Below are 72089 nucleotides of genomic sequence, written 5' to 3' on the forward strand. Positions count from 1 at the left end.
AGAGCTCCCAACACATCCGGTAGGAAAGCAGCCCGGTTAGCTCAGTGCTCGGACTATTTGGTACGAAAAGTTAAAGCTAATGCAGGTTTAAAAACTTACAAGGCTCAAAAAGTTCCTGACAGGAACGCTACTAAAAATTTAGAGGCCAAAAACAGAGCACGGAAATTGAAGTCAAGTTTTATAAAAAAATATTCTTGCTGCATAATGGATGACGAAACGTATGTTCTGGCAGATTTTTCGCAACTTCCAGGTCAAAAATTTTATGTTGCTGATGCTCGAGGGAATGTTGAAGAAAAGTTTAGGACCCAAAAGCAGACAAAATTTCCCAGAAAGTTCTTGGTATGGCAAGCAATATGCAGTTGCGGCAAAAGAAGCCACTCATTTGTTACAACGGGCTCTATAAATACCGAAATTTACATCAAGGAATGTTTACAAAAAAGGCTGTTTCCATTCATAAGACTTCATAATGTGTCCACTTATTTTTGGCCTGACTTGGCATCCTGTCACTATGGCAAACAAGCCCTTGAGTGGTACAAGAACAATAATGTGGTATTTGTACCAAGAGAGGCAAATCCTCCAAACTGCCCGGAGCTAAGGCCAGTGGAGAGATATTGGGCTCTTGTTAAAAGAGAATTGAAGAGTACAAAAAAGGTGTCCAAAAATGTGGTAGATTTTAAACGGAGATGGACTACATGTTCGAGCAAAGTGACAGAAAGCACTATAAAAACGTTAATGGAAGGGTTTCCGAAAAAGGTTCAAAATTTCATCACTAGTGATTAAAACTATAAAAATAATTTTTTTTGTAAATTGTAATAATAATTTCAATCAAATAAAAAAAAATTAAAGCTGTAAGTTTAGTGGTTTCTTTTTTATAAACATATATGTATGTTAAGAATTTTTCGATCTCACTCCTTATATAATTTTCCATATAGTGAAATTTCACATTTTTTTAAAAGGGGCACATGGAAATTTGGAAAAAATGGTTAAATTTTGGAATTGTGCTCGATCTAGTCCTAATGGGTTGGAAAGCCATTGCTTCAGAGAGTTCAGAACTGTATAGTCTATATTCAGAATTTATTTCAGATCGGAGTAATTTGACTTTTCAAATAGTGAAATTTCACATTTTGTTAAAAGGGGCACATTGAAATTTGGAAAAAATGGTTGAATTTTGGAATTGTGCTCGATCTAGTCCTAATGGGTTGGAAAGCCATTACTTCAGAGAGTTCAGAACTGTTTAGTTTATATTCAGAATTTATTTCAGATCGGAGTAATTTGACTTTTCAAATAGTGAAATTTCACATTTTGTTAAAAGGGGCACATTGAAATTTGGAAAAAATGGTTAAATTTTGAAATTGTGCTCGATCTAGTCCTAATGGGTTGGAAAGCCATTGCTTCAGAGAGTTCATAACTGTTCACCGTATATTCAGAATTTATTTCAGATCGGAGATATATAATTTTCCATATAGTGAAATTTAAAATTTTTTTTAAAAGGCGCCCATGGAAATTTGGAAAAAATGGTTAAATTTTGGAATTGTGCTCGATCTAGTCCTAATGAGTTGGAAAGCCATTGCTTCAGAGAGTTCAGAACTGTCAACCGTATATTCAGAATTTATTTCAGATCGGAGATATATAATTTTCCATATAGAGAAATTTCACATTTTTTTAAAAGGGGCACATGGAAATTTGGAAAAAATGGTTAAATTTTGCAATTGTGCTCGATCTAGTCCTAATGGGTTGGAAAGCCATTGCTTCAGAGAGTTCAGAACTGTATAGCTTATATTCAGAATTTATTTCAGATCGGAGTAATTTGTCTTTTCAAATAGTGAAGTTTCACATTTTGTTAAAAGGGGCACATTGAAATTTTGAAAAAATGGTTCAATTTTGAAATTGTGCTCGATCTTGCCCTAATGGGTTGGAAAGCCATCACTTCAGAGAGTTCAGAACTGTTTAGTTTATATTCAGAATTTATTTCAGATCGGAGTAATTTGACTTTTCAAATAGTGAAATTTCACATTTTGTTACAAGGGGCACATTGAAATTTTGAAAAAATCGTTAAATTTTGAAATTGTGCTCGATCTAGTCCTAATGGGTTGCAAAGCCATTACTTCAGAGAGTCCAGAACTGTTCACCTTATATTCAGAATATATTTCAGATAAGAGTAATTTGACTTTTTATATAGTGAAATTTCACATTTTGTTAAAAGGGGCACATTGAAATTTTGAAAAAATTGTTAAATTTTGAAATTGTGCTCGATCTTGCCCTAATGGAGTGGAAAGCCATCACTTCAGAGAGTTCAGAACTGTTTAGTTTATATTCAGAATTTATTTCAGATCGGAGTAATTTGACTTTTCAAATAGTGAATTTCACATTTTGTTAAAAGGGGCACATTGAAATTTTGAAAAAATGGTTAAATTTTGAAATTGTGCTCGATATAGTCCTAATGGATTGGAAAGCCATTGCTTCAGAGAGTTCAGAACTGTTCACCGTATATTCAGAATTTATTTCAGATCGGAGATATATAATTTTCCATATAGTGAAATTTCACATTTTTTTTAAAAGGGGCACATGGAAATTTGGAAAAAATGGTTAAATTTTGGAATTGTGCTCGATCTAGTCCTAATGAGTTGGAAAGCCATTGCTTCAGAGAGTTCAGAACTGTATAGTCTATATTCAGAATTTATTTCAGATCGGAGTAATTTGACTTTTCAAATAGTGAAATTTCACATTTTGTTAAAAGGGGCACATTGAAATTTGGAAAAAATGGTTGAATTTTGGAATTGTGCTCGATCTAGTCCTAATGGGTTGGCAAGCCATTACTTCAGAGAGTTCAGAACTGTTTAGTTTATATTCAGAATTTATTTCAGATCGGAGTAATTTGACTTTTCAAATAGTGAAATTTCACATTTTGTTAAAAGGGGCACATTGAAATTTTTAAAAAATGGTTAAATTTTGAAATTGTGCTCGATCTAGTCCTAATGGAGTGGAAAGCCATCACTTCAGAGAATTCAGAACTGTTTAGTTTATCTTCAGAATTTATTTCAGATCGGAGATATATAATTTTCCATATAGTGAAATTTCACATTTTTTTTAAAAGGGGCACATGGAAATTTGGAAAAAATGGTTAAATTTTGGAATTGTGCTCGATCTAGTCCTAATGAGTTGGAAAGCCATTGCTTCAGAGAGTTCAGAACTGTCAACCGTATATTAAGAATTTATTTCAGATCGGAGATATATAATTTTCCATATAGTGAAATTTCACATTTTGTTAAAAGGGGCACATTGAAATTTTGAAAAAATGGTTAAATTTTGAAATTGTGCTCGACCTAGTCATAATGGGTTGCAAAGCCATTACTTCAGAGAGTCCAGAACTGTTCACCTTATATTCAGAATATATTTCAGATCAGAGTAATTTGACTTTTTATATAGTGAAATTTCACATTTTGTTAAAAGGGGCACATTGAAATTTTGAAAAAATGGTTAAATTTTGAAATTGTGCTCGATCTTGCCCTAATGCAATGGAAAGCCATCACTTCAGAGAGTTCAGAACTGTTTAGTTTATATTCAGAATTTATTTCAGATCGGAGTAATTTGACTTTTCAAATAGTGAAATTTCACATTTTGTTAAAAGGGGCACATTGAAATTTTGAAAAAATGGTTAAATTTTGAAATTGTGCTCGATCTTGCCCTAATGGGGTGGAAAGCCATCACTTCAGAGAGTTCAGAACTGTTTAGTTTATATTCAGAATTTATTTCAGATCGGAGTAATTTGACTTTTCAAATAGTGAAATTTCACATTTTGTTAAAAGGGGCACATTGAAATTTTGAAAAAATGGTTAAATTTTGAAATTGTGCTCGATCTAGTCCTAATGGATTGCAAAGCCATTGCTTCAGAGAGTTCAGAACTGTTCACCGTATATTCAGAATTTATTTCAGATCGGAGATATATAATTTTCCATATAGTGAAATTTCACATTTTTTTTAAAAGGGGCACATGGAAATTTGGAAAAAATGGTTAAATTTTGGAATTGTGCTCGATCTAGTCCTAATGGGTTGGAAAGCCATTACTTCAGAGAGTTCAGAACTGTATAGTCTATATTCAGAATTTATTTCAGATCGGAGATATATAATTTTCCATATAGTGAAATTTCACATTTTGTTAAAAGGGGCACATTGAAATTTTGAAAAAATGGTTAAATTTTGAAATTGTGCTCGATCTTGCCCTAATGGAATGGAAAGCCATCACTTCAGAGAGTTCAGGACTGTTTAGTTTATATTCAGAATTTATTTCAGATCGGAGTAATTTGACTTTTCAAATAGTGAAATTTCACATTTTGTTAAAAGGGGCACATTGAAATTTTTAAAAAATGGTTAAATTTTGAAATTGTGCTCGATCTTGCCCTAATGGAATGGAAAGCCATCACTTCAGAGAGTTCAGAACTGTTTAGTTTATATTCAGAATTTATTTCAGATCGGAGTAATTTGACTTTTCAAATAGTGAAATTTCACATTTTGTTAAAAGGGGCACATTGAAATTTTGAAAAAATGGTTAAATTTTGAAATTGTGCTCGATCTTGCCCTAATGGAGTGGAAAACCATCACTTCAGAGAGTTCAGAACTGTTTAGTTTATATTCAGAATTTATTTCAGATCGGAGTAATTTGACTTTTCAAATAGTGAAATTTCACATTTTTTTTAAAAGGGGCACATTGAAATTTGGAAAAAATGGTTGAATTTTGGAATTGTGCTCGATCTAGTCCTAATGGGTTGGAAAGCCATCACTTCAGAGAGTTCAGAACTGTTTAGTTTATATTCAGAATTTATTTCAGATCGGAGTAATTTGACTTTTCAAATAGTGAAATTTCACATTTTGTTACAAGGGGCACATTGAAATTTGGAAAAAATGGTTGAATTTTGGAATTGTGCTCGATCTAGTCCTAATGGATTGGCAAGCTATTACTTCAGAGAGTTCAGAACTGTTTAGTTTATATTCAGAATTTATTTCAGATCGGAGTAATTTGACTTTTCAAATAGTGAAATTTCACATTTTGTTAAAAGGGGCACATTGAAATTTTGAAAAAATGGTTAAATTTTGAAATTGTGCTCGATCTTGCCCTAATGGAATGGAAAGCCATCACTTCAGAGAGTTCAGAACTGTTTAGTTTATATTCAGAATTTATTTCAGATCGGAGTAATTTGACTTTTCAAATAGTGAATTTCACATTTTGTTAAAAGGGGCACATTGAAATTTTGAAAAAATGGTTAAATTTTGAAATTGTGCTCGATCTAGTCCTAATGGATTGGAAAGCCATTACTTCAGTGGAAAATTATATATCTCCGATCTGAAATAAATTCTGAATATACGGTTCACAGTTCTGAACTCTCTGAAGCAATGGCTTTCCAACCCATTAGAACTAGATCGAGCACAATTCCAAAATTTAACCATTTTTTCCAAATTTCCATGTGCCCCTTTTAAAAAATGTGAAATTTCACTATTTGGAAAATTATATATCTCTGATCTGAAATAAATTCTGAATTCACAATTCCAAAATTTAACCATTTTTCCCAAATTTCCATGTGCCCCTTTTAAAAAAATGTGAAATTTCACTATATGGAAAATTATATATCTCCGATCTGAAATAAATTCTGAATATACGGTGAACAGTTCTGAACTCTCTGAAGTAATGGCTTTCCAATCCATTAGGACTAGATCGAGCACAATTTCAAAATTTAACCATTTTTTCAAAATTTCAATGTGCCCCTTTTAACAAAATGTGAAATTCACTATTTGAAAAGTCAAATTGCTCCGATCTGAAATAAATTCTGAATATAAACTAAACAGTTCTGAACTCTCTGAAGTGATGGCTTTCCACTCCATTAGGGCAAGATCGAGCACAATTTCAAAATTTAACAATTTTTTCAAAATTTCAATGTGCCCCTTTTAACAAAATGTGAAATTTCACTATATAAAAAGTCAAATTACTCTTATCTGAAATATATTCTGAATATAAGGTGAACAGTTCTGGACTCTCTGAAGTAATGGCTTTGCAACCCATTAGGACTAGATCGAGCACAATTTCAAAATTTAACCATTTTTTCCAAATTTCCATGTGCCCCTTTTAAAAAAATGTGAAATTTCACTATATGGAAAATTATATATCTCCGATCTGAAATAAATTCTGAATATACGGTTGACAGTTCTGAACTCTCTGAAGCAATGGCTTTCCAACTCATTAGGACTAGATCGAGCACAATTCCAAAATTTAACCATTTTTTCCAAATTTCCATGGGCGCCTTTTAAAAAAAATTTTAAATTTCACTATATGGAAAATTATATATCTCCGATCTGAAATAAATTCTGAATATATGGTGAACAGTTCTGAACTCTCTGAAGCAATGGCTTTCCAATCCATTAGGACTATATCGAGCACAATTTCAAAATTTAACCATTTTTTCAAAATTTCAATGTGCCCCTTTTAACAAAATGTGAAATTTCACTATTTGAAAAGTAAAATTACTCCGATCTGAAATAAATTCTGAATATACGGTGAACAGTTCTGAACTCTCTGAAGTAATGGCTTTCCAACCCATTAGGACTAGATCGAGCACAATTCCAAAATTCAACCATTTTTTCCAAATTTCAATGTGCCCCTTTTAAAAAATGTGAAATTTCACTATTTGGAAAATTATATATTTCCGATCTGAAATAAATTCTGAATATAGACTATACAGTTCTGAACTCTCTGAAGTGATGGCTTTCCACTCCATTAGGGCAAGATCGAGCACAATTTCAAAATTTAACCATTTTTTCAAAATTTCAATGTGCCCCTTTTAACAAAATGTGAAATTTCACTATATAAAAAGTCAAATTACTCTGATCTGAAATATATTCTGAATATAAGGTGAACAGTTCTGGACTCTCTGAAGTAATGGCTTTGCAACCCATAGGACTAGATAGAGCACAATTTCAAAATTTAACCATTTTTTCAAAATTTCAATGTGCCCCTTTTAACAAAATGTGAAATTTTACTATATGGAAAATTATATATCTCCGATCTGAAATAAATTCTGAATATACGGTTGACAGTTCTGAACTCTCTGAAGCAATGGCTTTCCAACTCATTAGGACTAGATCGAGCACAATTCCAAAATTTAACCATTTTTTCAAAATTTCAATGTGCCCCTTTTAACAAAATGTGAAACTTCACTATTTGAAAAGTCAAATTACTCCGATCTGAAATAAATTCTGAATATAAGCTATACAGTTCTGAACTCTCTGAAGCAATGGCTTTCCAACCCATTAGGACTAGATCGAGCACAATTCCAAAATTTAACCATTTTTTCCAAATTTTCATGTGCCCCTTTTAAAAAAATGTGAAATTTCACTATATGGAAAATTATATATCTCCGATCTGAAATAAATTCTGAATATACGGTTGACAGTTCTGAACTATCTGACGCAATGGCTTTCCAACTCATTAGGACTAGATCGAGCACAATTCCAAAATTTAACCATTTTTTCCAAATTTCCATGGGCGCCTTTTAAAAAAAATTTTAAATTTCACTATATGGAAAATTATATATCTCCGATCTGAAATAAATTCTGAATATACGGTGAACAGTTCTGAACTCTCTGAAGCAATGGCTTTCTAATCCATTAGGACTATATCGAGCACAATTTCAAAATTTAACCATTTTTTCAAAATTTCAATGTGCCCCTTTTAACAAAATGTGAAATTTCACTATTTGAAAAGTAAAATTACTCCGATCTGAAATAAATTCTGAATATAAACTAAACAGTTCTGAACTCTCTGAAGTAATGGCTTTCCAACCCATTAGGACTAGATCGAGCACAATTTCAAAATTCAACCATTTTTTCCAAATTTCAATGTGCCCCTTGTAACAAAATGTGCAATTTCACTATTTGAAAAGTCATATTACTCCGATCTGAAATAAATTCTGAATATAAACTAAACAGTTCTGAACTCTCTGAAGTGATGGCTTTCCAACCCATTAGGGAAAGATCGAGCACAATTTCAAAATTTAACCATTTTTTCAAAATTTCAATGTGCCCCTTTTAACAAAATGTGAAACTTCACTATTTGAAAAGACAAATTACTCCGATCTGAAATAAATTCTGAATATAAGCTATACAGTTCTGAACTCTCTGAAGCAATGGCTTTCCAACCCATTAGGACTAGATCGAGCACAATTCCAAAATTTAACCATTTTTTCCAAATTTCCATGTGCCCCTCTTAAAAAAATGTGAAATTTCACTATATGGAAAATTATATATCTCCGATCTGAAATAAATTCTGAATATACGGTGAACAGTTCTGAACTCTCTGAAGCAATGGCTTTCTAACCCATTAGGACTAGATCGAGCACAATTTCAAAATTTAACCATTTTTTCCAAATTTCAATGTGCCCCTTTTAACAAAATGTGAAATTTCACTATTTGAAAAGTCAAATTACTCCGATCTGAAATAAATTCTGAATATAAACTAAACAGTTCTGAACTCTCTGAAGTAATGGCTTTCCAACCCATTAGGACTAGATCGAGCACAATTCCAAAATTCAACCATTTTTTCCAAATTTCAATGTGCCCCTTTTAACAAAATGTGAAATTTCACTATTTGAAAAGTCAAATTACTCCGATCTGAAATAAATTCTGAATATAGACTATACAGTTCTGAACTCTCTGAAGCAATGGCTTTCCAACTCATTAGGACTAGATCGAGCACAATTCCAAAATTTAACCATTTTTTCCAAATTTCCATGTGCCCCTTTTAAAAAAAATGTGAAATTTCACTATATGGAAAATTATATATCTCCGATCTGAAATAAATTCTGAATATACGGTGAACAGTTCTGAACTCTCTGAAGCAATGGCTTTCCAATCCATTAGGACTAGATCGAGCACAATTTCAAAATTTAACCATTTTTTCAAAATTTCAATGTGCCCCTTTTAACAAAATGTGAAATTCACTATTTGAAAAGTCAAATTACTCCGATCTGAAATAAATTCTGAATATAAGCTATACAGTTCTGAACTCTCTGAAGTGATGGCTTTCCACTCCATTAGGGCAAGATCGAGCACAATTTCAAAATTTAACAATTTTTTCAAAATTTCAATGTGCCCCTTTTAACAAAATGTGAAATTTCACTATATAAAAAGTCAAATTACTCTTATCTGAAATATATTCTGAATATAAGGTGAACAGTTCTGGACTCTCTGAAGTAATGGCTTTGCAACCCATTAGGACTAGATCGAGCACAATTTCAAAATTTAACGATTTTTTCAAAATTTCAATGTGCCCCTTGTAACAAAATGTGAAATTTCACTATTTGAAAAGTCAAATTACTCCGATCTGAAATAAATTCTGAATATAAACTAAACAGTTCTGAACTCTCTGAAGTGATGGCTTTCCAACCCATTAGGGCAAGATCGAGCACAATTTCAAAATTGAACCATTTTTTCAAAATTTCAATGTGCCCCTTTTAACAAAATGTGAAACTTCACTATTTGAAAAGACAAATTACTCCGATCTGAAATAAATTCTGAATATAAGCTATACAGTTCTGAACTCTCTGAAGCAATGGCTTTCACACCCATTAGGACTAGATCGAGCACAATTTCAAAATTTAACCATTTTTTCCAAATTTCCATGTGCCCCTTTTAAAAAAATGTGAAATTTCTCTATATGGAAAATTATATATCTCCGATCTGAAATAAATTCTGAATATACGGTGAACAGTTCTGAACTCTCTGAAGCAATGGCTTTCCAATCCATTAGGACTATATCGAGCACAATTTCAAAATTTAACCATTTTTTCAAAATTTCAATGTGCCCCTTTTAACAAAATGTGAAATTTCACTATTTGAAAAGTCAAATTACTCCGATCTGAAATAAATTCTGAATATAAACTAAACAGTTCTGAACTCTCTGAAGTGATGGCTTTCCAACTCATTAGGGCAAGATCGAGCACAATTTCAAAATTTAACCATTTTTTCAAAATTTCAATGTGCCCCTTTTAACAAAATGTGAAACTTCACTATTTGAAAAGTCAAATTACTCCGATCTGAAATAAATTCTGAATATAAGCTATACAGTTCTGAACTCTCTGAAGCAATGGCTTTCCAACCCATTAGGACTAGATCGAGCACAATTCCAAAATTTAACCATTTTTTCCAAATTTTCATGTGCCCCTTTTAAAAAAATGTGAAATTTCACTATATGGAAAATTATATATCTCCGATCTGAAATAAATTCTGAATATACGGTTGACAGTTCTGAACTCTCTGACGCAATGGCTTTCCAACTCATTAGGACTAGATCGAGCACAATTCCAAAATTTAACCATTTTTTCCAAATTTCCATGGGCGCCTTTTAAAAAAAATTTTAAATTTCACTATATGGAAAATTATATATCTCCGATCTGAAATAAATTCTGAATATACGGTGAACAGTTCTGAACTCTCTGAAGCAATGGCTTTCCAACCCATTAGGACTAGATCGAGCACAATTTCAAAATTTAACCATTTTTTCCAAATTTCCATGTGCCCCTTTTAAAAAAATGTGAAATTTCACTATATGGAAAATTATATATCTCCGATCTGAAATAAATTCTGAATATACGGTGAACAGTTCTGAACTCTCTGAAGCAATGGCTTTCCAACCCATTAGGACTAGATCGAGCACAATTTCAAAATTTAACCATTTTTTCCAAATTTCAATGTGCCCCTTTTAACAAAATGTGAAATTTCACTATTTGAAAAGTCAAATTACTCCGATCTGAATTCTGAATATAAACTAAACAGTTCTGAACTCTCTGAAATAATGGCTTTCCAACCCATTAGGACTAGATCGAGCACAATTCCAAAATTCAACCATTTTTTCCAAATTTCAATGTGCCCCTTTTAACAAAATGTGAAATTTCACTATTTGAAAAGTCAAATTACTCCGATCTGAAATAAATTCTGAATATAGACTATACAGTTCTGAACTCTCTGAAGCAATGGCTTTCCAACCCATTAGGACTAGATCGAGCACAATTCCAAAATTTAACCATTTTTTCCAAATTTCCATGTGCCCCTTTTAAAAAAATGTGAAATTTCACTATATGGAAAATTATATATCTCCGATCTGAAATAAATTCTGAATATAAACTGTACATTTCTGAAATCAAGCCTTTCCACCCTATTATGACTAGTTTTACCACAATTTAGAATTTTTTAATTTTTTTTCATGTCCATGTGTCTCTCATGTATCTGGTATAAAAATACGCTAAAAGCAAAGAAATCAACGATAGTTCATAAATAAATATTTGATTTTTTTTTATCTAATTTTTAAAAAATTGTTATTATATATTTAAACTGAATGATCGGTAAAACCATTTTATTTTGATTTTATATCATAAAATGTTAAATGAGCTGATATTAATGCAGCTCTGTTAACCTAACAGTCTTTGAGTACGAAGTATGTTAGTTTACACATTAACATAGGTAATGTTAAAAAACGGAGCTAACTGACGGAGCTAACTTCACACACATCCATTTATGGTGGTGGAGGGTATAAAAATGGAAATATAAAATGCTTCCTTTCTTTTGTTCAAAATATTAAAATTTTATTTTATATTTAGCGCTCCTTCACTGTAAAGTAAATATTCAGACTTACTTTCCAATCGTTATAAGCAGCCACTTTTATCACCATTAGATAATCACCTTGAGGCAAAGGTAGCAGTTTGAACATTTCATTTTTCAAAACTAAACGCCTGACTATGATGTCATGCTGGAATAGAAAAAAAACAATATAACACCAAAAAATTAAATTTGAAAAACTGATGAACTTTTACTTTATTTTTTTGTTATCAAATTAAAATTTCTCTTAAATAAGCCTCTGCTCATTTTCAAAACCTTAAGAAATCTCTACTCACATCATAAGGACATGTATGATTGATATTTGAGTCTTTGGCCAACAAATCAACAAATATATTTGCAAATGGATATCTTTTGCCATTCTTCATGAGATCACAAAAATTCAAAGTCATATTATATAAAAAGGGACGATAACCATTGGCTTTCTTCAACAGTTCTCCATTGATCTAAATTAAACAAAATATAAAAGATAAATCTTTTATAATCTAATGAAATCTCTAAGCTTACCGATACATTAGTCACCGGATCCTGATGCAATTTGACGTAAACTTCTAATGCCACTACACCACGTTGCATTACCTTCAATTTGCAGATTGGTATTGTTGCAAACGATTTGTCCAATTCTAAACATTTCAAATTTGAAAACTTAAAATAACCATGAGCCATAAATACTAGATTGATTAAAATTATGCTTGATTTTAATAGACTCATGGTATTTGTACAATAGAATGCTAATATTAGAATAAATATAAACAAAATGTTAAATAAAATTTTATTTTCTATAGCAATTTCAATTATGTTTATAATTACAAGAGTTAATGTGATCAAATTTTGACATTTAACGAGCATATTTAGATAAAAGCCCAATTAAATAATATTTATAGCTTTGTAAGTGAAATACATAAAACCAATAAGAAATTATGTTGGTCAAGCTTGACCTTATAATACCCTACACTGAGTATATGCTCGAAAATATTTCTCTTTTAAATATTCAAATATTGTTTTTCGTAAGTGATTTTCGATAGAGGTTGTCTATAGTAATCAGACATTTATGACAAATAAGTCCTATTTCGGGAGGACTTGGTGAAATAATGGACCGATTTCAGACAATTTAAATAGGCTTCATCCCTATTGAAACTGGAACGATGACCAGAGGAAATATCTTCAAAAGTGTGAACTGTACTTTATGCTAAAGTTGTGTTTGGACAGCCGCACTGTGGCTCATTATCGTTTTTCAGCGGCCAAAACTCTGTAACTTTTGAACCGATAGAGATATTTTAGAATTTTTTTTGATGGACAGATATCTTCATCAATTTTTTGATTTCAGTTTTAATTTCATTAAAATCGATTCAGCAGTTGTTGAGCAATTTAAGGTTAAAGTTGGACTTTTAATTTTTTATAGCATTTAGTATGAAAATGCGGATTTTTTTATTTTTTGCATCAGCTTTATAATAAAGTTGTAAGCAGATAAAAACAAGTAAGGAAGTATGTTCGGCCAAGCTCGACCATATAATACCCTACACTATAATTTATATTCGTAAATGATTTTCGGAAGCGGGCCTTGTATGGGAGCTATGACTAATTATGAACTAAATATGCTTCGTCCTTGGGTCGAAAAAAATTTATGTGCCAAATTTTATCGCAATATCTTCAAAACTGCGACTTGTACTTTGCGCCAGTCATATGAACAGGTAAAATAAAAATATAAAAAAAATTGGGAGTAATTTCATTCAAATGAAAAAAGTGTTCAACAAACAGGTCAATAAGTATACATAGGCCTAAAGAGGACACTTTGGCCTTGCTCCTGGCAGTACAATTTGTTTAACCCCTTTTGACCCTAAGCACTTTTATTCCACTGAAATTAAAATTTGACTAAAATATAGTGCCTGAGAAAAAAATTAATAACACAACAGGTATAAACGGTACAGTGACAAATCATACCAGATCTTAAATACTACTATTCCACCAACATAACAAAAAAAAATCATCCAATTATTGATAATAGTTTGCGAGTAATGATAATTTACTTCTGATCAAATTTACAAAAATCACATTTTTATAAAATGACATCAAATATTTGACTTTAACAGCATGCCACGCACACATTTAACAATATTTTTATCTAATTTTTTTGGCTACCTTAGTTTCAAATTTTTGAAATTGGAGTTAACAAAAAGTTGGACTTTTGGCCGATGAAATTGAGATATGAGCCACCGTGAGCCGACCATCTGACAGGCGAACAGAAAGTGATTTTGGCGCCATCGGTATACTTTAAGGTGGATGCTAGACTAATATTTTTGGGCGTTATAAATATCAACACAAACGCATAATACCACTATGGTGGTGTAGGGTATAAAAAGTTTGATAGTTTTGCATAAATTGGCTGTAATTGATGTGGACGTAATATGCTTTCAGCCGTGAAACAATTCAATTACTCTCTCATTATGCTGTTCACAATTGAATCCCTGTGATTTAAGACCATTCAATTTCTTTTTATGAAATTCAAACGAAATTCAACCAGTGTTCAAAATGATCAGTGATAATAAATTGATTCATGCAAAGTTTAAATACATTACAATTAAGTTCAACACCATTAAATGGCACATTTGATCATATTAACTCTTGTAATGATAAGCATGATTAAAATTGCTATAGAAAATAAAATTTCATTTAACATTTTGTTTATATTTATTCTAATATTAGCATTCTATTAATCAATCTAGTATTTTTGGCTCATGGTTATTTTAAGTTTTCAAATGTGAAATGCTTAGAATTAGACAAATCGTTTGCAACAATACCAATATGTAAATTGAAGTTGAATAATTGTGACGGTAAGCTTTGAGATTTCATTAGATTACAAAGGATTTTTCTTTTATATATTCTTTTTTGTTTAATTTAGGTAAAGGTACAACTATTGAAGAAACCCAATGGTTATCGTCCCTTTTTGTACAATATCACTTCGGATTTTTGTGGATTAGTGTAAAGTATTTTTGAGATTTTTTTCAGATTTTTCGGAAGAGGTTTAGAGGTCGCTCAAGTCGAGTTTTTGCAAAAAATCGGGTTTGTCGGCCTTTTTTGAGTTTTCTTCATAACCTTGTCAAGACCCACGATTTTCTTTACTTTTGAGGACACAGTTTAAAAGAAAAATGTCGATGCTTTATTTTTGTGTGCAAACATTTTTAGTTTTTGTAATGAATTGACTTATTATGGTGCCCTACATTACAATTTTTCGTCATACACCCAATATAACAATTTATTTTCTGTTTAAATTTAATTTCACCCCGTTTATGAAGAAATTCTCTCATACTCATTTCTGTTAATTTAAAGATTCAGCTTCCTTATTAACTTTTTGTTATCCTTTTCTTAGTTTAACCTTTTTATTGCAATTATAATTTTTCACAAATTATTACCTCTTCACTTGACACTCTTTTTCTTTACAATAAACTCTTCAAATGATATCCACAGACCAAAGTACTAAACTAGATGGCAAAAACGTACGATGGACACACAGTTTATTCATTAAGGAGATGGCAATTAAGAAAATTTATCAAAATGTTTTTTGCGAAATCTAAAAATCACCAGCAACAGCATTTTAACACAAATCCCCCAGCAGCTAAACAAAAATAATAACAAAAAATATGTTCAATTAGGAAAGATTGAAAAAATGAAGAATATTCTTAATCTCAACTAAAACAAAAAACAATTTTAACACTTCTAGACATCAAATTGGCAAAAACTGAAACAATAGATGAACAAAAAAATTGGAAAATGCTATAAGGAATAGCGGAAGCTGTAAATAAATAGAAATACTTAAAATAAGAATCTGAAGAAAAAAAATCCTTGTTCAAACAAGGCGCCAAGAAATTACTTAAGCCAACGATTAAATTGAAAGAAGCAACAAAATAAACTGAAAATGTTGTGAAAAACCCAACAAATCCAGCAACAAACATTTTTAATACACTCAATAAGCGCAAGAAATTGTTAAAAGCTTAAACATAGTGCTGCTGATTACTAAAAAACAGTGCACAGTGGGGCATTCGACAAAAAAAGCTGGTAAATACATGATTACAAGCTTGGAACGAAAATGGAGGACCAGAAATATAATAATAAATCCAACTACTTGTGGATTTATCTTAATAGCAAATGGTCGCGATCTGTGTGATAGTCGTGTGCTCCGAATGAAAGTTCGCGTATTAGGTATGAGATTACTTATGTCTACTGAACAACACCTGTAAAATAAGGATAAGCTGCCCACATTCCGACGATGTTCTAAAGTATCAATAAACCGGGTAACATTTTCATCACCTATAAGATCAACCTCCCTTCTTTGAACCCGATCCAGCAGCTCTAGACTTGACCTTGCAGCTCAGGCCCATATGTGGGAATTATATTCCATTTTTGGACGAATGAAGTTTGTGTATATACGAAGAAGGTCGGAAGGGGAGAAATATGTCCGACACCGTCTCAAGAAACCCAAGCACCTAAATGTTTCCTTCGCAACATCGAATATATGACGATTCCAACGGACGTCACACTGTATTCTCGTACCTAGAATCAAAAGGTTATCAGATACACCAACAGTTGTGTTACCCATACGAAGAATTGATTCTGGTGAAACTGAGTTTTGAGTGCGTTGTAATTAACTCGGTTCTATTCACCCCATCTGGAGATTGTTGTAAGGTAACAATTTACGAGTCATCCATATTCATTCCTGACAGTTTAATCTCAGAAATAGTAGGTTTATGGTCGAATGAATATGAGTGACAGATATTAATGTCATCCGCGAAAGAATAAATCGGATTTGAAGTGATTGTTAGTAAATCGTTCATGAAAATTAAAAAAAGGGAAGGGGAAAGAGCAAATCCCATCTATTACTAACGTTATAGTACGACCACGAAGGAAACTAGAAATAAAACGAGAAAATTCAACCCCGACACCGAACGAGGTCAATTTGTTCGATTCTAAATAATTGACAAGGTGATAGTTTAACATGCTCTCCATAACCTTCGAGAGCAACGAATAAATTGCGAATTGGTGGGGTCACCTTTTTTGGGAATTGGCTGGACGTTGGCGACCTTCCAACAATTGGGGAAAATCCCAGACTGATATGAAAGCTAAAAAAGGTTCCTAAGTGGACGGGCCAGCGATGATGAACATTTTTTTAAAACAAGTGCTGGAATGTAATCGTGACCAGGGCATTTATTAACATTGAGTTCGGATAGAACTTTCTTAACTGCCCGAGTTCTGAAGAATATTTTAGGCATAATACAAGATACAGTGGGTATCACTGGCACCGATTGATTGCAGTCGGGAAGAAATGAATTTGTAGAGAAAATTGTTGCCAAAAGGTTTGCCTTTTCCTTAGCTGCATTTACAATATAGTCACCCGTACGAAGGAGAGGAATTGAAGCACCGGTGTTTTCTAGCTCGTATGTGATGTTCGTAGTTAAGCCTTTCGCGGTCGAGTATGTTCGTACAGTCATTACGTGACTGTCTGCACCAATTCCGAAATGCCCTATTTTTATTTCGAACTGCATCACGGCAAGTTCTATTGAACCAACATTTGCCCGTCGATTTGCTGGAAAATTTCCTTCTTGGTATGAACAGTTTTTGTAAAGGGTTTTTTATAGAGGCGGATAGGTAAGGTCAGGTTTCCAGGCAGCAGCGAAGTGAAGACAGGAAAGAAGAGCAGATCACGTTATCAAAACGGGGTCCTTTCGACTCTACTTGATTGTTCGCACGAAGTGAACTACCACGTAAACCAAGGTCCCTTGAGATGAAGAGTTTTAACAGTGAAGAGGAAGAAATTCCGAAATATGAGAGGAGATTATCATTGCGAGCCAGTCAGTTGGCGGTTATTAGGTATCTCCGCGGAGATTCCCTTGTCTAACCTTATTAGCCAATTGATATTTCTGATAAAGGCATTAATGCACTCTAGCCTCATGTCCGAGAGCTCAGAAAGACTAAGAAACGATGTCCCAGAAAGCTTAAGCGTAGATCTCCTAATGCCGGACCTAATGACAAAGAAGATGAAAAATGGTCTCATCCTCCTCTTCATTTTGACAACTTCTAAAAAGTCGTTGTAGTGCAGTGACCAGTAATAATCGCCACTACATCACTAAATTGTGAGCGTGTTAAGCCCAGAACATATATTGTCCGCCCTCGGTCTAGTCGGGGCCATATCAACCTGGTGAGAGTACATGTGGGTTTACAACCCCATCTCATTTGAACAAGCTTATAGTTAAGTTACTCATACATAAGTTACTAATTTTGATAACGGAATCCCGCATAATAAGTCTATGTCTCCATCAGGCAGCATAACGCCTTTTTTCGCCAAGTCATCAGTAACACAGTTTCCCTTAATATCTCCGGGTCCACGTACCCATGTGAGTATGACTGTTGAATGTCTCGGCATCCTGTTTAAGGATACCTGGCTTTTCTTTACTAGATTAGATGTTGTTTATACCCCTGTTAGAGATTTTATATACTGACTCTCAGTATATATACGAATATCCCTATCTGATATCTTATTATAACAGAGCCAGTTAGCCGCACTTTTAATTGCTGATATTTCAGCCTGAATAATGCTACATTCATTTGGAATTCTAAAAGATAATCTAGTTCCGAATTCCTGAATGTAGACACATACGCCAACTCGATCTCCCTTCCTAGAACCTTCCGTTAAGACTCAGAGACTTGTTGTGTCATGTAAAGGTCCGTTCATTTTATCCGTGTTGCAAGGGCCTAGAAATGCAGTAATCGATATTATCCGGAAGATTCCGAATGCATGTTTTCACGACCCAATCGCATTTAGCCTAAAGTTCGCAGAGAATGCCATTTTTCTGGCCATTAGATCCACAGGGATCCAGTTCAATATAGTAAAGAGCGACTTTGTTGCAGTCGTTCTCAGAGATCCTGTTATCAGGATTTCCAATCTCCTTAAAACCCATTCGAATAGCTTTCAAATTGAGCCTTTGTCTAGTGCCTTCCACAAGACAGAGGCTCCATAGAATTATAGCGGCCTGATGACCATTCCAAATAGCCAGTTAACAAACTGGATCCTAATACCCCACTACGAACCTATGGCCTTCTTACAGATATACATTGCCATCAAGGCTTTTGAAGTCCTTGAAAGGGTATTGGTTTTCCAGGATAATTTACCATCCAGAATAATTCCCAAGTATTTTGCGTTATCCGATAGTGTTAGTTTAACACCATTTAATCGAGGAAGCGAGAAATGAAGAATCTTTTACTTTCTTGTGAACAGTACAATCTTAGTTTTGCTTGGGTTTACACTCTGTACTCCATCCACTTAGTATATTGAGTGCATATTCCAATCGTTTTGATATCGTGCCCAAGTGGATCCCAGAGACTGCCACTGCAACGTCATCTGCGTAGGCCACAGTTTTATAACCCATGAGATCCAATTTCCTGAGCAGACAATTTATGACCAAATTCCACAGAAGTGGTAATAAGACGTACCCCTCGTGGCCATTCTCGAGATCACAGCCTTTCCATTTTAGGAACGAATGATCCTGTATCGTAGAAGGTTCGTTGAACCTTACAGTTGATTGGTCCAGACCAAGATCATGTAGAGCTGAAACTATCGTTGCAGATTCTACATTATTAAAGGCTCCTTCTATATCCAGAAAGGCCGAATTCAAGGGATTTCTCAATATATCCCACAAAGGAGTGAGGTGCTGTCTCAACAGATTTTCCCTTCATGTAGGCGTGTTGAGAAGGAGATCCTTACTTTAAAGGCACCCGTTAGGTTAGGTTATAAAGGCTGCTATTATCAACCAGCTTACTTGGGTTCATGAATTGGTCCCTTTGTGTTACCCTAAGGATCATGCTCAGGACCTCAAGAGGTCCTTCACATGTCAGAACTGGGTTCAATGCCGAACAAACCTGACGCACAAATGAACGAATCCATCCTTCTGACATCCAGAGTAGATAGATCCGCTAGGCCGTGCAAGAATGGACTACTTATTGTCGCAGTCCGAGCACCTGCTAGGGCAGGGCAAAGACAGAGGAGATGTTCAACCGTCTCATCCTCGTCCTCATTATGGCAACTCCTACAGAAGTCATTAAATGGAGTATTCAGTCTCCTGGCATGCGCACCTATCAAGCAGTGCCCCGTGAGCACAGATATCAGAGCTCGTAGCCTAGCCCGAGGTAGCCCCGTGAGGGACATTGACCTATGTTGGTCAAAAACGGGCCATGTGAGTTTCGATATCAAGCAATTTGTGAGAAAGGCAATCGTATATGGGCGTCAATGATTCTCTCAAGGGTTTTAAGCAAGAACGATGATAGACTTATTGGTCTAAAATCTTTTGCTTTGGCATGTGACGTTTTCCCTCCTTTCGGAATGAAAATTACAGATAAATAGCTATCAGCCAAGGAATGGCTAGTTCCATATTATTTCGTAAATCAGAGAATAACTTTAAATTGAAATATTTGAAGTATGATTTAAAAATGCGGAATTTTTCAAATTTCTAGCATTTATTTTGAAACATTTGTACAATATACATGCTACATATGACCTTCCCATCTTTCTGGCAACATGTGAACCTACCTTTACCCACTGTACCAGACATAAAGTAACTGAAAAATGAAACGATACACAATAAATTTGTACAAGAACACACAGAAACAACAAAAACGAAATAATATTCCCTAAAATAAAGAAAATCCTTAAGAAGGAACTTCGAAATAAATTAAAATTTTGTAATTACAAAAAACACCAAAGAAAACAACAACAACAAATACCACTACAACACAGTATAAGCCACCAAACAACATTGTGCAAGTACTCTACTCTAACAGTATATTAAACCTGAAAACGGGGGTGTTTCGCCACAGAAATAAATTTCAAACTAAAGGACTCTAAACAAACACAACATCTTAAGAAGACCCAGGAAGTGTGCCACCAAAAGAAATTGCTGATGTAGAATAAGAAGGAACAAAAGAGAACCGTGTTAAAGTGTAACAACATCTTGCAGATGTTCAATACAATATAATACAAAGACATCTAGTCAGAAAGACAGACAAATCGACAGACAGACAGACAGACAGACTTGTTTACTTACTTATTTTAAATGTTTGTCAGAGCAGGCTTGTTGTATGCAACAAGACAAACATGCAGCAGTGGCAAGTTTTCTTTTATTTTTAGTTTAGTGTGCATTTGTTGGGTTTATGGCATCATGTACACTTCATGGTAATATTGACCACAACAATGACAACGACTGCTGGCGCTGCAGAGGAACACAAATAAGAAAATAAATAATGATAGTTATAAAGATAGCTATATATTTTATAGGCAGCAGGTATGGAAAATTCAGTACATTTTCATTTTCAAACATTTTTTAAACGATATTAAAAATAAAAATGTTTTTTTTTTGTAATAAACGTCAAAAAATGAATATACATGCGAAATCATACTGGCGTGGAACAGATTTGAAATTGAAGGATTTCAAGGAAATTTAATTTTTGTAATTTTCACAAGTTTCATTTGCGACCCCATAAAGTATATATATTCTATATCGTTATAGCCGTCTCTATATTAAAATTAACTTTGCGAATCCATCACATATTAGATTGATACATCAATATATACGCTATAGTCCAGCTAATTTTCTTTACAATGCAGAAAATCAGCCCAAAAATGGCTAAGGTACGCGACTGCGCGACTAATTTTCACCCATTTTTTTTCAACCAAATTATTATTTGCAACAGTTTTTTTCACCCCAATATTTTTTATATTTTTTTTACAAATTTTTTTTTAAATTTTTTTTTAATTTTTTCAAACATTTTTCATGTTCTAAAATTTTTTAACCAAAATTTGTTTAACAAAACACCAAAAACTGTTTTTAATATTGATTTCAAAATTAGGTATTTTTAAAATTTTTAGCTTTTATTTTGAAAAATATTGTTACGTTTTAGCCTTTTCAAAACGTTTGTTTATTTTCTTTAAATAAACCGGATACTTTTGATTGCAAATAAAAGCCGTTTAGTAGTTTGAAAATTGTAACAACTCTTTATTTATTTAAAATGTACAACAACACAATTAAATAGTCACTCAATGTTTTTTATACACGTTTATATATTCGCAGAAATACAGACACACTTTATAATGTACACGAATTCACTTGAAAAACACAGCACTCAGTTGATGTTTATTCGAAAAGCGTCTCTGATAAACTCACTAACGACTGCAACCTCTGCCACTATTTGTAACACTGCCAACTGCACTCTAGATTGCTCTTTAACTGTCTAGAGCTTTCGAATACATACGCCATCTGTGGTGTACTTTCTACAATGTTCTTTAACTGAATATTCGAATTCGAATATACGGTCGCAGCAAACCGCGTTGCCAACTGTTAATAATGCCCACTGATATGTTACAGTTAGCTATTACAGCGCTGCTATTTGAAAGCATTATGCCACCTTTAAATCAGTCGTTAAAATCGTTATATTTGAATTCAAGTACAATTTCGTAACAATATGTAAAATATAAATGAGGAGCCGCAGAACAAAATTTACTTTTTTGAAAATTTAAAATTTTTGGGAAATTGATTTTTTCTAGATGATTTCAACCCAAATATTATAAAAATACCAAAAAATCAATTTGTAAAAAAATTCGAAAAAGTACCTTTTGTTCTGCGGATCCTAAAATGTATTCAAAGTATTGGCCAATGCACAGTGAAAACAAAACAAGTAAGAGAGCTATATTCGGCTATGCCGAAACTTATATACCATTTACCAATAAATATTTTTAGGTAAACAAAATTTAAAAATTATTTTTTCAAAATTTTTTATAAAATTTTTATTTTCGAAATTGTTCTTTAATTTTTTTCCAATTTTTTTTTTAATTTTTTCACAATTTTTATAATTTTTTTTTTAAATTTATTAGTGCAAAAAAATTACGACAAAAAAATTTGTTTCGTTAAAAAAATTCGAGTTCAAATATATTTTCCCAATTTTGACCCATTCTAGGTCCAACTTACTTTGCAATGGACTTTGAAATATCTATCATTAGATATCCATATTGTCTATATTAATGACTTAGTAATTCAGATATAGATAAAAATAGGACGAAAATTAACGTTGTTCCGGTTTTATACTTATATTTCAGCCATTTTCTTTTTTAGATAGCAACCGAGCTGGGAGAATTCCCGATTTATTGATGTATTAATCATGTTTGTAAGTTATTTGGGGTTTACGGAAAATTGATTTCAACATACAGACGCGTCTGTATGTCCGTCTAGACGGACAGAAAGACATGGATTTTAAAAATCATTAAAGTCCGACTTAAATCTTTTCTTTTCAGAATCGAATCTGTCCAATCTACAACAAACCGAAACTTTAAAATTTTAATCGATGAATAGATTTTAGGATTTTCATTATCTTAAAAAAATCTAATAATTTGTGGTGTTTACTCACTTTTGAGGCTCTCTGTATAAGATGGTTTTTAGAAGTTACAGATTTATTTCCCTCTAATTTTTCTATACCACTGTGCATCGTTAGCTATGACTTTTTCCCAACTTCCTGGCAACATAAGAACTGCCAAAAGAACTGCTCATCTTTTGAGGCCAACAACGAATCAAGTTAATATCGGATACTCTGTTCCAAAGTAAAGCGTATATAAGAAACAAATAGTAGTCGGACGGGGCACCGTCTGTACTATAAAGCGGGTGAGGCAAAACTTCCCTACCACTTCATTCTACATACTTTTTAACAGGTACTGCAACATGTAGCCTAGCGTTGTCATGATGAAATATTACGGTTTCATGTCTGGCCTTATATTCTGGTCGTTTTTCAGCAAATGCTCGCTTCAAACGAATCATAATGGTCATTTTGGTCCCAACAAATACAGAGCATTACCTTAGAGCCATTAATATTTAGCTTTTTGTCTATTCGGTTTATTGGCCGGACTTCACATACGATCTCTTACGCTTCGGGTTATCGTAATGGATCCATTTTTCATCGCAAGCAATAATACGGTTCAAAAATTATTTCCTTTTATAGCGTTCAAGCATCATTTCAGATTCAATTCTTATGGTACCCAATTTCCCAGCTTTTGAATCTTGCTGCTCGCTAACATTTTGAAATTGCTGCTTCAGTAGTTTCCAATGCAAGGTCTTGTTGAGTTTTACAACAATCTTCATGAAGGAATACTTCAAATTCTTGGTCTTCAAACTTTTTTGGCTGGCCTGGGCGATATTTGTCTTCCGTGTCAAAATCTCCACATCAGAACCGCACAAACCATCTCTCGCGCATGGTAACTGGTGAAACATATTCACCATAAGCTTTAGTGAGCAATCGGTGTGCTTCACCGGCACTTTTTTTCAAAGAAGTAAAGCAAAACTTCCCGCATATGACGCTTGTTGGTACAAAAATGTACCCTTTAAAATCTATATACATATATAAAAGAGTAACGTTACTGACTCACTGACTGAATGACTGACTGATTCATCATCGCACAGCCCAAACGACTGAAGCTAGAATCGTGAAAATTTAACTCTGGGTTCCTCCCTCCCCAAAACGATCCGATAAGAAGGGATTTTTGGAAATTCGAACGTTTAGGGGGTAAAAACGGGTAAATTCGGTAACCTTATATCTTAAAAACTAATAAAAATACCAAAAAACTTAAAATTGCATGTTACTCCATTTAAAAAAAAAGCTGACAGGTGTTTCGTACTTTTTCGAAATTCGAACCGTTTAGGGGTGAAAACATGTAAAAACTGTATTTTGGTACTTTTTTGGCACCCTATGTATCTTTTAAACCAATAAACATAGAAACAAAATTTAAATCGTATTCTTTACTTATCAAAAAATAAAAAATATAAGTTTGGTACTTTTTGGATATTCTAAACCTTAAGGGATAAAAATTGTGTTTATTTTTGGTACTTTTTCATAAAATATGTTTTTCTATAATTTGACATACGAATATTTTATTATGAACTCCCATCACAATGCAGATTTTTATTTGAATAAAATTTTACCACCGCAATGGGGATAAAAAAGGTACCAAAAAGGGGATAAAATCGGGAAAATACTTTTTATTTGAAATTATTAAGCCAATTTTGATAATTGTTTTAACATTGGCTCCTGGATTCATACAAAAATTAACTAACAGGATATTATTTGGAACTCGTGTAAATAGGTGTATATTGGGCCAAATTCAGGTAAACATTTTGGTACTTTTTTTAAAACAGATTTTTTCTTGGGCACATTAACACAGATTTCAATCGTTTGAGACATGTCTGTAGCATAAACAATTTTGGCAAAATGGAGTATTTTTAAATTTCAAGCTTTAGGGGTGTTCAAGGAGAAAAAAGGGAAATTGGTACTTTTTTCCTAATGGTACTTTTTTAATATTTTAATTATTACACTTATAGACATTAAAGTTAGCTGATATGCATCTTAGTGTAGTTAGTGTTAGGAATAGGGGATAATATTTTGGTACCAAATGTGTGAACTGAACTATAGGTACTTTTTTGTTTTTCTAATGGTACTTTTTTGAAATTTCTATAACTATGGACTTAGAAACATGAAATTAAGCATATATGGTCCTAGGTGAGTGAGAATTCTAGGGGTAGACTTTTTGGTACTTTTTCTTTATTCTCATGGGTACTTTTTTCCTATATAATGGACCTAGAGTTTCCAAAAATCGAAGAACTTCAAAACCGCGGTTTCGGTTTTAAAAAATTAAAAACCGATCGGTTTCGGTTTTGTGATAATTTATTAAATATTAAGTATTATAGAAACAAAATTAGTTGATAATATAGGAAATGATATACAAATCTAAAATTCAAACTTGACGGGTTATGGTTTAGTGAATGCGAATTTAAAAGTGATAATAAATGGTACTATTTCCTTATTGCAATGGTACTTTTTGAATATTTTATAATAATAAATCTAAAAATTTAAAATTAGTAACACATTTTGCATTTTCTATAATAATGAACACGGAAATATGAAATTAGATTCACAAAGTGAGACTTGATAGTCTATTTCTTTCTTCCAATTGGGGTGGCGAAGTGCACCGGGTCAGATAGTGAGCTATAAGTTATTAAAAACAAAAACTGCGTTCAAAAGATACTCCATCTATTGTAAATCTCGAATTTTTAGGTCATACACCCAATATGTGAGCATGTAGCAAAATTTCAAAAGAATTAATTCTTAATTCCATTTCCGAAATCAAAATAATTTTTTTCTCAAAACATATTTGTTAATAAATTTATTATTTATAGAATGATTCAATGGAAATTATCCTTATTGAATCATTTACAATTTCTTGAATTCCAATTCATTACAAAATAGCTTTAAAAATGTATTGTATGATTAATTCTTTCATCAATTCATCAATTGTTTACAAAAAAATCTGAAAAAAACTGAATGTAAAATAAATATTTTAATTCAATTTGTATCCAATAAGCATTTTGTAAATTTTAAATCCATTCACTACTGTCAACATCAATACTTTCACCTAAAACTATTACGGACAACAGTAACTTTCCTTTTTCATTTCAATTAAGGAGGATTTTAAAAAGTATTTAGAAATCAAAACTTCGCCATAAAAAAATATTTGATCTAAAAGCCTAAATGTAAACTTTTCCATTAATCTTTAATACCTACGTCCAAAACGAATATGGAAAACTATAGCTTTCCTCTTTAATTCATTTCATTTAAGCAGGATTTTAAAAAAGTATTTAAAAACTAAAATTTAGCCAGCAAAAAAAAAACAATTTGACCTGAAAACCCAAAAAAATATTTTGGAGTGTTTTAAATTCTGAAAAAAACATAAAATGACTACAGTTGTATTCAAACAATTGCTTTGTCTAAGACCAAAAACACTTGAGTAAATAAATAAATGAGTGAATGAATGAATGCATGAAAGAAACAAAGACTGACTGTGGTTTACGCCTTTTAAGCGAAAGAAAGTGTAAAACAGCATTTAAAAAGCAACTAAATAAAATACATAAATGAAAAGTAACAAAGTTCTTAAGCGAAAAATTGGTATTACAAGTGTGACCCAATAGGAAAGAGTTGATGAACATTCATATTGACATTGGAATTACAATACTTCCAATGTCAAAAATGTTGTTCGCCATCTAAAATGAAATAATAACAGAAATAAGAAATAATAAAATGTCATGTTTATATTAATTTCGAAATAAATTTTTGCGAAATTTTAAATATTGTTACGAAATTGTACTTGAATTCAAATATAACGATTTTAAGGGCTGATTTAAAAGTAGCCCTAAATGATTTCAAATAACAGTGCTGTAATAGCAAACTGTAACATATCTGTGGGCATTATTAACATTGAATAAAAGCTTTCAGTTGATCATTGATCGTAAATTGGCAACGCAGTTTGCTGCGACCGTATATTCGAATATTCAGTTAAAGAACATTGTAGAAAGTACACCATGGCGTATGTGTTAGTAAGATCTAGAATATTCGAACTTTGACAGTTAATGAACAATCTAGAGTGCAGATGGCAGTGTTATAAATAGTGGCAGAGGTTGCAGTCGTTAGTCAGTTTATCAGAGACGCTTTTCGAATAAACATCAACTGAGTGCCTTAAAGTGTGTTGTGTTTTTCAAGTAAATTCGTGTACATTATAAATTGTGTCTGTATTTCTGCGAATTTACAAACGTGTATAAAAAACATTGAGTGACTATTTAATTCTGTTGAATAAATAAAGAGTTGTTACCATTTTCAAACTACTAAACGGCTTTTATTTGCAATCAAAAGTATCCGGTTTATTTAAAGGAAATAAACCAGCGTTTTGAAAAGGTTAAAACGTAACAATATTTATATTCGGTTGTGTCCAATCTTTTATGCCCACCATCAGCTTTTATTTTGAAACATTTGTACAATATAAATTTATTCAAAGTATTGGCCATTGTTAGCTACGACCATTTCCCGTCTTTCTGGCAGCATATGGATGTCGAGCTAAAAGAACTCTTCATCTTTTGAGGCCAAGAACGAATCAAGCCAATTTCAGATACTCTATTATGAAGTGAAGAGTATCCCAGAGAGAACGATATGCATCAATCGAAACAAATAGTAGACGGACGGGTCACGGTCTAGACTATAAAGTGGGTGAGGTAAAACCTCCCAACCACTTCTATCTAAATAGTTTTTAACAGGTATTGCAACATGTGGCCGAGCGTTGTCATGATTACGGTTTCATGTCTGGTCGCATATTATGGGCGATTTTCGGCAAATGCTTGCTTCAAACGAATCAGTTGCATTCGGTACAGGTTCCCTGTGATGATCTGGCCAGGTTTCAGCAGCTAATAATAGATAATAGAAACCAAATACTGAGCATTGCCTTAGCGCCATGGATATTTGGCTTTGGTATAGATTCGGCTGGTTGGTCGAGCTTCAAATACGATTTCTTACGCTTCGGGTTATAGTAATGGATTCATTATTCATCGCAAGTAACGATTCGGTGCAAAATCGTCTTTTTATGTCGCTCGGCTTCAATACGTATGGTGCCCAATTTCCCTGCTTTTGGATGAATCCCGATGTTCGCAAACATTTTGAAATTGCTACTTTAGTAGGTCCCAATGATTATGGAAGCTCATGGAGTAATGTCTCCAATTCATGGTCTTCAAACTTTTTTGGCTGGCCTGGGCGATCTTTGTCTTCCGTGTCAAAATCACCACTTCTGAACCGAACAAACCAATCAATCTATTCATGATAATTTGAAATCGTTTTATTCCAATGTCAACTCATGCCACATTGGGCATTCTGCTCGAGCGTTTTGAGGACATGGTGGCACATAGCGCCGTCCAGTTGAAACTACTTATCGTTGGTTTCCATATCATCTAATTCAGGCCAAAGGAAGTTGTTATTCATCGACCTATAGTGCTTAGTGTTGACGGTGATGTCGAGGCCAACGTCGGGACGTTCTCAAAGAAATTTGGACCTGTGACGGCACCATCTCAAAATCCACTCCCAACAGTGAGTTTTTCAGGATGAATTGGACGCTCTTGGATCTCATTTGGATTTGAGTCGTCCCTAATTTGACACTTTTGTTTCTTGAACTATTCATTTATTCATTCATAAATGGGCCTCATTGCTGAAGACGATTTTTTGATGAAAATTAGGATGAGTTTCCAACTGCTCCAGTTCCCATTCAGGATACACAAGTCGTTGTCTATACTCTTGGTTCATTGTTTACTTAACTTCATAATAATGGCCTCCCTAATATTCAGATTAAGGAATAACAAAGTACTAAGATTCAAAATAGTTTTTTTTACAAGGAACAGAATTTCATATGAACAGAATTGTATTTGGATGATAAGGAATAAGACTGCATGAGATCGTATTGTTCTAGAATAGATTTTAAGTTTACGTGGGTACCAAGCCGCTTTCGCTTTATGGGAAACGAAAGAGGGATGGAATTTTGAGAAACGAAATTTTGAAATTTTGCTCAATGTTATAAACCTTTAGAAATTCAGGAGAAATCATAAGTAATTAACACTTCAGGAACATCTCATATATTGATCTTATGAGGAGAGCGTAATGGAAAGAGATTGAAATAAGATTGTGATATTTAGGATGAGACATTAATGCATAGGGAAATTTAAAGATTATCTGGATTCCTACACACTTCAGCATCATGGGAAATGAAAGAAGGAAGGGATTTTCAGAATGAGTACCGGCCTTGACACTGAACAAAATTTTGAAATTTTGTTTCGTTCTCAAGATTGAGTGCAGAAATTCAGGAAAAGTCTTAACATTTCATATACTGACAGAGGGAATCTGGTAGTGAAAGCGTAATGAAAATATATTGAAATGAGATTATGATGTTTAGGATAAGATATTACTACATATGGAAATTTATGGTTCATAAGTTTGGGTTTCAATCCACTGTGGAAGCATGACAAACTCAATATCGAGAAAACCTGTAGAAATTCAGGAAAAATCCTAAGGAATTATTCAGCTTTGATGAACAACTTATATACTGACAGAGGACCAATTTTGGGGAGTGCATAATGGAAAGAGATCGAAATGTAAAATTTAAAAATTTCATTCCCTTCATCTCTGTAAGAATTTGAGATGTTTATCAAATAATCCATCATTTAGATTTCTTTTGTTTTCCCTAATGGTCTTTAAAACAATTGTATTTAAGTATTTTATGAATGAACTCAAGATTTTCTTGGCACTTAAATGTTTCTTTGGCAGTCCCTCGCTACATAAAACTTTTCTCTTGTTCTTGGCAATCAATAGTTAGTTGCTGCAACATGCGTTCGTGTTGCATGCTTAAGTTTTATAGTCGAGTTTTTTTGTTGTTCTTTTAATTTTTCGAGTTGTTTATTTACAAATGTGTTTAAGACCAAGGAAGTACAAAAAACGAGCAATAGGAACGAATCAGTTGGGTATCCTACCAAAAGAAAAATTAAATTTTTAAGGTTATGTTTTTGGAATATTGAGAACCACAAATATTCATTTTAAAACAATTTGTAACCTTTAAGTTTTTATAACTCTTATGGAAACATATAATTTAATGTCATATAACAAACATTAAACTATAGAGCAGTGGTCGGCACCCTTTGCCTTTAGGGGCCTAATATGATCGGTAACAACATATACATTTACTACAGATCAGTGGTCGGTACTCATAACCGCCAGGGGACCAAAATGATCGGCTGTTTAAAGAGAACCGGAAAAATTACCAAAGAAAGAAACCAAAATCACAATCAATTGCTCAGGTCAGGTTACAAAATATATAGAAAGTTCATATATTCCATCATCTCTTTAAGCCGATCACTGCTATATAGCAATCTAACCCGTAGGGTATTTAAAATAATCGTTATACTTTAACACAAGCAGACGACCTCTTTCATTTGTTGAGCACAGCCAAATACTTCTTTCTTTCATACACTGTTCGTATACAAAGTATTTATTTGGCTTTATTTTTTTCATTTTCTTCATTTTAGTTTTTCAATTTCCAAAATTACTCGAAAATATTAAGAGGTTTCTTGGCAAAAATTGTGTTAATATGACTGGAAAATAAAAAAAAAAAACAATACATATTGTATATGTAGAGAAAATAACAATAGCGAACTTGCAACTACATCTGTGCCCAGCAGATGGATAGTTTTAGCAATAGCATGAGCTTTTAATGGACGAGCTGTTGACACCTTTGTTGGCTCATTAAATGTTTAAAGTGTGAAAGAAAACAATGTTGCCGCGCATTTAAGATTGCAGCTTAATGAGTAATAATAATTCCTTTTTTGTTGCCAAATTAAATTGCAGTTGTTTTGTTAAATTGTAACTGGTATTGGAGATAATTAAATATAGGGAGATGAAAATTACTTATAATAAGAAATTGGGGCGATGACATTTTTATTTGCAGTAAGCCAGCAAGTAATATAAGAGCTAAGTGATAACTACTTATTATTTGACTGATCCCGTTGTTAAAACCTGGGAAAATCGCGAGCGAGGGACAATAGCACGGGCCGATTTCCTTCCTGTCACCTGTAGCGAAGACACTCGAAGCTCTTCTCCTTCCCCAACTGACCAGTTAACTCCCAGCAGCTGGTAACTAGTTGCCATTTCCAATGCACCCGATGGCTGGAAAATAGATCGCGTGACCCCTTTGTTAAAACCTGGGAAAATCGAGATTGTCCCTCGTACAGGCCAATTTTCCTCCTGTCACCTATAGCGAAGAGACTCGAAGCTCTTCTCCTCCCCCAGTTGACCACTCAACTCTCTGCAGCTGGTAACTAGTTCCCATTACCAAAATTCACCCAATGACTGGAAAATGGGTCGAGTGATCCCTGGGAAAATCGCAGGGAGACAATCGTACAGGCCGATTTCCCTCCTGTTACCTGTACTGAAGACACTCGAAACTCTTCTCCTGCCCCAGCTGACCAGTTAACTCCCAGCTGCTTGTCACCAGCATGGATTCCATAAGATGCAAGCCCCACCACAGCATTATTCGCCAAAGTCACTCAGATCTTACAGGGCTTAAATTAGCAGAGGCTTTGTGAACGGACTGTCCTAGTCTCGATGGTCCTGTCGAAGGCCTTCGACAATGTCAATCACGCCACACTCATCCAGGACATTCTGCAGTCCACAATGCCCAACAATACGAAGAGATGGATAGTGAACTATATGAGTGGCTGGCAGTCGTTCGTGGAGTTTAGGGACACATGCTCAAAACCCCATAGAGGGGGGATCATGTCGCCGCTCCTTTTTAACTTCTACCTCTCTCTGAACTCCCAGTGCCCCCACAGGGTATGTAGGTAATCACCTATGTGGACGATTGTACTATCTTGGTGAGAGGTTACAACGTTGATGAGCTTTGCGGTATGGTAAATGGTTATCAACAACGAAGTCATCGGCACTCTTCAACATCTGGATGAAGGAGCTAAAACTCAACTTAGGCATCATGGTCGACGGCGTACAAATTCCATATAGTGAAACACCCGAAAATCCTCTTCAGCACACGCATTAACTGCGAAATAGGAACAAGATCCTCCAGGCACTAGTCGGCAGAACTTGGGATATGGACAAAGAAACCTTGCTAGCAACCTACAAGACGATTGCTGATCCAGTGTGGTCGCCTTCGTTGAGAGATACTCAGAAGCTGAAATATCCAAAGCTATCAAAATGCAGCCTTAAGGACCGTAACGAGGAAACTAAGGTTCTACCGGTCAAGCAACACAACGTCCAGTTGAAGTTCAACTTCAAGGAGCTAATACTCAACTTAGGCATCATGGTCGACGGCGTACAATTTCTGACAGTGAACCAACCGAAAATTTGGGGTGTCACTTTTGATAGCCTTTTTAGCTGCTCAGCACACGCCACTGCAATCACGCCTAACCTGCGAAATAATAACAAGGTCCTCAAGGCACTTGCCGGCAGCATTTGGAGTATGAATAAAGAAACCATGCTAGCAACCTGCAAGACGATTGGTCGGTCATTGATAAACTATGCTGCTCCAGTGTGGACACCTGAGACTGAGTGGCTGAAATATCCAAAGCTGTCAAAATGCAGCCTTAAGGACCGTCACTGGTTGCCTTAAAATTGCCTCCGAACACTATCTTCATGAGGAAACTAAGGTTCTACCGGTCAAGGAACACAACGTCATGTTGACGCAACAGTTCCTTTTGGGATGTCACCGGAGGAGTCATCCAAACTTCGACATCACACAATTTGAGTCTCCCCCGAGCCATGTCAGACAAGACTTACGTAAATAAGAGGAGAGCATCACACTGCTGGAGTCTACCCCGAGCAATGTTAGACAAGACTTACATAAATAAGGAGGATATGTGCAGGATCCATTTGATTGCAGCTCGTATTTTTTTGATTCGTAGAGACGCGGTATCAGGATACCGTATGAATGTTATACTTGGAGGTCGCCAACCACCAACCACCAATAGCAGATGTCGAGAAGATTCTGCCATGTAAAGCAAGAGTCATTGTCGCACAACTAAGATCAGGATAGAGCAACAGGCTTAATGCTTTGTGGTACCGCATAGACCGTGCCGTCCACAACTTATGCCCAGCATGTGGTCAGAGTCCTCATGATACCCTCTAGCCAAACCTACTTCATTACGCCCAGTGGATTTATGAACCCATCCACTGGAATTAACACAATATTGATCTACATGCAGAATTTGATTGAAATATCCTCAAAATAGATACCTATACTTGGCACACAAGTTTTACATAGACAGCCAGCAAGACGGACGGATAGTCTTCGTTTAATCGACTCAGGGCCATTATTACAACTTGCCGTTATAGTTAAAGGTTGTAATAATGGCCCTCAGTATAATATATTCTGAGCGATAATTTAAAATTGAGCCACGTAAGATGCCTAACATTGCCTACTCAATCTCTCGAACTTTCAATCTCCGTTCGGCCAGCATCATATCGTGATTTTTTTTTCAATTGTTTCGGGTGTAGAGACCTCAACTGGGCGAGCAGAACGTTCGGATTCTTTCGTGCTTGTACGGCCACAATGAAATTTATTAAATCACTTTTTTATTATTGAAAGTGATGATGCAGAGTTCCCATAGTAGGTATTCAAGCTTAGTCTTTATTTGAATTTGAGCAGACAAAATTCACTTTTTTCCAATTTCTCCTCAAGTCACTAGGTAGTCTGCTATCAATGGCTGTCAAACACAAACTAATTGTTGCATCTTGTTCAAATTTCGACAGGAGTCAACTGACAAATGCTTGTAGGCAGGAGCAGTGTTGCCCTTTCACTTATGAGCCGGGGAATTCAAAAAGTCGCAGACTTATTGACCAACCCTTGTTTATATAAGTTGGTCATTCCTTTTGTAGTTTGCTCATTTTTCATTTGCTATCCAATAAAGTATATATTTTCTGGAACGTTATAGATAGCGGAGTCGATATAGCCAAGTCCGTTTGACCGTCAGTGTGTTGAAATCAAATTTTTATTCCACCAAAATAGTTTTCTCCAATTCAAAATTTGTTTTTATACCATTCACCTTCGTGAGAAGGGGATATATAAGTTTGTCATTCCGTTTGTAATTTCCACAATATAATTTTCCGACCCTATAAAGTATGTATATATATTCTGGATCCTTATAGATAGCGGAGTCGATTAAGCCATGTCCGTCTGTCTGTCTTTTGAAATCAATTTTCTGAAGACCCCAGATATCTTCGGTATCCAAATCTTCAATAATTCTGTCAGACATGCTTTCGAGAAGTATCCTATTTAAAATCAGCAAATGGCTGAGATATGAGGAAAAAACCAGGACAACCTATATCTGGAGTACTAAGACATTAATATAGACAATATGGATATCTAATAATAGATATTTCAAAGACCTTTGCAACGACGTATATAAGACCATAGTAAGTTGGACCTACAATGGAAAAAATATTTTTTAACCAAAAAAAAAAAAAGAGAAATAGAAAAACCAAAAAAAAAATTTTTTTTATAAAATTTAAAAAAAAAATTTTTAAATTTAAAAAAAAAATTTAAATTTAAAAAAAAAATTTAAATTTAAAAAAAAAATTTAAATTTAAAAAATAAATATTTAAAATAACAATTCAAATTGTTTTTTCCAAAAAATGAAAAAAACTACTTTGGAAAAAAAAATAAATTTTGTTTACCTAAAAATATTTAAAATTTTTATTTTGAAGTATAATTTGGTGAAGGGCATATAAGATCTCACCGAATGTAAGAACTGGAGAGGCATAACACTTCTAAGCATGATCAACAAAGTCATTGCAAACATCGTCCACAATCGATTATCTGATTCCCTCGATCAAGAATTCAGATGCGAACAGGCGGGATTTAGAGCACAAAAATCATGCATTGATCACATTAATAGCCTTCGAATCATTATCGAACAATCTGTAGAATATAGATCGCCTCTCTACCTTATATTTATCGATTTTGGAAAGGCGTTCGACACACTTTCCCACCCTGCCATTTGGAATGCTCTTGCCTGTAAAGGTGTACCTAGAAAAATAATCAATATCATCCAGGAGCTATATAAAAATGCAAAATGTCGGATACTACACGAGAACTTTGTAAGTGATACGGTGAACGTTAGAGCAGGTGTAAGGCAGGGTTGTTTTATCACCTTTACTCTTCAACGTAGTTTTTGATATCGTAATGAGGAACGCAATGTGTAACAGAAGGGGGATCACGTGGGGTTTAAATGGCCGTCTTTCCGAACTTGACTACGCAGACGACATATGCCTACTCACACAAAATCACTCAGATATGGTAGAAAATTTGAAAAAGATCGAAATGGATGCTTCAAAGGCAGGCCTCAGAATAAATATACCAAAAACAAAGGTAATGAGAATCAACTCTTCATGCAGCATACCGTTCTCCATTCAGAATATCACTCTTCAAGACGTGAACCAGTTCTGCTATCTAGGTGGTATCCTAACTGTCACTGGCGGATCTTCGGATGATGTCTCCAACCGTACCATGAAAGCCAGACAATCATTTGGCCAGCTAACATCAGTATGGAAGTCTCCATAGGAACCTATAAGGAGCATAGGGCCTCAACAAATTTTCCCCAGTTATTTCTGTTTGATGCTTTTCCCTGATTTGGTAGCTTCGACAGTTAGTTGTGTGTGAGCCGGCCGTCCTATTCGCACAGCCGAATATAGCTCTCTTACTTGTTAATATTTATTTTAAAGTATAAAGGGTATGTAAGATTCGGCACAGCCGAATTTACAACTCCTACTTGTTTCATTTCGATTTGTATGTAGTTCTTTATATAAATAAGTACATAAATATATTAAGCTACTTTTATTATCAACAAGCCATTTAGTTGCCATAAATAAATAAGTAGATATTCATAATAATATAATTTTTATCATTTACCAACCATTTCCTATAAATATGCTCCATAAAAAAGCTTTTATTACAAACGTATTAATATAAATGAAGGAGCAGATTTTTGCCATCATAAAACTCAATACTGCTCCATCCAATTGTCAATTATAACAATAAAATAAATTTATAATTTCATTTTTATCACTACTTCTGTATATTTAAAGTATTTTGAAAATAAATTCGATGATTCAATCTGTTTTTTTTGTATGCTTCTGGTTGAAGCCAAATCCATATCAAAACCAACAACATCATTATCGCATTCCTTACTCTCACCATCGTTACACAGTTATTTGGAGCTGAATTGCGAAAAGAAATCTTCCACATCACAGTCACAGTGAGTGTCATTTAGTTGAATATTTTGTACTTTAAAGCTGAGAAAAAGCTACGCAGTAAACTAGATTTGCTATGTTTTGCATTTTATTTTTATTCGAAGTGAAATGTCATTGTTACAGCTGAAAATATCTCTGAAATGTGAAATGATGGTAAAATATTTGAATATTTCAGTGCCCAGCAGTTAAGCAAGTAGTCAATGTATCTCTTGTAGACAGTAATTGTGACAAATTGGCTGACACCAATTTATATATTTTGGATCATTTGACAGCTATGTGCTTTTTGTAGTCAATTAGTTACTTTATACATCCCAGGTAATCTAGCCTGAAGTCAATTGTCTTTTTAGTGTCTCTGAGTAATCTAGAGTGTAATCACTTTAAACGTTTATTTTGTACTGCACTTCTTTGAGAGTAATTCGTACAAACTGGTTTTATACAAATTGTATTGATATAATTCTCATACAGTTTATTTTCTTTTTGCTTAAGTATAATGATATCCCATGTAACCTAGCGTAAAGTCAATTGTCACTTTAGTCTCTCTAAGTAACCTATAGTGTAGTCACTTTAAAAGTTTATTTTCTACTGCACTTTATAAAGTAGTATGAGAGTATTCGGAGGAATCTTTGTTTAAAACCAATAGGTTATTTGACTGGCTATTTGTGCTTTCGCTTAGCACCCGTACATGTTCAAATAATTAATTATATAGATACTCAAGTAACCAGTTAGGTAGCTAGTAAGGTAACTGCCTCTATGTAACCGATATGTGAATCTAATGCGTTGACTACTTTGGGCCAGCTACCAGACAGTCTCATTGTAAGCAAAAAGGGGTCAATTACGTATTTAAATAACTAGTCACGTAGCTAGTTCTGTAACTAGTTGTCATCCTAAATGATAGGTAAAATCACTAGTTTGGGAAAGTCTCCTAGAACTGCTGGGTGGTTATACATATGTACGTTTCGTATACATTTTAATGATACAAAATACATTTGTCTCCTTTTTGTAGTGTAACAAAATAAACACACAAATATTTATCTGTCAAATATGCATAATATTATTCTCGTATTAGCAGAGAGTATAATATACATATTTAATACAAAAATCCATATTAAATTCTTTACTTCATACATACAGAATGGATATGAATAAATATTAGGGTGGAGAACAATTGAGACCTTATTTTTTGCGAATTCCCATGATATACATTTTAGTCTAACTGTATACCCATTTCCACTAGCGTTCAAAAAGATAGTTCATTTCACCCCATTTTCAAAAATCGAATTTCAAACTTTTTCAAATTTTATTAAACGGATTCTAAAGATTTAACAAATGCTGTTGCGATTTTATGAATGCTATATTCTGAAATAAAAAACAAAAATAATTAAGTCATGTCTCTCATAATATTGCCGTACCTGGGAATTAATTTTTTTGGAAATAATTTGGTCAATATGTCATTATTTTATTCTAAAGCTCAATTTTAACTGAACCATTACAAAATATTATTAATCAATTCATGGAAAATATGTATATAGAGAATATTCTACTGAAATTGAAAAATGTTAACCCTTTCACAGGGTCAAATTTATGAAAACTTATGATTTTTCATTAAAATTTCAAAAATTTATTGCATAATTTTAATAAATCTTCACTGAAATTTTCCATAAGTTCTGAGATGTATGAACACTAGAACACTAGAACTAGAGTGCTCCAAAAAAATAAAAGTGCTATTAAGGGTTAATTTCCATTTTTGTACTGTTATTGTGAATACTAGACTTCATTTTATATTTTTCTTAAGTTTCATCAAAATCGGCCCAAAAATATATAATATTTCGCTATCTTTCCATGAGAAATTCCAAATATTGAAAAAATTTACCTTTGACCTTCACGATTTAAGGGTGAAAGTTTTCCGATTTTAGTAAAACTTTCAGACTATATTTAAAATTACCTGGACTATATTATTCTGAATAGCTTTTACTTAAAAATCATTACAGTAAGGAAATTCTGGTCATTCCCCAAAATATGGCCAAAAAATTTGTTTTTCTCGAAAATCGCAAAATTTATATCGCAGGTACGGAAAAACTATAGGAGGTATTGACATACTTTTTTCACATTTTTATTCCCTATTATGTTGTCAATAAATCCCCATGTGATGATCAAAAAATTCTGAAATTTGTTTAACAAAATTTTTAAAAATTTGAAATTGGAGTTTTGAAACTGCCGTTAAAAAAATTTAATTTTGTTGGTCATACCTGCGAATAGGTTAACGGTATCCTACGAGGACAAAAACTCATATACAAGTAAATATGGATATATTTTAAGTAAAAATAAGCTTTTATTTTAATATTTCTCAAAATATGTTAATTTTGTTCATACATTTCTTGTTCTAGTGGCCTGAGACACGTTAATGGCCTGGCGATTTTTTAATAACTTTAACATTTTTTCACCAATTTTTGTCTTTTATATGTTATTATAACGACAATTATGTACACATTTCGATTCTTTTAAATTAAATTGTAAAAGTCATTATTTAATGGCAAAATTTTTACAAAAACTTAAAAAATTTCATATTTTTCCCTTGTAAATGCACCTCAAAACTTCAGCGTCGTTGCGCCACCAGTTAACGTTATCCTATCATCCTAATATTTTACACAACGTGTTTCTACAATACAGAGAACAATTCTAGAGGGGGGGCGGCCTGTACCTAGAAAGTTTTTTTCGTCCATACAATCTTGGAGCACTCTAATGAACACATTGATATTTTAACAAATTTAAAAAAAACATGAACGAGCTCTTTTTTAACATTAACCCTCTACTTTAAAAAGCTAAAACAAAATTGTCGAATATTTTTTTTTAAGTAATTATGACCCAATAAACTCAGAACAGCCATTAGAAACTAATTTGCAAATCTAGTTTAGTAACCAGGTGCAAATAGATTTTATTGAAAAACTAATGGAAAAGAACTAATAAAGAATATTTCGATTAGAACGGTAGACTGGAATGGGATACTTGAGCAAAACATTGGTCTTCCCGAGACAAAAATATTGATATATCATACTTTAAGATCCGACTGTAAATGTCAAAGATATAACGAAAAAACTGTAAAAAGGCGACCCCTACTTTCGGCAAAATAAAAATTGTTCTTAACTGTCTTGCAGAAATACATTATATTAGAGGATGTACGGTCTAATGTAAAGTGTACACTGATATAAAAATATATCCAAAAGAAAATTAAATATTCAATATAATGAAAAAATATGCTAAATATATGCATTTAAAAGAAAAATATGCAACAACAAATCGATAGCATTTTGTTGCAAATTCTTCGATTCGGAAAGATAAATTGTCAAAAGTGATTTTGAGTTACTAACTACAAACATGCATTTGCATAGAAATCCTTGCCCTGGTGATCAGTAAACATTGGTTTTGAAACCTTTTTTTTGGAAATAACTCGCTATCTCTGGAACTATTGAAGGTAACGTTACGAAATTTCACAAGGTTGGAGCTAAGCTGTTTTCGAATTGATTTACAGATGTTCACCTGCGTAGGCGGAATAAGGGATAGTGGGTGGCCATCCAAATTTGTTCACCTGAAATCTAAATTTTTTTTAAAATAATCGCCAAAAATACATTTATGATCCGAATGAGCTGAAATTTCAAATATAAATAGTCCTGGGGAAGATCTTTTTGATTTTTTTAGAAATGGCGGGCCTACATAGGTCCAAAACAGATATATTTGCGATAAAATTCTGAATAAAATGGCAAAACTTGAAAACAGTTATCTCATCCCTATAAAAAGTTACACACATCCAAAGTTGGAACATGTAAAATGGGTCATGTTTTTTAAGATATAAGGAAAAAAACCGGGAAAACCTCGATTTTCGATCTATTTTTTATCTATATCTGGATTATGTTATTAAATAGACAATGTGTATAAGGCTATAGTAATTTGGACCTACAATGGGTAAAAATCGGGAAAAATATTTTTTTATCAAAATTTTTTATCGGAAAAAAAATGTTTAAAAACTTTTTTAAAAAAAACAAGTAAGAGTGCTATATTCGGCTGTGCCGAATCTTATATACCCTTCACCAAATTATACTTGAAAATTTTAAATATTTTTAGGTAAACAAAATTAAATTTTTTTTCCAGTTGTTTTTTGAATTTTTTGGAAAAAAAATTTTTTCGATTGTTATTTAAAATTTTTTTTTTTTAAATTTAAAAAAAAATTTTTTTTTTAAATTTTAAAAAAAAAATTTTTTTTTAAATTTTAAAAAAAATTTTTTTTAAATTTTAAAAAATTTTGTTTTTAAATTTTAAAATTTTTTTTTTTTAAATTTTTTAAATTTTTTTTTTGTTTTTAAAATTTTTTTTTTTTTTAAAAAAATTCGGGTTCAAAATTTTTTTCCCGATTTTGACCCATTGTAGGTCCAACTTACTATGGTCTTATATACGTCGTTGCAAATGTCTTTGAAATATCTATCATTAGATATCCATATTGTCTATTAATGTCTTAGTAATCCAGATATAGGTAAAAAATAGGTCAAAAATAGAGGTTGTCTTGGTTTTTTCCTCATATCTCAGCCATTTGTGGACCGATTTTGCTGATTTTAAATAGCAAAATTCTCGAAAGCATGTCTGACAGAATTATTGAAGATTTTGATCCCGAAGATATCTGGGGTCTTCAGAAAACTGATTTCAACAGACAGACAGACGGACAGACAGACAGACAGACAGACAGACAGACGGACATGGCTTAATCGACTCCGCTATCTATAAGGATCCAGAATATATATACTTTATAGGGTCGGAAATGAAAAATGTAGAAATTACAAACGGAATGACAAACTTATATATACCCTTCTCACGAAGGTGAAGGGTATAATTAAAAAACAATTGGGGAAAAAAATTTTAAAAACAATTTAAAACAAGTAAGAAAGTATGTCGGTCAAGCCCGACCATATAATACCCTACACCAAGTAAATGAGTAAAAATATTTTTTCTTTTAAAATTTCAATAATTTATATTTTTGAGAGATTTTCGGAAGTGGGCCTTATATGGGGGCTATGATCAATTATGGACCGATCACCATGAAATTAGGTCGTGTGATTTATGTCTATATGAAAGTTATTTATGTTGAATTTTGTGTATATACCAACATTTTTAAGTGATTTAAGCACGTTAAAGTGATTTTTGGAAGCGGGTCTATATGGGAGCTATGACTAATTATGGACCGATCGTAACAAAATTTGGTGACATGAATTTTGTATATATAAAACTTATTTAGAGCGGAATTTGTGGAGATACATATATAAATTAAACATTTATGACCGATAAAGTCCAATTTCGGAAGGACATTTGTATGGGGGCTAGGTGAAATAATGGACCGATTTCAGCCAGTCTCAATAGGCTTAGTCCCTGGGCAGAAAATATTATATGTACCAAATTTTATCGCAATATCTTCAAAATTACGACCTGTACTCTGCGTATAAAGTTTACATGGATAGCCAGCCAGCCAGACGGACGGACGGACATCGTTTAATCGACTCAGAAAGTGATTCTAAGTCGATCGGTATATTTTAAGGTGGATGTTAGACTAATATTTTTGGGCGTTACAAACATCTGCGCAAACGCATTATACCCTCCCCACAATGATGGTTTAGGGTATAAAAATTAATATCGAGTGATCGTGCTTTTTATACCCATCATCAAAAAAGATGGCAGATATATGGATTTTTTCATTCAGTTTATAACTCATGGAAATATTCATCACATACCCACAAAAGTATATATATTCTGGGTCCTCATAAGATTCTAAGACGATCTAGCTATGTCAGTCCTTCTGTCTAATGTTTAAAACACGAATTTTCCAACGGAATACTGTTTGAGCAGTCATAAAAATATATTGATTATGCGTCAATTCAGATAAACTTTAGCACAAATTAGTTTTAAGTACCCTGAAATTATACTGTAAACTATGGCGAAAATCGGTCAACATTTGTCCCTAGTCCCCAAACAAGGTCCCCCTCAGAAAATTACTTGAACAAGTGATCGCAGATTTAACTAATTTTCCAAATTAAATCTTTATTTCCAAAATATTTGAAATTGCAGGATTTAGATAGATTTTTGGTTAGAATTATAAGTGATCACAGATTACCTCTAATTTCTCAATATAATAACAGACAGTTTAAAAATTGATTAAAAAAATTAATTAAAAATATAAGTGATCTCAGATCGATCTACGATTCAAGATTTTTATAGATGTTTGGTTTTTAAATATTAGTGAGCAGTGATCGTGTTCCTTTAGTTTTCTACAATTAAAGATTTTTTGAGATTTTCGTATAGAAAAATCTTAATTAGCATCACCCTATTTAAGAATATTTAGTATTATGCCAGTATATATAAGTATTTGTAATAATATGCACTCTATCATTACATATTATACATCTGAACATATCCATTTACACACTATTGCACACATATTTTCAGTTTTTACCCCCCAGTTTATTATAAATTCAGGCAAAAAGAATAATAATAGCTTAAAGGTTGTTGTCTGTCAAAACGATAAAAAGCCATAAATGTTTTAAACAAAAACACTCATCTCATACTAGTATATCGAACAGAGCAGAGTTTTATGCAGACACATAAGTAATACACAAATGCATTATTCATAATTCATTTATGAAAATATCAACGAGATTTTGCTATTATCTAGTTTATTCCTACACTTGCCATGAAATGATGGAAACAGTGATGTGTCTCATAGGAATTTAGCTCTATTTATGAAAACCGGAGATTATTGAAGTCTAAAGATGCCAAAACACTGAAATAAATATTATAAACATAATCGTAATTGAAAAATAATGAGAATATGATGAAAGTGAGATCTAGATCTAAAAACTATAGCGTTCGGCCCCTGCTCTTAATGCCTGCCTACCACTGCTGTAAACAGCATGTTCATAATAGATTCGTGTTGCCTTAAGAAAAGATAAGCTATGCTAAAGCTGTGTATTGTTTATAAAAATAATAAATAATTTCCATTATTTTATTATTTTATTTTCCATTTTTATTTTTTATTTTGAACAATGGTTGCATTGAGTTGATAAAAATGTTTTTTATTTTCTCTTTTATTGCATTTTATTTTATTACAATATTTTCATTGGTTCATGGTAATGAAAATACCACATAACAGACACTCTAGTGACAGGATAAGAGCCACAATCCTGCATCAGAAATTTGCACACAACACAAAATAACCCAGTGAATATTTTTTTCGAGGAACCTAAGAAAAAACAAACTGAGAGACAAAAATTCTAAGACTTGCAACTACAAAACAAATGTAAATCTATTACAATTTGAGAGAGAGTTAATATTTTTAATATATTGTTAAGTTTTTACCTTTTAAAAATGGTGGTTTATTTCCTTTAAATAAACCAGATACTTTTGATGGCAAATAAAAGCAGTTTAATAGTTCTTTCTTCTCTTTATTTAGTTAAATTTATACAACAACAGTTTAAATAGTCCTGTGTGTTTTAATACGTTTCTAATTCACAACTTATACAGCACACTGTAAAGCAGTTTACTTTACTTAACGATACACAGTGGTATGAGAATAAAAAAAGAAGGAAATAAATCTGTAACTTCTAAACCCTTACGCCGATTTGAATGAAATTTCTCATGCGCAAAGAGGAAGTGTAGTCGAGTTTTATTTTTGAATTTGGACCTCATGACCCCACCAGGAGCGGGACCAGGGGTTCCCGAAGTAGGACACCTCGGGTATGTTCAATTTTTAAAATGATCCTATTTCTTCGTTTATGTTCCGATTTAAAAAAATTACACATACAGAATCTCTTCGTTGAGCACTACATAACACCACCTCGTAGCTATCAATTATCTCTTATAGCTTAGGAGATATTCGCATTTGAAAATTTAATTTTCAACATTTTTACCCACCCTACTCCAGTTTTTTGGTGACCGCGGTTCCAAATATTCGCCGATTTTCTCCAGTTTTCTTCTATATTATTAACAATATATCTATATATCAAATAAAGAAAGAAGTGTTTAAAAATCATGACTGAGTCCAAAGTTACAAGCATTTGAATATAAAAAAAATTAAAAAAGGCGATTTTTCGCAATTTTTTTTGGGAAAAAAATACTTTTATTCTTTTTAAGTTATCTAAAAAATTTCTAAGAGGATGTATAATGAGTTTGTACTTTTTGAAAAGCTAAATTTATGCCAAACATTTTAAATGAACAAAACATTTATAATTTTTGATACCGACGGGATCAGGTCCATTCAAAAAATGCCTATTTTTTATATAACATTCTAATTTAGGGCAAAAATTCTCAAATCGCATACTCGATATCAAAATATAGTAACGTATTTTAGATGGCCCAATAAGTTCTTAATTATCTTGTAAAGGGTTCCGATAACCCCGCCCCTATTATGGATATTATAGCCAAAAAACGAAAAAATCCCATTTTTGGGATTTTTCAAGATTTTTTTGGGAATTGCGGGATACTTGATAACAAATTTCAAAATTTGTTTTCATTTTTGTATTTTAAATAGAAAGATCTACATAACTGTGAAATTTCATTAAAAAATATTCATAAATCAAAATTTTATTTCAATTTGAAAAATTTTTATCTATGCAAAATTCAATAAAAAGCATTTTTTGCATTATTTTTCAAAAAAGTGTTCCATTAATTTATTAATTGTCAAAAGTTATATAAATTTTTGAAAAGTAGACAAAATCCTCTATCCACTGATATATAACATGTCTACCTTATGTTTTTTACGTGTCAAATAAATTAGGGAAAACTAAACAACTCGCTGAGAATTTCAGTACTTTTTTCCCAAAAAAAATTGCGAAAAATCGCCTTTTTTAATTTTTTTATATTCAAATGTATGTAACTTTGGACTTAGTCATGATTTTTAAACACTTCATTCTTTATTTGATATATAGATTTATTGTTAATCCTATAAAAGAAAAATGGATAAAATCGGAGAGTATTTGGAACCGCGGTCACCAAAAAACTGGTGTAGGGTGGGTAAAAATGTTGAAAATTAAATTTTCAAATGCGAATATCTCTCTCCTTTTATGTAGTGCTCGGCGAGGAGATTCTGTATGTGTAATTTTTTTTTAAATCGGAACACAAACGAAGAAATAGGATCATTTTAAAAATTGAACATACCCGAGGTGTCCTACTTTGGGAACCCCTGGTCCCGTTCCTGGTGGGGTCATGAGGTCCAAATTCAAAACTAAAACTCGGCTACACTTCCTCTTTGCGCATGTGAAATTTCATTGAAATCGGCGTAAGGGTTTAGAAGCTACAGATTTATTTCCCTCTTTTTTTATTCTCATACCACTGTGCGATTCTTCAAAATATACTTTATAATGTGCCTTGTACTTGTCTTGATGTTAACTCTAACAGCGCCATGGTAAACCAACTAACTACTGCAACCGCATCCCCTATTTCTACACAACGCCATCTTCCTTCGAGTAGCTTCATGATTATTCTTAACAGACAAAACTTGGATATTCGAATTCTAGAGCTTTTAGCAGCTTCAATGTAAATGTTAGCAGTTGCCATACTTACAAACAATGCTATTAACTGCATGCTATCAACATTGTTGATAAATAGATTTAGGATTAACGTCATCATGGAAAATGTATTCAAAATCAGTAAAAATTTCTTTTAGAATTATTAGAATTCAGATGAAATTTTTGTTCCAATAACTTTAAAAAACAACTTAAAAGACTTTACCAGAATTGGTTCTAGCTTTTTTTAGACCGATAATTCTTTATTAATTGTTTACATATTGTTGATGTTCACTTGGCGTTTTTCATTGTTCGCTGCAACATGTTGTGGTTGCATTTGACCTTAAAAATTGTCTTTTAGTCATTGTTAATACGGTAGTAGGTAGTTTGTATCCAGATGTAGTATGTGTCCATGTCCGTCTTTCTGTGTGTGCACTATTATGTCCTTTTTTTGTTTTAATGGTTTGGTTTGGCTCGATTCGGTCCGGTTTGGTTTGGTAGCATTTAAGTTATTTCTGGTATGTGTTCAAAAGGAACATTGTTTGTTTAAACGTATGTTACAGTAGGAAGGCCTTAAAATAAAAAAAATACATTTTTCATATGAAGAATCTCAAAATCTGTGATCAGTCATATTTCGGATAAAAAAATCGATTTTTCGTATGAAAAATATCAAGTATCTAAAATCCTTAATAACTTTGTAAATAAGCGTTTAATCGAGAAAAAGAGGTCGATCTGTGATCACTCATTTTTCTGAAAAATCGACTTTTCATATAAAAAAATTTCGAAATCTAAAATCCTTCATAACTTTCCAAATAAGTGTTTAATCGAGAAAAGCAGATCGATCTGTGATTACTCATATTTTGGATAAAAAATCGATTTTTCATATGAAAAAACTCAAAAAACTAAAATCCTTAATAACTTTGTAAATAAGCGTTTAATCGAAGAAAGGAGCTCAATCTGTGATCACTCATATTGATTTTTCATATCTCATAATCCGGATAAAAAAATCGAAAAGGACCTAGATCTGTGATCTCTCATATTTTGGATATAAAATCGAATTTTCATATTATAAAACTAAAAAATCTAAAAACCTAAATAACTTTGTAAAAAAGCGTTTAATTGAGAAAAAGAAGTCGATCAGTGATCACTCATATTTTTGACAAAAAATCAAATTTTTATATGAAAAAAATCAAAAATCTAAAATCCTTATTAACTTTGTAAATAAGCGTTTAATCGAAAAAAGGAGCTCGATCTGTGATCACTCATTTTTCTGACAACAAATTGATTTTTCATGTGAAAAAACTCAAAAATCTGAAATCCTTAATAACTTTGCAAATAAGTGTTTAATCGAGAAAAGCAGCTCGATCTGTGATTACTCATATTTTGGATAAAAAATCGATTTTTCATATAAAAAACTCAAAAAACTAAAATCCTTAATAACTTTGTAAATAAGCGCTAAAAAAACTTTCATATGATGATTTTCCACGCATAAAAATATAAAATTTGATTTAATGTAAAATTTTAACGGTTAAAGATATCATAACAAAATTGGGAACTAATTTAGATCCAAATGTCCTTAAATTAATGACATTATAATTTTTGACATTTTTTATTTTCAAATACCGAAATTCCTAAAACGGGGAAAATGTGTTCCAAAAACTGAGTTTTTTTAGAAAAGTGCCTACTGTGACGCTATTTACCGCGTGATAGTAAAACAACTTTCTAAGTATTTATACAACATATAGGGTTATACAAATACGGAACTTTTTCGAGGATCGGTGCTTTGCCTTTTTAGAATTTTTTACTGAAACCTAAATATTTTTTTTAAAATTGTGCAAGTTTGGATAGGTCTGGGGGATACTGTGTCAGCTTAAGTGAGCCCAATTTTACTTTACATGATTTTGCATTAAGTTTTCTTTCCGGAACATATAAAAATTGTATATAGTCCCAAAGAAAATTTGTTTCTACAAAAGAAAAAATATATGGACTTTTTTAGGAAAAATCGTAAAAAATTAGGCCCATTTTACATGTTCCAACTTTGGATGCGTGTAACTTTTTATACGGACGAGATAACTGTTACCAAGTTTTTTTTATTTTATTTAGAATTTTATTGCCAATATAGCTGATATTTTGAAAAAAAAATTCGACCCTCCGTAGGGCCGCCATATCTAAAAAATAAAAAAAATCGAGCAAAATTAAAAAAAATAATAAATAAACCTAAATATCTCTTCAACTGAAGGAGATAACCTACACATGTAAGCGTATTTTTTGTAGATCTTCTCAAGGACTATTTATATTTTAAATTTCAGCTCATTCGGATCATAATTTTTGGGGATTTTTTTAAAAATTTTGAGAGCCGAGGTGACCAACTTTGAGGGGGCACAAACTGGCCCGTATTACCCCTAGGAAGCTGAACAAATGTAATTCAACTCAAAAACACCTCAGCTCTAACCATGTGAAATTTTGTAATAATATCTCCAATAGTTCCCGAGATACCGAATTATTTCCAAAAAAAAAAGTTTCTAAACCACTGTGAAGCGTTTAATAGAGAAAAATAGCTCGATCTGTGATCACTCATTTTTCTGACCAAAAATCGTTTGTTTATATGAAAAAACTCAAAAATCTTAAATCCTTATTAACTCTGTAAATTAGCTTTTAATCGAGAAAAGAAGCTCGATCTGCGATCACTCATATTTCTCACCAAAAAATCCTTATTAAGTTTGTAAATAAGCATTTAATCGAGAAGAGGAGCTCGATCTGTGATCACTCGTTAATCGAAAAAGGAGATCGACACCTTATATTTCCTCCCTACAAACAGGGACAACCTAATGCTTTACAGTGTTAGTTTGTAATGTTAACAATTTTCAACTTTGTTGATATTTATTCCTGCCGTAAGTAAGTCTGTATAACTGTGTGTATCCTCAACAACACATGCTCAAGTTGTCCTTTTTTTGTTAGTGGTATTTTTCTCGTTATATTCATCTTTAGCCGTTTCCAACATATGGTCAGTTTTGTGTTGAATTTTGGTTTAAATATTAAAATGAAGAAAAAGAAAAAATAAAACATTTTCATAAAAGTAAACATTTTTAGGGGATTAATTCAACACTACCACTACATTTTTGTTCTTTTTTTATAAATAGTTAGTAGAGTAGCTGGTTGTTGTTAAAAAAATCGCTTTAATTCTCTAAATTACGTTTGTAGGTACTTTTTTGTTAATAAAATTTGAAATGGTTTTTGGTATGTGTGCGTCGCTGTGTTTGCATGTCCTTTTAAGCGTTAAAGTCACAAATTATAGGTTTGATGATGATAATGATGACGTTGTTGCTGTAGTCCTGAGTAAATACTATGTCTGCTTGTTGTTTTTGTTTTTATTATTGTTGGCGTAGTTAAATGTTGATCTCTATAAATGATAGCGCCAATTTGGCAATGAGTCCTTAAACAAAATGTTATAAAAAAAGGACAAATATAAGAGTTTTTATATAAAAAAAGTATAGCATAAAGTGAATTATATGAAATAAATGAATGAATAATTATTTCTGTGTGAAAATTAAGGACACTGAGAAAATAATGTTTAAGAGAATAAGAGAAAGTTGGATAAATTTGTAAATTTAAAAAAAAAATTAGTTTGGCTAAGACCGTTTTGTCAAAGATGTCCATAAACAGTTGAGAGATGAGCAAAATAACATGACTATCTCGTTTATATACTCACCATCAAAAAATATTCGGTGGTATATGATCACTCATCTTTCTGAGAAAAAATCGATTTTTCTTTGGATAAATAATTGTTTAATCGAGAAAAGGAGCTCGATCTGTGATCACTCATTTTACTGAACAAAAATCTATTTTTCATATGAAAAAACCCAAAAATACAAAATCCTTAATAACTTGTTAAATAAGCGTTCAATCGAGAAAAGGAGTTCGATCTGTGATCACTCATTTTACTGACCAAAAATCGATTTTTCATATGAAAAACATCCAAAAATCTAAAATTCTTATTAATTTTGTAAATAAGCTTTTAATCGAGAAAAGGAGCTGACCAAAAATCGACTCAAAAATCACTCATATTTCGGATAAAAAAACAATTTTCAAATGAAAAATCTAAAATCCTCAATATTTTTATAAATAAGCGTTTAATCAAGAAAAAGAGCTCGATCTGTGATCACTCATATTTCTGACCAAAAATCGATTTTTCATATGAAAAATCTCAATTATCTAAAATCCTTAATAACTTTGTAAACAAGCTCTCAATCGAGAAAAAGAGGTCGATCAGTGATCACTCATTTTTCTGACCAAAAAATCGGTTTTTTATATGAAAAACTCTAAAATCTTAAATCCTTAATAATTTTGTAAATAAACGTTTAATCGAGAAAAAGAAGTCGATCTGTGATCACTCATATTTCAGACCAAAAATCGATTTTTCATTAAAAAAATCTATTTTGCATATGAAAAAACTCAAAAATATAAAATCCTTATTAACTTTGTAAACGATCTTTGCTCGATCTGTGATCACTCATTTATCTGACCAAAAATCGATTTTTGATATGAAAAAATTCCGAAATCTAAAATCCGTAAATAACTTTTTAAATAAGCGTTTAATTGAGAAAAGGAGCTCGATTTGTGATCACTCATATTTTTGACTAAAAACTGATTTTTATATGAAAAAATTGAAAAATCTAAGATCTGTTGATGAGGTTTGTTTGGTATTGAAAGTGGGCAGTATCAATTTCACACCAATCTGCCGCGTTCATGTATGAGCAGGTCCTCTACACCTGCTTCCCTGGGGATTCTGCCTGCTTGGTAAAAACTCCTTTACCGTTGCTTATCTTATCAGATAGTTAATTTTCATGCAATATTATGAGAGAGATCAGCTGTTGTATAACTCCCTTATAGGCTAACGCGTACCAAATTGCTGTATGGTTGAGCGTGTCAAACGCCGTTTCAAAATCTATAAAAAGGAGATATAATGGGGATCTCCACTTACTGCTATTATTCTGAGGCTGTTGACATGGTCAGTGCAAGATTTTAAACGGCGGAAACCGGTTTGTTCTCTTTTCATACCTCATTTAATATTCATTAGAGTCGGAAAAAATGTTAAACTTTTGGAAATTTCGTTACAAAAAAATTTTGAAAATTAAAATTTAAGCATCGATCTAAACAAATAGTCTTCGAACGTGGAATGGTCTGGACTATAAGACAGTGAGTCAAAAACTTCTCAACCACTTTTTCTATCTATCTATATATATAAAAATGAAATGGTTCATGTATGTAATGGCATCACGTGAGAACGGCCGGAGCGATTTGGCTGATTTTTTTTTATTCGATTCGAAATTTTCAGGAGATGGTTTGTAAAGAAAAAAAAATTCAAAAATTCCTGGTAAAACTCGGAATTTATTTTTTTGAGTTCAGTCAACTGTAATAAAAAAGCTCCCTAAACTATGCAGTACAAATTTAGATATTTTATTTGCAAATAAATAAGAACAGGCAGGTGTATGTGGGTCGGAGAAACTTGAAGAACTAACATTAGTAAATGCTACCGGGCAAAGCCGGGTCGGTCAACTAGTTCTAAATAAATTTTAACAGGTATTGCAATATGTGGCCTAGCGTTGCACAGTGGGGTAGAATCAAAATTTATTTGAAATAAATCTGTCGTTTCTAAACGGCTAGTCCGATCGGTATAAAATTTGACGTGGGAGTAGTAGACAAGACAAAAGACAAAATATTGCACATTTTCATTATAAATTTTTTTAACATTTAATTAACCATCTATGGTTCTGACATTTTATACTAAAATATGAAAAACTGCATTTTTTATTGGACGGAGTGGCATATTTTTGAATCTAATTGAGATATTGAATTGAAATGTACTTTTTAAGACCAAAAATTAACTTATCAAACAAAAAAAAAAATAGTTCAGAATAAATGTGGATCAAATTGCTGCTAATATTTGCAATCCTATTAAAATTTTGATACAAATTTTAGTTTTAGAAACTCAATAAATATGTAATATATAATAAAATCTTTATTTGTTAACAAAACTCAATGAAATTTTCAACGTTTTTTAAATTTGTCATTTTAAATAACAAGCTGCAAAAAAAATTGTCAAAAGGTCAAAGGGAATCCCGCAATTCCAAAAAATTATAGCCAAAATCCCAAAAATAGTATTTTTTTACAATTTTGCTTATAGGCTCCATATTTCCTCCGAGGGTGCGAAAGTACTTTGGGAATAAATAGGTAATACATCAAGGTTTCCAAAGCTGCCTTTCGTTTTCTGATCCCAGCTTTAGGATTTTAATAAATGTGGCCCAAATTTGAATTTTTAATAAAAAGTAGGTCAAATTCCTAAGGCCATAGGGGCGACATATTTGAAAAATACAACATTTTTTTATACCAAAATGTTCTCCATAAAGATACCTTACAGAAAAATATAAAATTATTATATGTTCTTAATGTTGAAATCAACTTTCCGTAGCCCCCAAATAACTTACAAACATGATTGATACGTCAATATATCGGGAATTCTTCCGGCTCGGTTGCCATTTAAAATCGAGAAAATCGGCCCACAAATGGCTGAGATAACGGGACAACCTCGGGACAACCTATTTTTGATCTATATCTGGATAACTAAGTCATTATGACAAAAAAAAATTTTTGGAAACAAAAAAATTTTTGACAAACAAATTTTTTTGGTAAAAAAAATTTGTGACAAAAAAAATTTGTTGTTAAAAAAAAAATTTGTTGGTAAAAAAAAAAATTTTTGTCAAAAAAAAATTCGGGTTAAAAAATATTTTTCCCGATTTTGACCCATTGTAGGTCAAAGCCTTATATACATACATCGTTGCAATGGACTTTGAAATATCTATCATTAGATATCCATAATGCCTATATTAATGACTTAGTTATCCAGATATAGATAAAAAATAGGCCAAAAATCGAGGTTGTCCCGTTATCTCACCGAGCCGGAAGAATTCCCGATATATTGATGTATCAATCATGTTTGTAAGTTATTTAGGGGCTACGGAAAGTTGATTTCAACATACAGCCGAATAGACGGACAGACGGACATGGCGATATCGACTTCGCTATCTATAACGATCCAGAATATATATACTTTGTGGGGTCGCAAATGAAAAATGTAGAAATTATAAACGGAATGACAAACTTATATATACCCTTGCCACTCGTGGTGAAGGGTATAAAAATAAAAATCAAAGTCTGACAAATATATCTGACAAAAAAAATAAAAATCAAAAAATAACAATTATTTCTGACAAAAAAAATAAAAATCAAAGTCTGACAAATATTCCTGACAAAAAAAATAAAACTCAAAGTCTGACAAATATTCCTGACAAAAAAAAATAAAAATCAAAAATAACAATTATTTCTGACAAAAAAAATAAAAATCAAGAATTTAAAAAGCATGTTATTTTATGAAATTATAGTTGAAAACAATCAAAATGGTATGCTTGACTTGACTCTCCGATATTATCCTGTGATGACTTTTTTCCTTAGAAATTTCAAGAATAATTATTATTTTCGGTCCCTGGTTAAGTCACCTTTTTTTGTTTTAAAAAACAGCAAAAATCTATTATTTTTTGAATTTTTAAATTGAAAATCGTTTATTTTTGTATCCATAATTGATATTGCTCTAAAATCTTTTGCATAATTTTGGTAATTTAGTTGTCTAACTAACAAAAAAAATCGAGACCATTCGGTCCAAAAATGCTCCCTATATTTTTAAAAAAGCGGACCAAAAAATTTTAAAATTTAAATTTTGAAATGCCTATAACTCGGAAATTATAAGACCTAGCAGAGCGATTTCCAAAAATATAAAAATCTTTGAAATCTGATGGGAAACAAAAAATGGCATGTGTTTAAAAATTTTACATGTCGAAGGTACCCTAATTTGAGCATCCATAGCGCAGCCCCTGGAGCATTTGTAGGGACCATTTTAATAAATTAAACTCGAATACTCCTTGGCTACGCCCACATTAAATTTTATCACGATCGGATCAGCCGTTTAGAAATGCCACATTTATTTCCAACAAATTTTGATTATACCCCACTGTGCGATGTCATGATGGAATATCACGGAGTCCTTTAAAGCAAGTTCCTCGATTCGATTCACAGCTATATTTAAAGCGTAGAATACAGTTCATATATTAGGTAATTTGAGAGATATTGGAATGAGAAAGAATTAAATACAGAGTCAAAAGAGATTTATTTGCGTTGTGTTTGTAAAAAACCGATTAATGATCTTGCCCCGTGGCTGTGTTTGGTTCCCATTGTTTCAAGGTCATTAAAGGATATATCTGAACACGTTTCTCTTTCAAAATTTTTATTAAACAAATTCCTTCTGTAAACTGTATTTTTCTCAGTGCATATTTTGACACTTCTTCTTATCAAACATTGACACTCGTAAAAACTTTTTTTTGCTAACACGAGTGGCAGGCACCCCAACCTAGGGCAATAACTGTATAGAAGTAGACTTCTTTTTACCGTTGATATGTCTGTTGTTATTGTTGTTGTGAACCTACTTTACCACCACTCAAAAACAACCCTACTTTACACTCTGACTTCGGAGCAACACCCTCGCCAAGTTAAAAAAAAAGGACTCTTCAATTTAAAGTCCAAGTAATATTTAATGGCTTGATATGTTAATGATGATGATTCCTTTTATTTAATTTATGCACTATCTCTTTAACAGCAACAACACAAAAAAGGACTATTTGCAACAGCGAGTCGAAACTAAAAGTGGTCAGTTGTGGTGAAAATATTTGTTTCTTTTAGCCAGACTTGTGATGGCCACGAGCTAGAGGGGGATGAATGTTAAATTTAAAAGAATGAATGAATGTTTTTTGATAATAGCAATAGATTACTATTGCGTTAATAAAAAAAAAGAAGACACTAAACTGAACTGAACTGATGTTGAGTTAAATACAACTCGTGCTGATCACGAGCCAAAGTAGGCAACACATGGTCATGTTTAGAAAAGAACAGTTGGTCTAATTGTAACAAAAAAAAATTGAACAACTGACGCTTTTTCTTTGTTGTTGCTTTAGTTTATGAAGGAATTTTTTAGAAGAAATGAATTACGATTTGAATGTTTTTAACTCGCAAAGTTGAAAGTTAAGCAGGATAGTTGCTGAAGAGATGATTAGTTACAACTAGACCTTTGAATTGTTAAGATCGTGAAAAAAAGTGCCAAGAGAAGAACAAAACAAAATTTAAAATTAAACGAAAATATTGAAAAATAAAAAAAACCCAACAATATGAATTTAAGTGAAAACTATACAGTGTCTTATAAATATACAGCCACGGATTTCTCTTACGCCTCTTCTGTGGAAGATGATAGTACACAGTACATGGGCAGTCCCAATTATCCAGCTGGAGCAACATACTTAAGCAATAATGTCTATATGGATTCCTGGCCTTTAACGCCAGCAATTACTCCCGCCAACTCAACAGAATTTTACCAGCCATCATATAATTCCCAAACAATTGCTTTAAATGAAACCAGTGAGACCTCAAACAATGTTAAAAAGAAATCAAAAGCGAACAGGAAAATCAAAAAATCTATTATAACTGCTAAAGATTTACATTTGCAAAATTCCATTACGCCACCCAGCCCCACCGTGCTTAAGAAGAGACGCCAGGCAGCCAATGCCCGCGAACGCAAACGCATGAATGGTTTAAATGAGGCATTCGATCGTTTAAGAGAAGTGGTGCCGGCTCCCTCTTTAGAACAAAAACTGTCCAAATATGAAACATTACAAATGGCTCAGACTTATATTATGGCCTTAATGGATATGCTGGATCATGGTTCGGATTCCTCGGATTTAAGTTACAATAGTTTGTATTCACCCAGCAGTATGGCCTCATCATCATTTTCCCACGATATAAGTTTGCAGTGAGAGCGAGCAGCAGATGGGAATTGAGAAAATTCCTGGAACCAGGTAGCAGCTAGAAATTAACCAAAGTACTTAACTGTAAGGCATGTTTGTATACTATGACTTTAAGCTTCAAATGATCTTTAAGCTAAGAACTTCTTAAAACTCTGAAAAGAGGGAAAGAAATTTGTATAACTCTCAAACTTTGCTTAAACCTTTCCTTCTCCAAGAGATTGTGATCCTGAATATGTGTTGCTATGTTGAAAAATTTATAGATTTGGTGGATCTGGCGGATTTCAACAAAGCCTAAAGTTTGCTTCTAGAATGTTACTTGAGCAAAGATTTTAATCAACACCAATCTTATAACATAAGCAAAGGATCCTTGTGGTTTGTAAAACAAAAACCTTCTCTCAGTCCCCAAACTTTGGTATTTAGACAAAATTTATATTCACAACTGCCCAAAATTGTTAAAAAATGTTATTAGATATTAAAATCATAATTATGATAATAAAAAATAAACTGTTTATACAAAAATACAACGTAGAATTCCGTTTTACTTTCTAATGCAAGTGGATTATTTCAGCTTTAATTTGCACCAGCAGAACCGAGTATATTCTATAAAAGTAAAGGATTAAGAAGAACCTAAGCAAAACTAAATTCAGGTCTTCTATTAGGAATGCTACAAATGCTCTAACGTACTCCTTAGGTAGGTTAGGTTCTCAGCCAGTCGCATAGTGGAGACAGGAAAGAGAGCAGCTCATTTTGGTCCAGGCAATAGGTCCCTTTGTGTTACCTGAAAATAAAGATAGAAAAGAGAGACAGATAGAAATGAAAAGGGGAAAGTCAGATGTAATGCAGAAGTAGAAGAAGTGAAGAGGAAGGAGGTCCGAGAAAGAGAGGAGAGGAGAATATTGTTACGTTTTAACCTTTTCAAAACGTTGGTTTATTTGCTTTAAATAAACCGGATACTTTTGATTGCAAATAAAAGCCGTTTAGTAGTTTGAAAATTGTAACAACTCTTTATTTATTTAAAATGTACAACAACAACAGAATTAAATAGTCACTCAGTGTTTTTTTTATACACGTTTATAAATTCGCAGAAATACAGGCACAATTTATAATGTACACGAATTCAATTGAAAAAAACACAACACACTTTAAGGCACTCAGTTGATGTTTATTCGAAAAGCGTCTCTGATAAACTCACTAACGACTGCAACCTCTGCCACTATTTATAACACTGCATTACCTTCTAGAAAGCTCTATTTCTACAATGTTCTTTAACTGAATATTCGAATTCGAATATACGGTCACAGCAAACAGCGTTGCCAACTTACAATCAATGATCAACTGAAAGCTTTTATTTTTTATAATGCCCATAGATATGTTACAGTTTGCTATTACAGCACTGTTATTTGAAAGCATTATGCTACTTTTAAATCAGCCCTTAAAATCGTTATATTTGAATTCAAGTACAATTTCGTAACAATATTATTATTAAGCACCAGTCGATTGATGGATAATAGGACTATCCGTGGAGATTCCCGTGTCTGGTCTGATTAGCCAATTGCTATAATCTATAAGAAATAACATCCCAAAAGCCCCAAATTTTGCAAGGCATTGCGATCAAAACTTTGTAAACGAAATTTAGGCTTCAATAATCCTTCAGAATGAAGAGGTCCCACTACCACTCTGCAATGGCAGAAACCGTGAAACTCATTCCACATTTTTCTTTACACAACCTAGTCTAACAACACACAGTGCACAGTGGGGCAGAATCAAAATTTTTTGGAAATAAATCTGGAATTTCTAAACGGCTAGTCCGATGGGGATAAAATTTTACATGGTCGTAGACAAGGAAAATTCGAGCTTTAGTTATTAAAATGGACCCTACAAATGCTTCAGGTTTGGCGCTATTTCAGCTAAAATTTGGGGTAGCTTCGATATTTAAAATTTTTAAACATTAATATGAAAAAGTGCAATATTTTTAAAGGAATGAGTTTTAAAAGTGGCATATTTTTGAATCTAATTGAGATATTGACTTGAAACTTTTTTTGTAAGACCAAAAAATAACTTATCTAAACGAAAAATTAGATCGGAATAAATGTAGATCATATTATTCCTAATATTTGCAATCCTATTAACAATTTTATACAAATTTTAGTTTTAGAAACTCAATAAATATGTAATATATAATAAAATCTTTATTTGTTAACAAAACTCAATGAAATTGTCAAAGTTTTTTACATTTATCATTCTAAATAACAAACTGCAACAAAAACTTGTAAAAAGATCAAAGGGCATCCAACAATTTCTAAAAATTGGAGCGAAAATCCCAAATATTGTATTTTTTTTAAATTTTGCCCATAGGGTCCACATTTCTTTTGGAGCTGGAAAATACTTTGGAGGATAAATAGGGAACACATCAAGGTTTCCAAAGCAGATTTCCCTTATCAGATCCGAGCTTTCAAATTTTAGAACATGTGACCCAAAGTTGAAATTTTGATAAAAAAAATAGGTCATATTCCGAAGCGCGTAGGGGCTACATATTTGAAAAAAAGGACATGCTTTTTATACCAAAATATTCTCCGTAAAGATACCTTACAGAAAACATAAAATTGTTATATATTCTTAAAGAAAGTTTTTTTTTTAATAAAAAAAGAGTGAAGTCATCTTTTCGTCCAAAAAAACAGCAAGAATCTACTATTTTTTGAATTTTTAAATTGAAAATCGTTTATTTTAGGATCCATAATTGATATTGCTCGGAAACCTTTTGTATATTATTGGTAATTTAGTTGTCCAACTAACAAAAAAGATTCGAATTAATTCGGTCCAAAATTACGCCCTATATTTTTTAAAAAAAACGGATCAAGGTATGGCAAAATTGTAATATGCCTATAACTCGGAAATTATAAGAGACTAGCTGAACCCGGTCCGCGTTACTGGCCCTTAGAAATCATCTGTTTTATATTGCATCTCGATCTCGATTTTAATATACAGTGTCGGATAAAGTCGATGTTCCAACCTTCAATGCTAATACATGTAGTTGCATTTCAGCTGGTTCCAATGAATTGAAGTATATAAATTTCTTATTCATGCACCTAATATGCAAGAGTAAACAAAATTGTTTATCACATACCGAAAATCAAAAATCTAACTTTACACTGTTACCCAAGAGGCTTTTCTGAAGATTACGTGAAAATTTCATCAAAATCGGTCCAGCCATTTTTTAGCCCATACGGAACATACATACACACATCCAATTCGCCCGGTATCATTCACTAATGTTAGTTCTTCAAGTTTCTCCAACCCACGCACAGCAGCCTGTTCTTATTTATTTGCAAATAAAATATCTAAATTTGTACTGCATACTTTAGGGAGCTTTTTTCTTACAGTTGACTGGACACACAAAAAAGAGAATTTCCGAGTTTTACCCGGAATTTTTGAATTTTTTTTCTTTACAAACCATCTACTGAAAACTTCGAATCGAATAAAAAAAAATCAGCCAAATCGCTCCAGCCGTTCTCACGTGATGACATTACATACATGGACCATTTCATTTTTATATACACACAGCCTCAAAAGTGAGTAAACACCCACGAATTTTTTTATTTTTTTTTAGGATCATGAAAACCATATTTAGAAAATTTCCTTTACAATGATACCAGCTTATAGCTAATCGGTAGGATGGTCTCAGAGTCTATAACAGACATAGGTAGAAACATTTTTTGTATTTTATATATATATACGAGAAAGAGATAAATAACACAATCAAGCATGTTTTCAAGACACATTGTATTTTATATATATATACGAGAAAGAGATAAATAACACAATCAAGCATGTTTTCAAGACACATCCGAGCGCTTTCCCAATATATAAAAATCTTTGAAATTGGATGGGAAACAAACAAATTGAACGTGTTTACAAATTTTTACATGTCGAAGGTACCCTAATTTGAGCCCCCATAACGCCGCCCGTGGAGCATTTATAGGGTCCATTTTAATAACTTAAAATTTCTTATACTCCTTATCTACGCCCACATCAAATTTTAACCCGATCGGACCTGCCGTTTAGAAATGCCAGATTTATTTCCAAAAAAAATTCTGATTATGCCCCAGTGAGGAATGCTACACAGAGAAAACAAATTCGCAGTAGGAACCGCAAGGCATTGCGATCAAAACTTTGTAAACGAAATTAACGTATTAATTCAATTATCCTTCAGAAAAACGAGGTCCCACAAACAATCTGCATTGACAGAAACCGGAAAACTTATTCCACATTTTTCTTTACACAACCTAGTCTAACAACATTTACCGCGTACAACAGCACTACGGGAATTTTATCTCAATGAAATGTGAAAACATCGTAGAACTACGATGTGAATGAATTTTAAATAAATTTAACAACTTATTTTAATCAAAATGTTGTGACCATTATTAATATATTCAAAATGTTTAAATTATATTCCACATCTGGATAAGAGCCATTCAAAGGGTTCAAATTTACCATATACTAGGCCAACAATGAAGTGGCAGGCAGCTTTAAAAATACCCGAAAAAAAAACTCGAGTTCTAATTCGTTCATATTCGTTTCATCAGAAAATTTTGTTCAGTTCTCTCTGAACATGATTATCATAAAAAAAAATTGTTCATTCGCTCTTTCTCAAAATGTTTTTCATGAGAAAATTTTGTTCAGTTTCTCTCTGAACAAGATTTTCATAGAAAATTTCATTCAGTCTCTCTCTGAACATAATTCTTTCAGAGAACATTTTGTTCGGTCCCTCTCTGAACAAAGTTGTCTATGAAAATATTGTTTAGTCTCTCTGTGGACAAGATTTTCATCAGAAAATTTTATTCAGTCTCTCTCTGAACAAGATTTTCATAGAATATTTCATTCAGTCTCTCTCTCTGAACAATATTTTTCATAGCTAATTTTGTTCAGTCTCTGTGAGAAATATTTTCATAGAAAATTATGTTCAGTCTCTCTCTGAAAGTGATTTTCATTGAAAATTTTATTCAGTCTCTCTCTGAACAATATTTTCATTGACAATTTTGATTAGTCTCCCTCAGAACATGATTTTCATAGAAAATTTCTTTCAGTTTCTCTCTGAACAAGATTTGTTCAGAGAACATTTTGTTCAGTCTCTCTCTCTAAGCAAGATTTTCATTGAAAATTTAGTTCAGTCTCTCTCTAAACAAGATTTTCATAGAAAATTGTGTTCAGTCTCTCTGAACATGATTTTAATAGAAATTTTTGTTCAGTTTCTCTCTCAACATGATTTTCGTAGACAATTTTTTTCAGGCTCGTCTGAACAAGATTTTCATACAAAATGTTGTTCAGTCTCTCTCTGAACATGATTTTCATAAAATATTTTGATCAGTCTCTCTCTCTCTAAACAACATTTTAATAGACAATTTTGTTCAGTCTCAGTCTGAACAAGATTATCATAGAAAATTTTATTCAGTCTCTGCATGGAATTGAGATTTTCAATCTCTAGCAATAAAACGCCATCAATTTATATCATAAAGCAAACAGAAAAAAAACTCTAAAGTCTTTGAAGAACTTCTTAGAAAAAGTACTTTAAATTTAAACAACATTATTAAATATATTATTACTTAGCTCAACAATTCAAAAGTATTTATGAAGATATTTTCTTCTCTTTAGTTATTCAAAAAGAAACGTAGAATCTTTAGCAAACAGATATTGTAATATGACATAGAAAGTTTACAAGTGTACTTGTCTCTTTTGCAAAGGAGGCACTTTAATTCCAATAAATTCCTGCAAAGAATTTTTAAAACATAATTTGTTTTGGCTTCAATTTAAAAGCTACTAGGAAAGACATTTAAATTTAACAAAGAAAATTCCTAAACACCTGCTGTATTTAAATTTAATGTTTTCCTTAAATTGGAAATTGTTTTTCTTCAACTGTTTTATAAATTCCATAGAAACTGTTAATGTTTACTTGTCTTGGCTGTGATTGTGGCCACAGCTTCGAACATGATGATTTAGCACGTGTTAAACATAAAATTTGATGAGTTTTACCAAGGCGTAACGAAACGGTATCAAAAACTCAAAATCAAAGAATTTCAAAAAAAAAAAAGAAAAAAAATATTGATGAGAAATATGTGTGTAAACAAGTTTCCACCACGTTTGAAGTTTTCCACTAATTGCTGCTGCAATAGAAAAAAGGCAATAGGAAATGAAGAGATAAAGAAAAATTCGTGTGAAAATATATGTAAACGAAACTGAGAAAGTTGAAAATTTTATTGCTTTAAAAAATGTTGCCAAACAAGTCAAAATTTTTCTTAAATTTTCGTTTAGTTGTGGCCTGGGACACATAATGGTCTAGGGATTCAAAGGATATTTGTGTTTTATTTATATTTTAAACATAATTTTGTTAAGATTCTGAGGAAAATATAAAATTTTGTTTTGCAAAAACTTAAAACATTTAAATTTTTCTTGAAAAACTTCCTATGGTTTGAAATGATCCGATTTGACTCAAATTCAACACATCAATTTTATACGCATTCCTCTAAATTCATGTATAAACTGTGCAAATTTGAGCGTTTGATTTTAACCACAAATTTGTATTTAAACATAAAAATTTAATTCTTTCTTAGCAAGTTTCTCTTAAAGAAATATTTTTAAAATACCTTATAATCCCCTGCTACGATTTAACAATTTTTCCTACTGGCTCTAATTTTTTGACATGCTGATACACGTGCCTATTAGGCTGGTCCTTATTTAGCACTTTTCCGATGTTCGATGTTGCCTAAGGCCGTTAACATTTCGGCTGCATCTAAAAACCGAATGCTAAAAATTTCACCAAAATCCGATAATGTTTAGAGGTTGCATTATCAAAAAAGATGGGGGGTATATTTATTCTGTCATTTCGTTTGTAACATATCGAAATATTTATCTCAAACCCACACAAGTATATATATTCTGGGTCGTCATAAGATTCTAAGATGATCTAGTTAAGTCCTTCCTTCGATTGCCTGTCTGCTGAAAACTGGAAAGGAGCTAGCTGTCTGAAATTTTCTACAAATACTCTCTGTTGGCGATCGGTTCATAATTTGTCATATCACCCATATAAGTCCCACTTCCGAAAATCATTTCAACTAGCATAAATTTTATAAACAAATTTGGAATCCAAATAAAATTTAAAACCAATAAACTTCTGACTTAAAAATGCGGAATTTTTTAAAATTTTTACCATTTATTTTGAAACATTTTTACAATATAAATTTATTCAAAGTATTGGCCATTGTTAGCTATGAACTTTTCCCAGCTTTCTGGCAACATATTGTTACGTTTTAACCTTTTCAAAACATTGGTTTATTTCCTTTAAATAAACCGGATACTTTTGATTGCAAATAAAAGTCGTTTAGTTGTTTGAAAATTGTAACAATTCTTTATTTATTTAAAAATGTACAACAACAGAATTAAATAGTCACTCAATGTTTTTTTTTTATACACGTTTGTAAATTCGCAGAAATACAGACACAATTTATAATGTACACGAATTCACTTGAAAAACAGGCACTCAATTGATGTTTATTCAAATAGCTTCTCTGATAAACTCACTAACGACTGCAACCTATGCCACTATATATAACACTGCCATCTGCACTCTAGATTGATCTTTAACTGTCTAGAGGTTTCTAATACATACGCCATCTGTGGTGAACTTTCTACAATGTTCTCTAGCTGAATATTCGAATTCGAATATACGGTCGCAGCAAACAGCATTGCCAACTTACGATCAGTGGTCAACTGAAAGCTTTTATTCAATGTTAATAATGCCCACAGATATGTTACAGTTTGCTATAACAGCACTGCTATTTGAAAGCATTATGTTACTTTTAAATCAGCTGTGTTAAAATCGTTATATTTGAATTCAAGTACAATTTCGTAACAATATGGATTCCGAGCCAAAAGAACTGCTCATCTTTTTAGGTCAAGAAAAAATCAAGCCAATTTCGGATACTCTATTCCCAAGTGAAGCCTATCCCAGAGAGCGCGTTCTGCATCGAATGAAACAAATGGTAATGGTTACTCAATAATTCGATTCGAAAGTAAATCTTTTCGAATTACAATGTATTTAGCACACATTTTTGAACATTTTCATTTTTGGATTGAGTTACGCAGTAACTGCCCTGGACTATAAAGCGGTTGAGGCAAATCTTCCCAACCACTTCATTCTAAATACTTTTTAACAGGTATTGCAACATGTGGCCGAGCGTTGTAATGATGTAATATTTCGGCTTCATGTCTGTCCGGATATTTTGGGCGGGTTTCGCCAATGCTCACTTCAAACGAATCAGTTGCGTTCGGTACGGGTTCGCTGTGATGGTTTGTTCAAATTTCAGCAGCTGGTAGCACCCTTTTGCTTCCACCAAATACACAGAATTACCTAAGCGCCATGGATATTTGACTTTGGTGTCGATTCGGCTGGTTGGCCGAAATTCACATACGATCTCTTACGCATCTGTTTATTGTAATGGATCAATTTTTAAAAAATTATTTTCTTTTATACCGTTCAATCATAATTTCGGACATGCAAAATCGTATACAAGGTCTCTCGGCTTCAATTCGTATGGTACCCAATTTTCCTGCTTTTGGACGAATCCTGCTGCGTTTTGAAATTTCTGCTTGAGTAGCTCCTAATGATTTTGCAAGCTCATGTTGAATTGGACAACAATCTTCATGGAGTAATGACTCAAATTCGTGGTCTTCAAACATTTTTTGGCGGGCCTGGGCAATCATTGTATTCAAAATCACTACTTCTGAATCGAACAAGCCATCTCTCGCACGTTGAAACCTATGGAGCACATTCACCATAAGCTTTGGTGAGCAATCGGTGTGCTTCAACGGTACTTTTTTTTCAAATTAAAGAGGTAAAGCAGAACTTCCCGCTTATGACGCTTTGTTGGTACAAAATTCGACAATTTCGAAGCAAGAAAAACTTTGTTGTTCACACTATAATGTTCAATAATTTAGTGGGACTAAATGACAGATATGTAGCTGTCAAAATGACATATAAGTTATTAAAAACAAAAATCGCATTAAAAAGTTACGCCATCTGTTGTAAATCCCACATTTTTAAGTCATAAACTAAATGATTTTATGACAATCTGTCCATAATTGGTCATAGCTTCCCAAAATCACTCACTAAAAAAAAATTATTGAAAATTTGTAAGAAAAATTATTTGGTCATATACTCATTGTAGGGCAGGCGCGGATCCTGGGCAATCATTTGGGAGGGGGGAAATTTAAATTTGTTCTAAATTTTTCTTTTTTTTTTCTTTTTTATATGAAAACTTTTCGGTTTTGGGGGTGGGGCCAATTCCGATTCACCCTCTGGATTCGCGCCTACTTGAATATTTTTCTTTATTTAATTTGTTTGAAAATATTGCTACTTTGAGTCAAAGGTTCGTACGAATTAATTCTGAATTCCAGTTTTGGAATGAAAATAAATTTTTCCACTTAAACATTCCCTTAATGAATTCATTATGAATGAATTCATAAGCTTAATTCCTTTGTTCTTCAAATGTATTGAATTTATTCCGTTGAAAATTCATTCTTTATAGAATTAATTTCATATTGAATCATTCAAATTTTCTTGAATATAAATCTATTTCAAAAGGGCTTTAAGAATGTATTGAATGATTACATTTTTCTACAATTTAAATCTATTGCAAAAAGGCTTACGTAATTTAATTTTATATATTTCACCTTCGTGAGAAGGGTATATATAAGTTTGTTATTCCGTTTGTAATTTCCACAATATAATTTTCCTACCCTATAAAGTATATATACTTATATACATATATATATATTCTGGATCCTGAATGGAACTGGATAGCGGAGTTGATTAAGCCATGTCTATCTGTTTGTTTGTTTGTTTGTCTGTTGAAATCAAAGCCCCCAAATAACTTAAATACACGATTCATATATCAATATCTTCTGAATCCTTCCGGCTCAGTAGCTATTTAAAATCGAGAAATTCGGTCCAGGACAACCTCGATTTTTGACCTATATCTGGATTACTATGTTATTAATATAGACAATATGGATATCTGATGATAGCTATTTCAAAGACCTTTGCAACGACGTATATAAGACCATAGTAAGTTGGACCTACAATGGGTCAAAATCGGGAAAAATATTTTTTAACCCGAATTTTTTTTTACCATAAATTTTTTTTCGCTAAATATTAAAAAAAAAATAAAAATTAAAAATTTTTTTTTTAATATTTAAAAAATGTTAAAAAACAATTCGAAAAATTTTTTTTCCAAAAAATTGATTTACCTAAAAATATTTAAAATTTGTATTTTTAAATATAATTTGGTGAAGGGTATATAAGATTCGGCACAGCCGAATATAGCTCTCTTACTTGTTTCAATTCATTTTGTAAATGATTAAAAGCAAGAACAAAACTGAAATCAATTTTTATTATAAACTCTATTTAATATTTTTCATGTTTAAAACATAATTACATTTGCATTCAAGTCAAATTCGAAGAAAATATTCAAGTGCTTGAATGTTTGAAGCTTTAGTGCTTATTGGGTTGTATTTAAATAAAGACCTTTGAATGAAACTGAAGAATTAGATGTTGGAAAAGGATTTATGAAATGAATGGCTGATATTTTTAATTCCAAATTAATAATTTGGAGAATTAATCTCTGATAAGATTAATTAATTTCAAGCTTTGCTTTGTCTTAAAACTCGAAACTTCAAATAAAATGTGTCGCCTCTTCAAATATTTGTCACATATTGAACTGGTTTCAATTATTTCATAATTAAATCAAGTATTCATTTGTTCAAAAACTAAATTTCTTGATATTTTCTATTGAATTTTGAGTTTTAAATTATTTTGACAATTGAATATACAAAAATTTCAAATTTCAAAAATTATTGAATAGATCATTTTCGTAATTGAAAACACATTTTTGTTTTTTTTGTGTTTCAATTACGAAAATTATCTATTCAGTAATTTTTGTATTTGAAATTCAACCAAATTTTTCATTTGAGCAAATGAATACTTTATTTAATTATGAAATAATTCAAACCAGTTCAATATGGGATAAATGTTTGAATTGAAATATAATTTTTTCTGTGTAAACGTTATCCGAATTTGTTAAAATATCAGCAGTTGGTTTTTACTCCTTGAGAGCATCGCAAATCCAAAAAGCTCCGAATAAGGGCCACCTTAGTGAGGTATCAAACGTCAGACTTAACTTAAGCCTCCTATAACTGTACCCCACCCCCATGCCAAACATGCCAAATTCCTGTAGCACAAACATTTACCAAAGATTTAGCAATTTGTTTGCGGCTTTTTTGTTGTTGTATAGGCATAGATACATACATGGGTACATAAAAGAGTCGTAACCAAAAAATTGCGTGCCTAAGTGTTGTTTATAGACGATAGAGTCTGGGAGACGATAGCAACAGACAACAATTTAAATCGTTTTTGTACCTGTTCGTCCTTAATGCCATAATTCCTGTTTATACTCTTCTGCTCTATTCTTATTATTTTCCTCATTCAACTACATATTGTTGTATTTATTTTTTGAACAATTTGGAAAAATCTTTTCTTTTTTGTTTAACAATGAAATGGTAGTACGAGTGTAAATTTTGTTAAAGCTTTTGTGTGTAGGAAAACGCTACAGAGATTGTGTATATTTGGGAGTGTGTGTTTTATTAAAGTTATTGTGATTTTAATTGTAATTGTTAAGGATATTATTTTCTATCTAAGTATCTATGTATCTGTATAAGTGTGCAGATTTAACGTTTGTTGTTTTTAAGTATTTAAGTATCAGCAACAGAACCCAAAATAATATTATTGAAAGTATTTGCACTTACATTTTTGTATTAGATTTAAGCTTTTATTTTCCTTTTTTCTAGCTTTATTGTATATTTTAAGTATTATGGTATTTTTTTAAGAAATCGTATCTTTAAGGGTGATGTTATTTTAGGATACAACTGAATATAAGCAAAATGTTTTACTCCAAAATAAAAATCAACAAATAATATGAAAATAAAGTTATTAAATTGTTTTTGATTCTCTTTTTAAAAAAAAAAAAAAACAAGGTCTATTTAACAGATATTTTAAAGTACTTACATTAAACTACTTTTAATCGACTCTGAGAGTGCGTTGCATGAGGTTGTGGATTGCATTGATCGCGGCTTAGATTTTGCCGGAAATAGGCTGCGTTGAGCTGACTTTATCAGAGGGAGCTAAGTATTTATTGACCTTCCTTGATAACAAATTATTTTGAAAGAGGAATACTCAGGAAAAGCTTAAAAGCGGTATCAATGCCTACTACACCTGCAGGAACTCTATTGGGGACTACAACCAGACATAGGTCACACGAAAATATTATAAGAGGTAGGTCTAATTGGTCAGGCTAACATCGTTACTGAGATTTCGGACCATAGGGTAACGATTTTAGACTTTGGTATTTCACCACCAATTGTGTTTACAAGTAGGGACGAGTGGGTAGTATCTAAAAAGCAGTTTGAAGGAAGTGCGGTTTTCACTGATGGATCTGAAATGGTATCTGGCACGGGAGCCGGAGTTTATGTAGTAGATGTGGACATCAAAATGTCACACAGGCAGAGATCCTAGCGATCACGAACATGATAAGAGCACATGTCGCAAAGGCAACTAAACACAATCAGATTGTGCTGGGTACCAGGGCACTGTAATATACAGGGAAATGCATTAGCTGATGAACTGGTCGGACAGGGTTCGCATATGGACTATATTAGTAGGGGCGGGCTGATCTTCGAAAGACTCCGGGACTCTGCTAACTCTGTGATAACCGGGCACTGCTCAAATGGAGTCTTCATTGGAAAATGTTATATGGGCGCAAACGGCTTCTGTAAGTTTTGCGTCTGGTTGGCTGGCTGGCTGGCTAGCTGGCTGGCTGGCTGGCTGGCTGGCTGGCTGGCTGGCTGGCTGGCTGGCTGTCCATGTAAACCTTGTGCGCAGAGTACAGGTCGCAATTTTGAAGATATTTCAATGAAAGGACCAAGCCTATTGAAACTGGCTGAAATCGGTCCATTATTTCACCTAGCCCCCATACAAATGTCCTCCCGAAATTGCACTTTATCGGTCATAAACGTTTAATTTATATATGTATCTCCACAAATTCCGCTCCAAATAAGTTTTATATACACAAAATTCATGTCACCAAATTTTGTTACGATCGGTCCATATTTAGTCATAGCTCCCATATAGACCCGCTTCCGAAAATCACTTTAACGTGCATAAATCGCTTAAAAATGTTGGTAAACACACAAAATTCAACATAGTTAACTTTAATATACACATAAATCAGACGACCTAATTTCATGGTGATTGGTCCATAATTGGTCATAGCCCCCATATAAGGCCCACTTCCGAAAATCACTCAAAAATATAAATTATTTAAATTTTAAAAGAAAATTTTTTTTTGCTCTTTTACTTAGTGTAGGGTATTATATGGTCGGGCTTGACCGACCATACTTTCTTACTTGTTATTCATTGGATTTATTTCTCTCCAATATCTTCTCTTCACATTAACTTCACACCGGAATATATTTCTAAAGGGCATCACAATGGATCCTATGGGTCTTCGAGAAATGTATCTATCTAAAACTTGTTTATGTCCAATTTTATCACGATATTAATTACACTGTCCAACAAATTGAGACTTTTTGATTGGAACAGAATAGCGATCCTATAATATAGTCCAGCTGATCAGATTTTTTTTACAGTGGTTCAAAGTTTTATTTTTTGATCGAAGGAAAAAAAAAATTTTAAGTTAATGTCTGAGAGGATTCTTATTATCAGAGTTATATTGTGGATTTTTATGGGGATAATTTTTGTGGAAGATCTTAACCCTCTAGCTCAACGCTTTAGGGTTCAATTTGATAATTTTTCCGACCCCATATCTAAAAACAAAAAAAAAATCGAGAAAAAAAATTTTAAATTTCAGCTCATTCAGATCATTAATGGATTTTTGGAGATTTAAAAAACAAAATTAAACCCAAGGTGGCGTGTAATTTTGATAATTAAGCATAAAGAGCTTTATTTACAACTTTGGTATCTTTGTTGGCCGCCACTGAAATTTTCCGGCAAAAATGTTCATAGAATATTTTAATACTTAAATGTATTTTTGAAAGGACTTTACTAAACCGGTTTAACTGGAAAGTTGACAATTTCAAATCGGTCCACACTCTAATTCATAATAGGTAAAATTGTTAAAATTTTGAATTTTAATTTTCGTTTATTAGAATAGAAATCACTAGATTTAATTTTTTTTTTTTTGATATTGCGTTTAAAAAATTTGAAAATGTAAAATTTGGCATATGAGATATACACGAAACTGAAATGGTTTTATAATGAAATACAAAAACTATATTTAATTGGATTTTTTCAACTTTTATTTTTTTCTTAATTTTTTTTTGGTAAATACATATTGCTACTTTGATCCAAAATTTCAAATAAAATTGTCAGCATTTACATATAGATTTACTACAATCATATATATGATTGCTACACTCATGTGAATCATAAATTTAACATATTATGATAGCGGAAATTATATAAATAATTACAGTAACCATTATATTGTCTAAAAAAAACATGTCAACATATTGAAATGGTTACGGTGATAATGTACAAAATTGTTTTCTCTGTGAAAACTTTTTAAATGCTGGAGAACAATTTTAGACATTTTTAAGGTTTAATGTTTTCCGATTTCATTCATAAAATATTCAGTTTATATTTTCCTATGGATTGAAGAATAATATTCTTAATGTTGTAAAATAAACATTAAATTCTTTAATTTTGATTTGAAACTTTCTCTCATAAATAAGTTTTCTTTTTAAATTTACCAAAAAAAAAACAAAAGTTTGCTTCACCTTCCCTTACTATTTACCAATTTCTTTTCTTGTTTTATTTTGCATTCAATTTGTTCATCTGTTTTTCTTTTATAAAGTTTTAATTTAATTTCTTGCAGCAAACAACTTGTAAATTTCCATTGATTAACCTGCAAGGTTCCTGAGTTTTCTATGAAGCCTTCTGAGAAACTGTGCTGGGTTTAATTTTTAAACTTGTGCATTAAATTTTATTAATTTAATAATCAAATTTTGTTTGTTTTGCAAGAATTTATAGAAACTGTAGCAGGAAAGTAGATTAGGGTAGCATTTTTATTGAACTTTTCCGAGTTTTTATACACCCATGATTTAAAAACTAAATCCTGGAAATTTAAACAAAATTGGAGAACAGTTTATTTGAAGTTTCGAGTTTTGGTTGAAATAATATCTAATTCCGAATTTAGATTTAAATTGAAATATTTAATTCAAAGCTCTGATTAAGATCAATTCCCGCAATCAATTGGACATAACTATTAAAAGTTTTAGGCGATCGAAGCGTCCATTCTTGTACATATGTATCACAATGTTTAAAACATTATTATATCCTTGAAATGTAAAAATTTATTCTAAAAAAAAATTCAACAATCCTCCACCCAATTTACATACATTTATCTATGATATGGATTCATCAACAAAATGGACACTAAATCCCTTGAGCAATTCCATGAATTTATAAAGAAATCTCCCCTTGTATGCATAATTTTTGTAATCTGTCTGTTCCTTTCTTTCAATCACTCATACGTCGTAGTTTTTTTTTTTTTCTACAAAATCTCAAATAAATTTAAGCTTTATTTCATACACATGCAACATTTTCATTGCGAAACAAAATTACATACAATAAATGCAAAAAAAATATTAAATTAATCTTAAGCTTTTAAAACGTTTTAAGGTTATCTTTTAATGTTCTTTAATGTTATAAGTTGCTGGCTTTAAGTCATTGTTATGGCCCTTCAATTCTTCTAGTGACAATATATTCCTTTTTTTGAAAAGTATTTTCAATTTAAAAATTTAACACTGTGTGTTGGGGCATTGGTGTAATTTTTGTAAAAAAGTGATCATTTTCTCATCTTAAGATCAAAATCGCAAAAAAACTTCAAAAAAATCTAAATAAATTTATTTAAAGCTGCCTAAAAGTATGCTTTAGTTTATAATAATTAAGAATCATTCCTAGGAAGTTCATATGTTGTTTATTGAGATCTTAGGTGTATTTTTGTAGCTGATAGTTTCGATGAATTTTGAACGGTTTGCTACCTATTGACCTGAACAGGGGAAAAATGGTAAAAAAAAATAATTTTTCAAAGTTTTTTGCGAGTTTGATCTTGAAGACGAAGTTTTTTGATGCTCACAATTTTTATTCATTATGACAAGGGCTATAACTTTGCCTCCG

General features: G+C 32.2%; 2 protein-coding genes across 2 annotated transcripts; one reads left to right on the top strand and one right to left on the bottom strand.

Annotated features, from left to right (window-relative positions):
• Nucleotides 1-11260: 11260 nt before the first annotated feature.
• LOC135961461 (uncharacterized) lies at nt 11261-32861 on the bottom strand. The gene is made up of 6 exons (XM_065512961.1): nt 32755-32861; nt 20231-20259; nt 12163-12386; nt 11934-12101; nt 11675-11788; nt 11261-11284 (listed from the first exon to the last, which is right to left on the bottom strand). Exons 1-6 carry the CDS (start codon nt 32859-32861, stop codon nt 11261-11263), a joined length of 666 nt encoding a protein of 221 aa, XP_065369033.1.
• A 22289-nt stretch (nt 32862-55150) lies between these two features.
• cato (cousin of atonal) lies at nt 55151-55792 on the top strand. Its single transcript, XM_065512962.1, has one exon. It carries the CDS (start codon nt 55151-55153, stop codon nt 55790-55792), a length of 642 nt encoding a protein of 213 aa, XP_065369034.1.
• Nucleotides 55793-72089: the final 16297 nt, after the last annotated feature.

The sequence above is a fragment of the Calliphora vicina genome, chromosome 5 (assembly GCF_958450345.1).
Source record: "Calliphora vicina chromosome 5, idCalVici1.1, whole genome shotgun sequence".
In the NCBI taxonomy this organism is placed as follows: domain Eukaryota; kingdom Metazoa; phylum Arthropoda; class Insecta; order Diptera; family Calliphoridae; genus Calliphora; species Calliphora vicina.

What these genes read in the sequence shown, in the direction of transcription:
- LOC135961461 (XM_065512961.1), bottom strand. Translation starts at nt 32,861, where the DNA reads ATGGCTCGGGGGAGACTCAAATTGTGTGATGTCGAAGTTTGGATGACT. An exon ending in ATCATACATGTCCTTATGAT is followed by an intron (nt 11,789 to 11,933) that starts GTGAGTAGAGAT and finishes TTTCTATTCCAG; the next exon opens with CATGACATCATAGTCAGGCG. An exon ending in CTGCTTATAACGATTGGAAA is followed by an intron (nt 11,285 to 11,674) that starts GTAAGTCTGAAT and finishes CTTTGCTTTTAG; the next exon opens with CGTATTTTTATACCAGATAC.
- cato (XM_065512962.1), top strand. Translation starts at nt 55,151, where the DNA reads ATGAATTTAAGTGAAAACTATACAGTGTCTTATAAATATACAGCCACG.